The sequence below is a fragment of the Euphorbia lathyris genome, chromosome 3 (genome assembly GCF_963576675.1).
Source record: "Euphorbia lathyris chromosome 3, ddEupLath1.1, whole genome shotgun sequence".
Taxonomy (NCBI): Eukaryota; Viridiplantae; Streptophyta; class Magnoliopsida; order Malpighiales; family Euphorbiaceae; genus Euphorbia; species Euphorbia lathyris.
Window position 1 is genome coordinate 109,786,005 of NC_088912.1, and position 72,089 is coordinate 109,858,093.

The 72,089-nt window shown below is 36.4% G+C and overlaps 2 non-coding genes and 1 pseudogene across 2 annotated transcripts; all 3 read right to left on the reverse strand.

Annotated features, from left to right (window-relative positions):
• Positions 1-4,461: 4,461 nt before the first annotated feature.
• On the reverse strand, positions 4,462-4,568 carry LOC136225067 (small nucleolar RNA R71). Its single transcript, XR_010686804.1, has one exon. It is a non-coding gene; the product is annotated as a small nucleolar RNA R71 (small nucleolar RNA).
• A 4,338-nt stretch (positions 4,569-8,906) lies between these two features.
• On the reverse strand, positions 8,907-9,013 carry LOC136225133 (small nucleolar RNA R71). The gene has a single exon (XR_010686866.1). It is a non-coding gene; the product is annotated as a small nucleolar RNA R71 (small nucleolar RNA).
• An 18,549-nt stretch (positions 9,014-27,562) lies between these two features.
• LOC136222866 (uncharacterized) lies at positions 27,563-40,043 on the reverse strand (annotated as a pseudogene).
• Positions 40,044-72,089: the final 32,046 nt, after the last annotated feature.

Genomic DNA, 72,089 nt, shown 5'->3' on the forward strand with positions numbered 1-72,089 from the left:
AAGTCTTAGTATTAGTAGAAATAAGAGTTTATTTTCAGAACTATTATTTAGAAAGTTCTAATTCTAATAGGATAGTAGTTTATTTTTAGAATTTTTATTTAGGAAGTGTTAAATCTAATAGAATAGGAATACTAGTTTAAGTCTGCCTTTTGTACTATTATAGAAAGGAACCATTTTATCATTCGTAAAGTACTATTTGAAAAACAAATTCAGAGGTCAGGAGTTCTCATCATAGAGATCCAGGTTTCTCTCTAACGAGCTGCATTAATTAATTCTCATCATACTATCTCGAAAGAAAAAGAAGTAAGATTCACTTCCTGATTTCAAGGTTCAAGGACCCGTAATTTGATCCAAAACTCAGGAGCTTAACAAAGTGGTATTAGAGCAAGTTATGGGTGAATCAAGTAATCTGGAAAAACAGTTTGAAGCCTTTTTGAGCTTCATACTGCAAAGACAGGCCAAAGGTGGAGGCCATGGTACTCCAACTAGAAACCATTGAGGAGAGTGGCAATCTAGCACAACAGGGAAGGAGATGGGGGGTGGACAGTAGAATTGCCCATCAATATGTCTTCTGGATGAAGAATACCGGATGCAATTGTTGTTAACAAAACAATGTTTATATTAGGTTTTCATTTCTTTTATTCTAATTTCTGATTAGTTAATTTTTATATTTTATATTATTTTTAAAAATCAATATAAAAAAACTAGAAAAAATAACAATATGACTAATAATATCAGAGTTACAATGGGTGTTCAAAAACCGAACCGGACCGAAATAACCGACCGAACCGAAGCATTTCGGTTTTTCGGTTCGGCTTTTCGATCTATTATGTTCGGTTTTGGTTTTATTTTTTATAACAATTCGGTAAATTTGGTCGGTTCGGTTTTTAAATCAAAATTATCGAATTGACCGAACCGATCGAACTAAGTTAAATTTAATTAGAAACTATATTTATTAATTATTAGTTAGTATAATTTAATTGTATCTGATTATAAGTTAGCTTTAGATTTAATATATAATAAATTAAATGGTTGAAATTATTATATAGTATAATATTCTGAACCCTGAGACTATACACATACAATAGTTTCCAGAATTCATTTAATTTAATATAAATTATAATTTATATTGTGGATTACTAAACCTAGCCACCATTTCCCACCCCTAGCCCCGTGAAAAGACGAAATTGCCCTTTCAACAAATTCACTCATCTTCTCAAATTTTCAAATCCTCTCAAAAACACAAAACTCTCCAAAATCTAATCCGGACTAATTTGGTAAAGAAAAAACATGGGAAATGACTAATGATACATAATTTTGTTCAAAAATATGTTTTATTTACGATTGTTATAAGTAAAATCGAATGATTTTTTAAAAATCAAATTTTCGGTATCGGGGCATGTGAAGAATATGCCTCCACCATAGGTGGGTGTATTAACATCACGCCCTGGAGGCATATGAACAATATGCCTCCACCTATGGTGGGGCGTGATGAACATCACGCCCCACCTGTGGTGGATGCATATTCTTCACATGCCTACGTGAGAATTTTTTTTTCTAATTTTACATTTTAATTATTATTATTATTCTAAACAATTATAAATACTATAATTATTCTAACAAATTGTAAATATTATTTTGAGATTAATATTTATAAATTCGGTGAATTTTTTAAATTTTTTACTATAATTCGTACAAAAGACAGTATATTTTTAATATTTTTTTCTTATTTCTTTCACATCCCAACATATGTTTGAGATTTGTTACTGATAAAATAACGCATGTGTGAAGTGTAGATGACAAGATTCATGACCGAGAAAATAGTTTGATGAATTATTTTTCAAATTGACCCAATTTATCAACGTTAGGGGTAAAATTGCTCTTGGCTTCCAACATTAGGGATACATTTTTTTCTAATTTTACATTTTAATTATTATTATTTTAAACTATTATAAATACTATAATTATTCTAACAAATTGTAAATATTATTTGGAGATTAATATTTATAGATTCGGTGAATTTTTTAAATTTTTTACTTTAATTCGTACAAAAGACATTATATTTTTAATATTTTTTTCTTTTATTTTTTCACATCCCAACATATGTTTGTGATTTGTTACTGATAAAATAACGCATGTGTGAAGTGCAGATGACACGATTCATGACCGAGAAAATAGTTTGATGAATTATTTCTCAAATTGACCCAATTTATCAATATTAGGGGTAAAATTGCTCTTGGCTTCCAACATTAGGGATAAAATTGTACCATTTTAGACGTTAGGGGTGTTAAGCCCAAAATATACCTAAAATATCATCGTTAATTACATCAATATTGCTACAAATTTATGCTATTTATAACTGTTAGGAAGCTTTTACTCTCGAATATGTTTCTTTCTTGTAAGGTACATAAATATTTGGTAAAATCCAAATAGGAACGAAAAGAGCTCGAAAATAAAAGCAAAACCCTACAAAAGGAGTCGAAGACGACAGAAATTAATAACGCCAAATCGAGGACGCGAACGAAAGCTGAAAAACCAAAAAACGTTCCGTGCCGCGACCGCGACCCCCAAATTCACGGTCGCGACACGCGTTCCCCAGCTTCTCCTTCCTTCGTTTGAAGACCAATTAATGCTCCCCCATTCTCGGTAGAGAATTTAAGATTCTCGGTACGAGCAGGAGATTTTAGAAGCCTAGTTACACACTTTCGTTTTCGACGAAACGCGATCGTTCGGGTGGATAAAGACGTCCTTTCGCAACGGACACGATCCTTCACAACGGACACGACACTTCAATCAAGACTCTTCAACATCTATAAATAAAGAGTTGATGGAGAGTTGAAGATATGTAGAAAAAAGAGATTAGTATAGAATTTATGCAGAAATTCCGAATCAAGTAATTCAGAAGTTAGATTTCGATTCTGTAAAAAGCAATATGTTGTACACACATTGTTTATTCAATAATAACAAGTTTAGTAACGTTTAGTCATTGTTCCAGTTTAGTTTTCATTTTGGTAGTAGACCGACCCAGTCTCTATTACGAAGATTCAACGAGAAGATTGAGTAGAGGATCCGCCCCTGAGCCTGACAAACTCTAACGAAACCCAAGGAAAGGATTGATCAACCCGTTCACTTGCAAGCCGTCGAATGTTTCCATGCTCCATGTTCTCTGTAAACTTGTATCAATTTATATTTCATCTAATAAAGTCCGTTATATTCGATAGATTTTTATGCAGCACTTATGGTAACCAATCCACTAAAGTGACTGCTGGTGTTTTCATTAAAACATATTTAATCCAAAATCTTTATAAGGAAACTTTGTTGAACACTTAGGCAAATTATTATCTCGAAAGAGTTTTAATTTGATTAAGGGCAACTATCCCGAAAGGGTTTTGTCATGTGCAAAGCCAATTAATTAGAGGTTCCGTCATTTATTTCATCTTTATAATTCATACAAAGTTTAAAGTTGTTTTCTTTGCTTAATGCAAACGAATATATTCGTTTACTTTTCTAAAAAGTACTAAAAGTTCCTATCTTGCAAATTCATTCTTAAATCAGAATATTTTCTAACATTTTCATACTCTAATCTAATTCTCATTCTAGCAATTTCAAAACCAAAACCGATTAAACGATTTTCCATATTATAAACCTTAAAGTAAATTTAACCGATTGTAAATAAGTTTTGTTAAAAAAAACGTTCCCTGTGGGATCGATATCTTTTATTACTACAAGCGTATACCATGCACTTGCGGAAATCGCTCAACAAGTTTTTGGCGCCGTTGCCGAGGAACGCCAAATTTTTTGACAAAATTTTAAATTTTTCGTGTTTTATTACGAATCTAGGTTTATTCATACTTATTCAAACTTTTATATTTTTAATTATTTTCAATTACTAACATATTTATTTTTCAAATTCTGTTTTGTAGGTAGTTTCGGTTCGTGCGAAATTTCAAGTTCATGCGCAGTTCTCGAAGTTCGGACACGTCACCAGATCCTATTGACCCAGAAATTGAAAGGACTCTTAAAAAGAACAAGAAAGAAAAGAAAAACAAAAACAAAACCCCAATAAAAACTAAAATTACCGAGCCAGAAGTTATGGCCACACTTATGGATTACGCTAGGCCAGGAGTGGCTGGTGTAACAAACAGTATAGTTAGACCCCAAATTAATGCACATCATTTTGAAATTAAGCCTGCGTTTCTTAATATGTTGCAAAATAATGTAACGTTTTACGGGTTACCTAACGAAAATCCTAATACCCATTTGACAAATTTCTTAGAAATTTGTGACACTTTTAAAATTACTGATGTAACTGCAGAAGCAATCAAACTTCACCTTTTTCCTTTTACTTTGAAGGATCGAGCCAAAGAATGGTTAACTTCTATGCCAACCGCATCAATTGAGACTTGGGAGCAATTAGCCCAAGCATTTTTATCAAAAAAAATTCCTTTAGCAAAAACCGCAAGAGTCATTAAAGAGTTAACATCTTTTTCTCAAAATGATAATGAAACTCTTTATGAGGCTTGGGAACGTTTTAAAGAACTTCAACGTTTATGCCCACACCACCAATTGCCCGCTGAACTTTTAATGAAAACATTTTATAATGGACTAAATCCTACAACTAGAGGTTCATTGGATGCTATGTCTGGAGGGTTATTCATGAAGAAAACATGTGCCCAACCAAGAGAACTTTTGGAGGAAATGGCAATCAACAGCAGTATGTGGCCCGCGGAACGTGGACACGCACCATCAGCGAAACCATCATCCTCAACTACTTCATCAGTTAAAGGTATAATGAATCTTGATCCAGTAGCGATGTTACAAGCCCAATTTTCTGCCTTATCGCACAAAATTGATAGGTTTATGGCACCGTGTGATTCTAATGGTAAGCCAATCCAAACAGATGTGGATTACGAAGGTATGAGTGAAATTGAACATGTAAATTTTGTCCAAGGGCAAAACCAAAATAATAACCCTTATTCCAATACATATAATCCTGGATGGAGAAATCATCCTAACTTTAACTGGAGAGATAATAATAATAATAATAATGCTACTGCTAATCAAAATCGTACTGCTAATTATCAAAACCAATCCAGAGACACGATTAGCACTTTATCTTCTAAAATCGACAAATTTATTGATGCTATGAGCGGAAAAATAAGTAATCACGACGATGGTTTTAAACGGATCGAGAATAAATTCGATCAGCTTATTAAAAACCAATCATCTAGCATCCATAATTTGGAGATTCAAATTGGACAACTCGCTAAATCAATTCCATCCCACAAAGAGGGAAGTCTTCTAAGCCATACGGAAGAAAATCCGAAAGAGCATGTTAAGGCTTTCACTCTTCGTTCAGGGAAAAATTACTTAGGCCCGGAAATGCCCAGAAATTCAACCTTACCTGGAACTGATTTACCAAAGCCCAAAGAAGATACATTAAAACAAAAAGATGCACCAATTGACTCTAGTACAAAAACTTTTGTACCCAAACCACCTTTTCCACACAAAGTCCGCAATAAGGACTATGACAAACAACTTTTAACATTTTTAGACAAACTTAAGAATTTGCATATTAATTTAACATTTATGGACGCGATTACACAAATTCCTCAAAGATTTAATTTCAAAGAAAATCAGTTGGGAAGGAATTTCATCCATTTCGCTAACTGAACATTGTAGTTCAATTGTGTCAAGTAATTTTCCCACAAAACTCAAGGATCCCGGATGTTTTACCATTCCGTGTAAATTGGGAGATATTGAATTTCCCAGTTGTCTCTGTGATTTAGGAGCAAGCATTAACTTGATGCCATTATCTATTTTTAATAAGTTAGGCTTAGAAGAAGACATCAAACGTACCAATATGGTTTTGCAATTAGCGGATCAAACCACTAAAAGACCATACAGTATAATTGAGGATGTTTTAGTTAAAGTTGACAAATTTATTTTTCCTACCGATTTCGTTATTTTAGATTTTGCTTATGACGTAAATTGTCCGCTAATCTTCGGTAGACCGTTCATGAACACGGGACGTACTCTAGTTGATGTGTCGGAAAGGAAAGTAGTTTTAAGAATAGGCGATGATAAGATTGAGTTTGATATGAATCAAGCAATGAAATATCCTATGGAGGATTTCGCTTGTATGAAACTTGATTTAATTGAAGAATGTGTAAATGACATTGTTCAAAAAGAAGAAATAATAGAACCTATAATGAGTGAGGAACTAAAAGATAAGGACCCAGAACCTTTGATTCGAGAAGATGGACCAGTTCCGCCTTCAATTATAGTTCCACCTAAATTAGAACTTAAAGAATTACCAAGTCATTTGAGGTACGCTTTCTTAGGCGAAGGCGATTCTCTACCTATTATTATCTCTAACAAATTAACACAAGTCCAAGAAGAGAAATTGAAAGAAGTTGTTAGAAATAGGATAGGAAGTATGGGTTGGCAAATTTCAGACTTAAAAGGTATTAACCCGAGCATCGTAATGCACAGAATTCACTTAGAAGAAGATAAGCCACCTAAAGCGGATAGGCAAAGACGCCTAAATCCGAATATGAAAGAAGTAGTAAAAAATGAGATTACTAAACTTCTGGACAATGGAATCATCTACCCTATCTCGGATAGTGAATGGGTTAGTGTTAAGCCCAAAATATACCTAAAATATCATTAATATTTACATCATTTTTATTACAAATTTATGTTGTTTATATCTGTTTAGATTACTTTTACTCTCGAATATCTTTCTTTCTTGTAAGGTACCTAAATATTTGGTAAAATCCAAATAGGAACGAAAAATGATCAAAAACAGAAGAAAAACCCTACCAAAGGAGTCAAAGACGACGTAAATCGAAAGCACCAAGTCGAGGACACGAACGAAAGCAAAGAAGTGAGAAAACTCACTGTGCCGCGACAGTGAATCCCCAACCCGCGGCCGCGACACGCGTGGTTTAGCCATTTCTCCCCTTCGTCCAACGTTCAACTTAATGCTACGTCATTCACGGCCGAGGATTCCTATCCTCGGTAAGTGCAGAAAATTTGCCAAAAGCATTTAACACATGCTGAAATCTAAGAAACGCGTTCGTTCAAGTGGATAAAGACGTCCTTTCACAACGGACACGACTCTTAACCAATGGATACATCACTTCAATCACAACCCTTCAACATCTATAAATAAAGAGTTGATGTTGAGAAAAATGCAATGAAATGTTATAATATAGATATAGAATCAGAGCGTAGAACTTATGTCTAAGTTCTAAGTAAAAACATTTCGAGAGTTAGAAATTAGATTCTGTACAAAACAAGATGAGGTACACATATTGTTTATAGTTTAATTACAACTCAGTAGCGTTTAGACATTGTTCCAGTTTTAGTTTGCATCATGGTAGTGGCCGACCGAATCCCTATTACGAAGTTACAGCGAGAAGATTGAGTAGAGTGTTCGCCCCTGAGCCTGACAACCTCTAAGGAAACCCAAGGAAAGGAACCGATCAAGCCGTTCACTTGCACGCCCTCGAAGAACTCGATGCTCCATGTTCTCTGTAAACTTGTATCAATTTATATTTCATCTAATAAAGTCCGTTCTATTCGAGAAATCGTTATGCAGCACTTATGGTAACCAATCCAATATAAGTGAGGCTGGTGTATTCATTAATACGCAGTTGAATTCAAAATCGTTACAAGGAAACTTTGTTGAACACTTAGGCAAATTATCATCTCGAAAGAGTTTTAATTTGAGTAAGGGCAACTATCCCGAAAGGGTTTTGTCGCGTTTAAAGCCAATTAATTAGAGGTTCCGTCATTTATTTCATCATCATAATTGATACAAAGTTTAAGTTGTTTTCTTTGCTTAATGCAAATGAATACATTCATTGTTTTTCTAAAAGTTCTAAATGTTCCTGTTTTGTAAAATTCATCCTTAAATCAGAAGATCTTTCTAACAATCGATTTATTCTAAATATAAAATCTTATTCCAGCATTTTTCAAGTATTCAAAGTTCATAAACTCAATTAAACAATTATTTTTCCTAAATTCAATTAGACAAATTTCACTTTTCATTTACAATTAATAATAAATCTAACAAGTTCGAAATTAATAAACTCAAAAATAAGTTTTTCGTTAAAAAACGTATCCCTGTGGGATCGATATTTTTATTACTACAAGCGAAACCGTGCACTTGCGGAAATCGCTCAACAAGTTTTTGGCGCCGTTGCCGGGGATACGCCAAAATTTTTGACAAAATTTTTATTTTTCGTATTTTATTTTCGAATCTAGGTTTACACATTATTTTTATACAATTTTTATATTTTATTTATTTTTCAGTTTATATAACATATTTGTTTTCAATTTTGTTTTGAAGGTAGTTTGGCTCGTGTAACCATTTCAAGTTCATGCGCAGTTCGTGAAATTCGGGCACACCACCAGACCCTTTTGATCCAGAAATTGAAAGAACACTTAAGAAAAACAACAAAAACAACAAAAACAAAGACAAAACACCCATAAAAACCAAAAAAATCCAGCCAGAAAATATGGCCGATCCACCGACACTTATGGATTATGCTAGGCCAGGAATGGCCGGTGTAACTAATAGTGTAGTTAGACCTTGTATAAACGCAAATCAATTTGAAATTAAGCCTGCTTTGCTTAATATGTTGCAAAAAAACGTAACGTTTTATGGACTACCTAACGAAAACCCTAATGCCCATTTGACAAATTTCTTAGAAATTTGTGACACTTTTAAAATTACTGATGTAACAGCCGAAGCAATCAAACTTCGCCTCTTTCCTTTCACCTTGAAGGATAAGGCAAAAATTTGGTTAACTTCTATGCCTGCTGCAACATTTGAAACTTGGGACCAAAATGCCCAAGCGTTTTTATCAAAATATTTTCCCTTAGCAAAAACTGCTAGAGTCATCAAAGAATTGACATCTTTTACACAAAATGATAATGAAACTCTTTATGAAGCTTGGGAATGTTTTAAAGAACTTCAACATTTATGCCCACACCACCAACTGCCAGATGCACTTTTAATGCAGACATTCTATAATGGATTAAATCCTACAACTAGAGGTTCATTAGATGCTATGTCTGGAGGGTTATTTATGAAGAAGACGTCCGCCCAAGCAAGAGAACTTTTGGAGGAAATGGCAATCAACAGCAGTATGTGGCCCGTAGAGCGTGGACATATACCAATGGCGAAACCATCAACCTCAGGTACATCATCGGTTAAAGGTATAATGAATCTTGATCCAGTTGCGATGTTACAAGCCCAATTTTCTGCCTTATCGCACAAAATTGATAGGTTTATGGCACCGTGCGATCCTAATGATCCGATCCAAACAGACATTGATTACGAAGGTATGAATGAGATAGAACAGGTAAATTTTGTCCAAGGACAAAACCAAACTACTAATCCTTATTCTAATACTTATAATCCTGGATGGAGAAATCATCCTAACTTTAATTGGAAAGATAGTAATAATAATAATAATGCAAATGCTAATCAATATCGTGTAAATAATTATCAAAATCAAACAAGAGATACGATTAGCACTTTATCTTCAAAAATCGACAAATTTATAGATGCTATGAATGGAAAGGTAAGTAATCAAGACGATGGTTTTAAACGGATCGAAAGTAAATTCGATCAGCTTATCAAAAACCAATCATCTAGCATCCATAATTTGGAGGTTCAAATTGGACAACTTGCTAAATCAATTCCATCCCGCAAAGAGGGAAGTCTTCCCAGCCAAACGGAAGAAAATCTGAAAGAGCATGTTAAGGCTATCACTCTTCGTTCAGGGAAAAACTATTTAGGTCCGGAAATGCCCGGAAATTCAACTTTACCTGGAAATGATTTACCAAAATCCAAAGAAGATACGTTAAAACAAAAAGATACACCAACTGACTTTAATACGAAACCTTTTGTACCAAAACCACCTTTTCCACACAGGGTCCGAAATAAGGACCATGATAAACAACTTTTATCATTTTTAGATAAGCTTAAAAATTTGCATATAAATTTAACATTCATGGATGCAATTACGCAAATTCCTAACTATGGAAAATTCTTGAAAGATTTAATTTCAAAAAAGATTAGTTGGGAAGGAATTTCATCCATTTCGCTTACTGAAGATTGTAGTTCGATAGTATCAAGTAAATTACCTACTAAACTCAAAGATCCCGGATGCTTTACCATTCCGTGTAAATTGGGAAATATGGAATTCCCAAGTTGTCTTTGTGATTTAGGAGCTAGTATAAACTTGATGCCATTGTCTATTTTTGAAAAATTAGGTTTAGAAGAAGACATCAAACGTACCAATATGGTTTTGCAATTAGCGGATCAATCCACTAAAAGACCATATGGAATAATTGAAGACGTTTTAGTGAAAGTTGACAAATTTATTTTTCCTACTGATTTTGTTATCTTAGATTTTGCTTATGATGCTAATTGTCCGCTAATCTTTGGTAGACCATTCATGAACACGGGACGTGCTCTAGTTGATGTGTCGGAAGGAAAAGTAGTTTTACGAATAGGTGACGATAAGATCGAGTTCGATATGAATCAAGCGATGAAATATCCTATGGAGGATTTCGCTTGTATGAAGCTTGATTTAGTTGAAGAATGTGTTAATGACATTGTTCAAAGAGAAGAAATAATAGAACCTATAATGGGTGAAGAATTAGAAGATAAGGACCCAGAGCCTTTGATTCGAGAAGATGGACCAGTTCCGCCTTCAGTAGTAGTTCCACCTAAATTAGAACTTAAAGAATTACCAAACCATCTGAGATACGCTTTCCTAGGCGGAAGTGATACTCTACCTATAATCATCTCTAACAAATTAACAGAAAATCAAGAAGAAAAATTGAAAGAAGTTGTTAGAAATAGAATAGGAAGTGTGGGATGGCAGATTTCAGATTTAAAAGGAATTAATCCTAGTATTGTAATGCATAGTATTCACTTAGAAGGAGATAAGCCACCTAAAGCGGATAGACAAAGACGTTTAAATCTGAATATGAAAGAAGTAGTCAAAAATGAGATTACTAAACTTTTAGACAATGGAATCATTTATCCTATTTCGGATAGTGAATGGGTTAGTCCAATCCATTGTGTACCCAAAAAGGGAGGCATAACTGTAGTAAGGAATGATGAAGGTGAATTAATACCTACGAGAACCACCACTGGTTGGAGGGTTTGTATAGATAATAGGAACCTAAATAAGGCAACTAGGAAAGATCATTTTCCTTTACCTTTCATCGATCAAATGATCGAAAGGATAGCCGGTCATGCATTTTATTGTTTTCTTGATGGTTATTCCGGATTCTTTCAAATATATATTTACCCGGATGACCAAGATAAAACAACCTTCACATGTCGTTATGGAACATTTGCATATAGAAGAATGCCTTTTGGTCTATGTAATGCACCAGCAACTTTTCAACGTTGTATGACTGCAATTTTTAATGATTTCATCGAAGATATCATGGAAGTATTTATGGATGATTTTTCAGTTTATGGAGATTCTTTTGATGCATGTTTAAAAAACTTAGATAAAGTTCTTTCTAGATGCGAAGAAACGAATTTAGTATTAAATTGGGAAAAATGTCATTTCATGGTTGACGAAGGAATTTTTTTAGGTCATAAAATATCTGAAAAAGGATTAGAAGTGGATAGAGCAAAAACTTCAGTAATAGAAAAATTACCCCCACCAACAACTGTCAAGGGAGTAAGATCATTTCTAGGACATGCAGGTTTTTACAGACGATTTATAAAAAACTTTTCTGTGATTTCCAAACCACTTACTAATTTGCTTATGAAGGATTCAACCTTCGATTTTAATGAAGATTGTATTAAAGCTTTCGAGACATTGAAAACAGCTTTAGTCAGTGCACCCATAATCGCTAAACCCGATTGGGATTTACCTTTTGAAATCATGTGTGATGCAAGTGACCTAGCTGTAGGATGTGTTTTAGGTCAAAGAAAGGATAAAAGATTACATGTTATTTATTATGCAAGTCACACATTGTCAGGTGCACAGTTAAATTACACAACAACAGAAAAAGAAATGTTAGCCGTAGTATTTGCATGTGATAAGTTTAGGTCATACTTGCTAGGATCTAAAGTTATTATTTATACAGATCACGCAGCTTTACGTTATCTTTTTGCTAAGAAAGATGCAAAACCACGTCTGATTAGATGAGTTTTGTTGTTACAAGAATTTGATATAGAAATTAAAGACAAAAAGGGAGTAGAAAACCTTGTCGCCGATCATCTATCAAGACTAGAAGATGAAAACGGTCCTATAGGTGAAACTATCGGTATACGAGATGATTTCCCCGATGAACATCTCTATCAGGTAGAAAGTATCATGTCACCATGGTATGCAGATTTTGCTAATTATCTTGCAACCGATATTGTTCCGGAAGGATTATCTTCCCAACAAAGGAGGAAATTTTTCTTCGATATTAAACAGTATTTTTGGGAAGATCCCTTTCTATTCAAATCATATGGTGACGGGATAATTAGGAGATGTGTTGGAGAAAATGAATATGAATCTATAATAACGGAATGTCATTCCAGCTCATATGGAGGACATAATGGAGTTAATAAAACGGTAGCTAAAATATTGGAATGTGGTTTCTTTTGGCCTACAATGTTTAAAGACGTTGGTTCATTTATTACTCATTGTGATAAATGCCAAAGAACGGGAAATTTAGGAAGGAAAGATGAGATGCCCCTCAAAAACATATTGGAAGTCGAAATCTTCGACATGTGGGGAATTGATTTCATGGGACCTTTTCCGCCTTCCAATGGTAAAACTTACATATTAGTAGCCGTTGATTATGTTTCGAAGTGGGTTGAAGCAATTGCAACCCCTACGAATGATTCTAAAGTAGTTGTTAATTTTCTTGACGATATATTTTGTAGATTTGGTTGTCCTAGATTCGTTGTTAGCGATGGCGGTACCCATTTCATAAATCGAAATTTTGATATGCTTATGAAAAGGTATGGAGTACGCCACCGCGTGTCAACGCCATACCATCCTCAGTCTAATGGTCAGGCGGAGATCTCAAATAGAGAACTCAAATGGATTCTAGAGAAAACTATTTCGTCATCAAGAAAAGATTGGTCACAAAAACTCAATAATGCGCTATGGGCATACCGTACTGCATTTAAGTCACCAATAGAAATGACTCCATATCGTTTAGTGTATGGAAAAGCATGTCATTTACCAGTAGAATTAGAACATAAAGCCTATTGGGCTATTAGAAAACTTAATTTTGATTTACAACAATCAGGAAAGAAACGTTTGCTCAATTTGAATGAGTTAGATGAGTTACGTCATCTATCGTATGAGAATGCGAGGATTTATAAAGAAAAAGTGAAAAAATGGCACGATGCCAAGATCAAAGTCAAAAACTTTAATGTTGGAGATAAGGTGCTGTTATTTAATTCACGGCTTCGTATATTTCCAGAAAAACTTAAGTCCAGATGGATCAGACCGTATTTAGTCGTCAAAACATTCGACTATGGTTCTTTAGAACTTGAGGAAACCAACGGTAATCGTTTCAAAGTTAATGGTAATCGATGTAAAATTTATTACGAAAATATTTCTGAAATAGGAACTAATTTCGTAACAAGATTTCCTGACATATAAATCATTTCGTTTTTCTACACATAGTTATTTATTTATTTATTTATTTTTATTTTTATTTTTGTTTTTGATTATATCATTTTATGTTAGAAATTTAGATATATAAAAAATATATATTCAAGTCATGATTTTAATTAATTTTTAGGAATTTAATGTGAATTAGAAGAAATTTTGTGATTCTCAGTTGAGAATTTGAAATTCTTAGTTGAGAATTCATATATTTAGAATTCTTAAGAAGGTGAGAAATTTTCTGAACTTATAGAGAATTTAGAATTCTCAGTTGAGAATTTGGGTAAATCTGGTTAGCTAGGAAAATTTCTGAACTTACAGAGGATTTGGGATTCTCAGTTGAGAATTCTGACTTAAATAGATTTCAATTAGACAGGAAAAATTTCTGAACTTACCGAGGATAGGGATTCTCGGTCGAGGATCAGAGATTAGGGGTTTTTGACGCCTGATTTCCGCAAGGAAATCAGCGTGTCGCGACCGCGGGTCAGAATCCTCGGTCGCGACATGCTGAATTTCTGCAGAAATCAGACCTGTGTTCTTCATCTCCAGCAGACACAACTCTTCAGAAACGAAAAATTGAGTTTCTTCATTTTTAAGAGGTCTGATTTCATGCCTTTTTACTTCAAAACAACACCTCTTTTTCATCCTAGGATTTTATAAATAGGTTCTAGAGGTTCAGTTTTCTGTCACTTTCTTTTTCATCTCTGTCAGAACAATTCTCTGATTTTCTTCCAATTTCCTCTACCCAGAAATTAAGTTCAGAACCTTTCTTCCTTACTCATTCTAAACACCATGACTTCCACAAACACTCATCCTAAGAAAGTGGTTGCTTCACGCAATAAACGTATTGATATATCCGAGCGTTATGGATGTAACTTTCCTATCTTCAATCATGATGAGGGAAGGCGCTTCTTGAAGCTTCGATACACATTCTTTGTAGGAATGCTATACATGGATGACTTTCTTAACGATCAGTTGGGAATTAAAGATGATATAAGTCGCTACATGGAACGTTTAGGATGGACCAGATTTGTTGATATGAAGTTTCCTATAATTGGAGACTGGATATTAGAGTTCTTCTGTACGGTTCGTTTTGTTAACAAGCGTCGGGTGCGTCTTAGTTTTCGTCGGGATGGCAAAACTTTCACTTTTGGATATCCTGAATTGCATGCTTGGTTTGATTTTCCCTTGAAGGATACTACCAAACGTCATCATGGAAGAGACATGACATCCACTGATATTTGGCGAATGCTCACCGGCATCTGGCCTTTCAACCCTAAACTTGCCTATAATAAGTCTTTTTATTCCAACTCTATGCTATATTTGCATAAATTTCTGAGTCACAGTCTGTTCGGTCGCACGTTCAGTAGTGTCGTCCAAGAAACTGACCTTTATGTCCTTGGCGATATATTTCAAGGCAACGTTGTTGATTCTTCAAAGATTTTGATGGAGGGTCTTGTTGCCGCGTCTAGATCTAAGGCTAAGAAGGTTGGGTTCGGTAATATCATATGTGGAATAATACTAGGGACCAAGGGAAGTATTTCTGTTCCTTGGAGTGATGCTGAATCTTTCCCGACACTAGACTATGAATTTTTAGAATATGAAGGTCTAGTGAAACGAGTCTTTCGATCAGGCCCAAATTTTCTTTCTGCACCAGAACGTCAAGCCTTCGTGCAGATGAAAATAGACCGCTATAGGGCTAAGAAATCCCCATTGAAAGGGACGAATTTCTAGCATAGCTTTGATTATTTTGTTTGTAAATATCTTGTATATATTGCTAAATCAATAAAACTTTCTCTTTTGCATTATATCTCTTTTGATTATATGGAAACTCATTATTCTACACTTATGAATCTATTAAATAAAACTTTAAAGCATTCATTACTAGTTAAATGTTAATAACTAAGTTCAAATTCCTTAAATAAAGATTCATTTAACTTACATTAATAAATGATCATAAATGCTTCAATTAATTTGAGTTCCAAACCTTTCCTATTCTTAATTTAACATTCATTAATTAAAGCATTTTCATTTATTTTTCCAATTAATAAGGATAAACCTTTGGTTTTCCTTATCATTTAATGTTTTACATTTGTGTTTTTAAGTACAGATAACATTTTCAAGGAGTTCAGGATAGAATTTATCAAGAAATTGCACGAAATGGAGTTAATATGCAGAATTTGGGTAGCCATGAGGTGATCCGCGGTCGAGAATGACTAAATTCTCGGTAACTTCAGCAAAATTCCCCCAAAAATTAAGAAAAAAATTGGCTGAAACACGCGATTCGCGGCCGCGGATGCGCGTCCTCGGTAACTTCAGCAAAATCCCTCTAAAATTCAGGAAAAAAAATTCGCTGCACAACGCGATTCACGGCCGTGGATGACCGTCCTCGGTCGCGACACGCGACGATGATGCACTCCTAAGTCCGGATTTTTGCCTATTTTACAACCTTTTTCCTATTCCAATTCTACCTATTCCTATTCCTACTCTACCTATTAATCTTCCTATTCAACCCTATATATACCTATTACTTACACAAACCTTACATCACCTCCAATTTTAACCAATCCCCTACTCTAACCTCTTCCCAATATCTTACTTTTACTCTTCCTAATTTCATCATTACCCTTTTCAATCACCTAAAACTTTCAATTCAAGTCTCCATACAAAACTTCTACTTCATCTTCAACCTCAAGCTTTTCTCTCTTTTCATCTTTTTCTCTACACCCTAAACACCATAATCATGCCTAGAGCAAAGCGTGTTGGACACAAGCCGGTTGTCACTGAGGCTAATCGCCTTCGTATTAGTTGCGGGGCTTATTTCGACATTCATTCCGAGGAAGAAGTTGGACGTTTCAAGCATTTTTCACATGCCAATCGTAAGTTCGTGGACATGCAGTTTCTTGATTTTGATTCGGTAAGGAAGTTGAACTTCACTACTCAAATTAATGCTTTTATTGAGACTTTGGGGTGGGAAACTTTTGCTTCTATGCGTTTTCCCCAAATTCAAGAGTATGTGGTTGAGTTTTTGGTTACTTTAAAGATGAACAAAAAGAGGACAGAAATTTCTTTTCGGAATAATGGTACTACCTATACCATAGATTATGAGGCTATGGGAAATATGTTTGGTTTCCCTACTAGTGATTTTTATGATAAGCCTCGGGATTTTGACAATAACTCTTTTTGGCAAAATCTTTCCGACCAAACTTCTTTTGACTCTAAAAACACTTCGAGCAAGTTGATTAAGGACAATTGTGTGTTCTTCTTTCACAAGTATTTGAGTTTTTCACTTTTTGGTCGTGTTGAGAGTTCAAAAATTCAAGTCCGGGATTTGTTTGTTTGGGATTGTTTATTCAAAGGTTTAAGGATTGATAGCATTGGAATGATATTTGACAATTTGTATCGTGCTTCGAAGGCTCACACCACTCAAGTCCCTCTCGGTAATTTAATCACCGCTATTGTTTTGGGAGCACGGGATGAATTAGCAACTTATGATATGTCCACCTACCATGGATATGTTCCGGTTTTGGACATTGCGGCTCTTGAGCGGGCTCATTTATTGGTTTCTGCGGCTCCTCCCGTTTTTATTTCTTATGCTACCCGTATTGCACATCTTTGTGGCACTATGGGTGGAGGTGCTTCTAGTTCTCATAATATAGGTACCGAGGAAGGAGGTGCGGAGGAAGGAGCGGGAGATGCACCACAAGCCCAAGCATCTCAAGATAATGATCCGGTGGATTTAAGAAGAATTTTGAACCAAATCAATGCCAATAATCGACAAATGAATTTGAGGATTGATGATTTGGTGGAGAACAACATGGTGATGAATGACAACCTCAATACTTTGAGGCGTGCGCAAAGATCGACTCGGCATCGGCTGCTTTCATTTTTCCGTCGCCAAAATGTGGAAACTTCACCAACACCTCCGGATTCCTCGCCGCATGCTTAGGTTTTATCTTTTATTTTTATCTTATCTTGTTTTAATTTCAGTTTCGTACATTTTTATTTCTTATGTTTCGTACAATTTTAGTTTTAATTTAATTTTATGATGCATGTTTTCTTTGCTATATCTTTCATTTCTTTCCGTTTGTTTTATCTTTAACGTTTTATCTCCATTTTTGCACCAATGAGGACATGGTCCAATTTAAGTGTGGGAGGAGATATATACATATATCATTTTTATACAAATACAAACGAATGAATGAACGAATGTATGCAAATGAATGAATGAATGTATGCAACACTTGTTTGTTTTCAAAAATACAAAATGCAACGTATATTGCAACACTTTTAAATATATTGCAACAAATGAAAAAAAAAACTTAACATTTTTTATGAAATATCATTTTTACATTTATCAAATAATCATAAGTTAAATTTCTTTTATGATTATTTTTAGGTTATCATTATCGATAGAAATAAATATTTCTATACGGGTAATATTTTTCAAAATATTTTTCACAAATCTTCGACACGATTTTAAGTAAAAATTGTCTCGAGTGAATGTATTTAAGTAATAAATTCTTTATTTTCAATCTCTATATCATATCATGAAATTCATGATATAATAAATCTTATTTTAAATTTTCAATTAGGTTTATAGGCATTAAATTGAACTAACAATTTTTTAGCTCGGTTTTGATTTTGTCTTACATTAACACCAATTGAAGTTTTTAAGGAAACTATAGCCATAATACATGTTGAATTTTAAGTCAATATAGGATGAATGTGCTAATTTTCTTTTTCCCAATTTACAATTTATAATTCATAATCGTATTCTTAACTTTTGGCCACGATTGAGACCAACCTTATCACAGTCGAGGTATGAAAGGGAAGAAATAAATAAGTAAAGCGTACTTTTGGCCACGGTTGCGACCACCCTTATCACAATCGAGGTATGGAATGAACGTTTAAATAAGAAAAATTAAGCGTGTTTAAAGTTTAAAGTAACGATTGCGTCCACCCATGGCATGGTCGGTACCTCTTAAGCGAACACAAATAAAATGCATATAAAGTTACGATCGAGACCACCCTTATCACGGGCGTAACTAAGCAAATAAATTAAACTTTATACTCATATATAATAATTCAAGTTTGGGAAAGGAAATTTGGTGCTTTGAAATGCCTTGAGATGAAAGACTCAATAACATGCGTGCTTACATCGTCCCGAATACTTCAATTTAAACATTGAAATACAAGACGAATGATATATCGTATTTATACTAAGTTAGTTTGATATTTTGCGTATAAATTTGCCATGCGAAGTTAGTCTTTTCGGCTTAACTAATTTAAAAGGTAAAAACAAAGATATATGTTTTATTTTCATAAAGAGATTAGTTAAGGAATAAATTCAGTGAAATTTTGCTCGGGACTAGCAAAAGATTAAGTGTGGAGATTGTTAAGCCCAAAATATACCTAAAATATCATTAATATTTACATCATTTTTATTACAAATTTATGTTGTTTATATTTGTTTAGATTACTTTTACTCTCGAATATCTTTCTTTCTTGTAAGGTACCTAAATATTTGGTAAAATCCAAATAGGAACGAAAAAGGATCAAAAACAGAAGAAAAACCCTACCAAAGGAGTCAAAGACGACGTAAATCGAAAGCACCAAGTCGAGGACACGAACGAAAGCAAAGAAGTGAGAAAACTCACAGTGCCGCGACAGTGAATCCCCAACCCGCGGCCGCGACACGCGTGGTTTAGCCATTTCTCCCCTTCGTCCAACGTTCAACTTAATGCTACGTCATTCACGGCCGAGGATTCCTATCCTCGGTAAGTGCAGAAAATTTGCCAAAAGCATTTAACACATGCTGAAATCCAAGAAACGCGTTCGTTCAAGTGGATAAAGACGTCCTTTCACAACGGACACGACTCTTAACCAACGGATACATCACTTCAATCACAACCCTTCAACATCTATAAATAAAGAGTTGATGTTGAGAAAAATGCAATGAAATGTTATAATATAGATATAGAATCAGAGCGTAGAACTTATGTCTAAGTTCTAAGTAAAAACATTTCGAGAGTTAGAAATTAGATTCTGTACAAAACAAGATGAGGTACACATATTGTTTATAGTTTAATTACAACTCAGTAGCGTTTAGACATTGTTCCAGTTTTAGTTTGCATCATGGTAGTGGCCGATCGAATCCCTATTACGAAGTTACAGCGAGAAGATTGAGTAGAGTGTTCGCCCCTGAGCCTGACAACCTCTAAGGAAACCCAAGGAAAGGAACCGATCAAGCCGTTCACTTGCACGCCCTCGAAGAACTCGATGCTCCATGTTCTCTGTAAACTTGTATCAATTTATATTTCATCTAATAAAGTCCGTTCTATTCGACAAATCGTTATGCAGCACTTATGGTAACCAATCCAATATAAGTGAGGCTGGTGTTTTCATTAATACGCAGTTGAATTCAAAATCATTACAAGGAAACTTTGTTGAACACTTAGGCAAATTATCATCTCGAAAGAGTTTTAATTTGAGTAAGGGCAACTATCCCGAAAGGGTTTTATCGCGTTCAAAGCCAATTAATTAGAGGTTCCGTCATTTATTTCATCATCATAATTGATACAAAGTTTAAGTTGTTTTCTTTGCTTAATGCAAATGAATACATTCATTGTTTTTCTAAAAGTTCTAAATGTTCCTGTTTTGTAAAATTCATCCTTAAATCAGAAGATCTTTCTAACAATCGATTTATTCTAAATATAAAATTTTATTCCAGCATTTTTCAAGTATTCAAAGTTCATAAACTCAATTAAACAATTATTTTTCCTAGATTCAATTAGACAAATTTCACTTTTCATTTACAATTAATAATAAATCTAACAAGTTCGAAATTAATAAACTCAAAAATAAGTTTTTCGTTAAAAAACGTATTCCTGTGGGATCGATATTTTTATTACTACAAGCGAAACCGTGCACTTGCGGAAATCGCTCAACAGTTAGTCCAATCCATTGCGTACCTAAAAAGGGAGGCATAACAGTTGTAAGGAATGAAGAAGGTGAATTAATACCTACACGAACCACCACTAGTTGGAGGGTTTGTATAGATTATAGAAATTTAAATAAAGCAACTAGGAAAGATCATTTTCCTCTTCCTTTCATTGATCAAATGATCGAAATGATAGCTGGTCACGCTTTCTACTGTTTTCTAGATGGTTACTCCGAAATCTTTCAAATATACATTTACCCGGATGACCAAGATAAAACAACCTTCACATGTCCTTACGGAACATTTGCATATAGGAGAATGCCCTTTGGTCTATGTAACGCACCTGCAACATTTCAACGTTGTATGACTGCAATTTTTAATGATTTCATTGAAGATATCATGGAAGTTTTTATGGACGATTTTTCAGTTTATGGAGATTCCTTTGATTCGTGCCTAGAAAACTTGGATAAAGTTTTGTCTAGGTGTGAAGAAACAAATTTGGTATTAAACTGGGAAAAATGTCATTTCATGGTTGACGAAGGAATTGTTCTAGGTCACAAAATATCTGAAAAGGGATTAGAAGTGGACAGAGCAAAAACTTCAGTAATAGAGAAACTACCCCCTCCAACTACTGTTAAGGGAGTAAGATCATTTTTAGGACATGCCGGTTTTTACAAAAGATTTATTAAGAATTTTTCTGTAATTTCCAAACCACTCACTAATCTACTCATGAAAGATTCTACCTTTGATTTTAATGAAGATTGCTTAAAGCTTTCGAAACATTAAAAACAGCTTTAGTCAGTGCACCAGTTATTGCTAAACCCGATTGGGATTTACCATTTGAAATTATGTGTGATGCAAGTGACTTAGCTGTCGGATGTGTTTTAGGACAAAGGAAGGATAAGAAACTTCATGTCATTTATTATGCCAGTCACACACTTTCCGGTGCACAATTAAACTACACCACAACTGAGAAAGAAATGTTAGCTGTAGTTTTTGCATTTGATAAGTTTAGGTCATACTTGTTAGGTTCGAAAGTAGTTATTTACACTGATCATGCAGCATTAAGATATTTATTTGCTAAGAAGGATGCAAAACCACGTCTAATTAGATGGGTTTTATTGTTACAAGAATTTGATATAGAAAAAAAAGACAAAAAGGGAGTAGAAAACCTTGTCGCCGATCATCTATCGAGACTTGAAGATGAAAACGGTCCCATAGGTGAAACTAACGGTATACGAGATGATTTCCCTGATGAACATCTCTATCAAATGAAAAGCGTCATGTCACCCTGGTATGCAGATATTGCTAATTATCTTGCAGCCAATATTGTTCCGGAAGGATTAAATTTCCAACAAAAGAAGAAATTTTTCTTCGACATTAAACAGTATTTTTGGGAAGATCCTTTTCTGTTCAAAACTTGTGGTGACGGGATAATTAGGAGATGCGTTGGTGAAAATGAATATGAATCCATAATGTCGGAATGCCATTCTAGCTCTTATGGAGGACATAATGGAGCTACCAAAACAGCAGCTAGAATATTTGAATGTGGTTTCTTTTGGCCTACGATGTTTAAAGACGTCCGTTCATTTATTACTCGTTGTGATAAGTGCCAAAGAACAGGAAATCTAGGAAGGAAAGATGAGATGCCCCTCACAACCATATTAGAAGTTGAAGTCTTCGATATGTGGGGAATAGATTTCATGGGACCTTTTCCCCCTTCTAATGGTAAAACTTACATATTAGTCGTCGTTGATTATGTTTCAAAGTGGGTTGAAGCAATTGCAACCCCGACGAACGATTCTAAAGTTGTCGTTAATTTTCTTGATGATATATTTTGTAGATTTGGTTGTCCAAGAGTCATCGTTAATGATGGTGGTGCTCATTTTATAAACCGAAGTTTTGAAACGCTTATGAAAAAATATGGAGTACGCCACCGCGTATCAACACCATACCATCCGCAGTCAAATGGTCAGGCAGAGATATCAAATAGAGAACTCAAATGGATTCTAGAGAAAACAGTTTCATCCTCAAGAAAAGATTGGTCGTGTAAACTAAATAATGCGTTATGGGCATACCGTACTGCATTTAAAACACCAATAGGAATGACTCCATACCGCTTAGTGTATGGAAAGGCATGTCATTTGCCTGTCGAATTAGAACATAAAGCCTATTGGGCTATTAGGGAACTTAACTTTGATTTACGACAAGCAGGTAAGAAACGTTTGCTCGATTTAAATGAGTTAGATGAGTTACGCCATCTATCTTACGAAAATGCAAAAATTTATAAAGAAAAAGTGAAAAAATGGCACGAGGCCAAAATTAAAGTCAAACACTTTAATGTTGGGGATAAATTGTTGTTATTTAATTCACGACTTCGTTTATTTCCTGAAAACTTAAGTCCAGATGGATAGGACCATATTTTGTCGTCAAAACATTCGATTATGGTTCTTTAGAACTGGAAGGTCCTAACGGAATTTGTTTCAAAGTTAATGGTAATCGATGTAAAATCTATTACGAAAATATTTCACAACTAGAAATTTCATTCGTAACAAGATTTTCTGACGTATAAATCACTCAGTTTTTTTATCACAGTTTATTTTGTTTTCTTTTTATATTTTTGTTCATTTTATTTTATTTTATTTTTATTTTATTTAATTTTATTTTATTTTATTTTTCAAATGCCAATTTTTGTGATTAGATGCCTTTATGTTATGATTTATATGCATAAAATATGTTTATTTCATGGTTTTAGAATTAATTTTAGGAAATTAGAATGAAATTGAAGTTTCAGGCAATTCTCTACCGAGAATTTGGAATTCTCTGCCGAGAATTCTATTTTTCAGATTTGTCCAAATAGGTTAGATTTTCTCTGAACTTACCGAGAATTATAAATTCTCTACCGTGAATCAGGACATGGCTTTTGACGCCCGATTTCCGCAAGGAAATCAGCGTGTCGCGACCGCGGCTTTGCTATTCTCGGTCGCGACACGCGAAATTCCTGCACACTCAGGTCTGAATCAACCTAAACCTTTCAACAAACCTCTTGACAACTGAAACCTTAAGTTTCTTCATTCCCGAAATGTGTCATTTTATACCTTTTCATGATTAAAACAACTCCTCCTTTCATCTAAAACTCTTATAAATTAATCCTAGAGGATTCAAGTTCTGTTACAATTCTTTTCATCTTTATCAGAACTCTGATTTCTTCAAAACACCATTTTCTATTCAGTACCAGCAACTTTGTTTCATTCAAACAACCACCATGCCTACCAAATACAAAACTTCAAGGCACAAGGCTGCCTCAAGCAATAAACGCCCAGACTTATCCAAGCGATATGGGGCGCCTTTTCCTATCTTCAATCACGATGAAGGTAGGCGTTATTGGAATCACCGTTACAAATTCTTCACCGGAATGTTGTATATGGATGAATTTTTTAACAGCCAATTAGGCATTACTGATGACATGAGCCGCTATATGGAACACCTAGGGTGGACAAAATTCGCCCAAATGCGATTTCCAATAATATGCGACTGGATACTCGAATTCTTTTGTACCGTGCGTTTCACTAATAAACGACGGGTACGTCTCAGTTTTCGTCGAGAAGGCGAAATCTTTACTTTCGGTTATCCCGAGTTGCATGCTTGGTTTGGTTTTCCCCCAGGAATACAATAAAACATCATCCTGGACGAGACATGACATCCTCGGACGTTTGGAGAATGCTCACTGGATTCTAGCGATTCAATTCAAAACTCGCCTATAATCACTCTTTTCGCTCCAACTCCATGCTGTATCTGCACAAATTCCTGTGCCACAGTTTATTCGGTCGCACGTTCAGTAGTGTGGTCCGTGACACAGATCTCTATGTCCTTGGAGATATATTCCAGGGAAATGCAGTAGATTCTTCAAAGATTCTGATGGAGGGTCTTGTCGCCTCTTCTCGATCCAAGGATAAGAAGATTGGGTTCAGCAATATAATCTGTGGAATAATTCTCGGTACAAAGGGTACCATTGATGTTCCCTGGAGTGATGATGAATTCTTCCCGACAATTGACTATGAGTTTCTCGAGCACGAAGGACTTGTAAAACGTGTCTTTCGAGCAGGGCCTCACTTTCTATCTGCACCGGAACGTGAAACTTTCTTGCAGTTTCAAATTGATCGTATTAAGGCCAGAAATATCCCACTTGATAGGGATGAGTATATAGAATAGTTTAAGTTAATAGGTTTTCTTTTTGTAAATATTTTGTGTGTTTTTGTATTATTTCATTTTATTCTTTGTTTTTATAGTTTGTTTTATTCAATAAAGTTCTATTTCATTTTAGTTCATTTACTATTTTTACAAGGTTAGATATATGTTTGATTACATTTTTTATATAATCATGGTTAAATCTATATAAAATCTATAATATTGAACAAATCATGTTTTTCTTAATTAACACATATATTCACACTTAATCCAATTTTCACAAACTTCATTCATTGAGTTTAAAACATTAATTCATTCAATTGACTAAGATTCCTATAATTAATATATATTTATATGCACTTATTTATGCACTTAATATGATTCTCTTAACTTATATGCATCAATGACAATTTAAGTTTCATTAATTATTTCTAAACCAATTTATTACACTTTAATTCAATTTATTAAGGTTAAACCTTTGGTTTTCCTTGCAATTAATGTCATTTATTTTAGTTTTTAAGTGCAGGGACACTTTATATTAAGTTCAGGAACCAAATCATCAACAAAATTGCACAAACCATGTCAAAAGGCACCCAAATGGGCCATTTTGACCAATTCTCTACCGAGAATTAATAATTCTCGGTATGAGCAGCAACTATGGACGAATTTCAGGGGCAAAATTCCCTGAAAATCGCGTGCCGCGGCCGCGGCTTTACTATTCGCGGTCGCGACACGCGTGATTTATGACCTATTGATTCCGATTTTGCCAATATTTTTGCCTATTCCTATTCCTATTCTACCTATACATTCACCTAATCACCCTATACAACCCTACCTCTTACACACACCTCACATCACCTTTATTTTTACCCAATCCCTTACTCCAAACTCTTCCCCAAAAATCTACTTTTACTCTTCCCAATTTATTCACTCCAATTTCTATCCTCTTTTCTATTCAATCACTTCCATTTTCCAAACCCCAAACTCATCTTCAAGCTTTACTCTTTCTCTCAATTCCTTCTTCTTCTTCTTTTTCTTCTCAAACCCTAAAAACACTAAACACCATCACCATGGTTAGGACTAAGCATGTTGGTAACAAGCCCACTGTTACGGAAGCTAATCGCCTTCGGGTTCAATGTGGAGCTTATTTTGACATCGCTTCGGAGGAAGAAGCCGCTCGTTTCAAACATTTTTCACAAGCCGACCGCCAATTTGTGGATATGCACTTCTTAGACTTCCATTCGGTAAGAACATTGAATTTCTCTACTCGAATTGATGCTTTTATTGAGGCGTTGGGTTGGCAAGAATTCGTTAATATGCGTTTTCCGCGTATTAATGAATATGTGGTGGAATTTTTGGTCACTTTGACCATGAATAAGAAGAAAACCTCAATCTCTTTTAGGAATAATGGTATCACATACACCATTGATTATGATGCTATGGGAAATATGTTTGGTTTCCCTACCTCTAATTTTTATGATAAGCCTAAAGATTTTGATAATGATGCGGTTTGGCAAACTCTTTCGGACCAAGACTATTTTAATTCCAAGAACACTTCAAGCAAGTTGATTAAGGACAATTGTGTGTTCTTCTTTCACAAATTTTTGAGTTTCTCCTTGTTTGGGCGTGTTGAGAGTTCAAAGGTTCAGGTTCGGGATTTATATGTTTTGGATAGCTTGTTTAAAGGTTTGAGGATTGATAGCATTGGCATAATGTTCGATAATTTGTTTCGTGCTTCGAGGGCTACTACCATTCAGATCCCTCTTTGTAATTTTATCACCGCTATTGTGTTGGGAGCTCGGGGTGAATTGGCTGATTTTGACATGTCCACCTACCGTGGTTATGTTCCCCTTTTGGACATCTCAGCTCTTGAGCGAGCTCATTTATTGCTTCCGCAAGGTCCCCCCGTCTTTATTTCGTATGCCTCCCGTATTGCCCACCTTCGTGGCACTATGGGTGGTGGCGCTTCAAGTTCTCAATTTGCAGGTACCGAAGGCGGCGGAGAGGCGGTAGGAGAAGAAGATGAACCCCAAGCTCAACCTGATGTGAATAAGATTACGCGGGTGTAACAATCGGAGTCAACTTAGATTTACCCGACCGTCAAATTAAGATAAACACAAAAGATAATAAAAAAACAGAATCGTATTATAGGTGGTTCAGATAATAAACACACTAAAAGGAAGTAGAAGGATGGCAATAAGTTCACCAATCCAAACAAATAACTCGAACAATCAAAACAGTATGAAACTGAACAACCTTTCGAATTGGATGCAAGAACCTGTGACGGGGTTGATTCTCAAACGCCTAGCCTTGACGATTGATCACGATCAAAATAATACTTCAAGAGTCGGAGCCGAAATACTAACTCTCAAAATAGTAAAAGACTGCTAGAATTTTTGAAGGTGTAAAAACCAAATTATATTATAATCAATCAATGCCTTTCAATTCGTCCAGCACCCTTAAATGGGCTGAAAATAAAACAATCCTTAAGCAACTAGGAAAGCAAGCACACTAATCCTAGTCCAACTAGGAAACAATAAAAGACTAACCCTAAAGGCAAGCTGTTTACACGTTATTAATAACAGACTTGGCCTAACTAATCTAATCAATTTAAGCCCAACTAAACCATTTAATAAAAAGACTTGGCCCACTTAGTTTTAGAATTAGATAAAGATCCCAATGGGTTAAATATATGCCTAACATATATTTGTCCAAAGCTCTCTTTAAATAAATCCATTTGGACCAACCCTGTACATCACAAATAAGACTAAGTTTCCCTAGCAAGGACTTGAACTATTGAGAAAAACTCAGTTTCTTCCGTCAAGAATATTTCACTTGGAATGTTCCGAACTTCCTTCATTAAACCGTTGAATGCTTCTTGAACCTTCTTGGTTTGAGACCTTGTAATTCGCCCAACAGGAATCAAAGGGATTTGTAAGGTTTCATTCGCCCTCAGCTTCGTGCTTTCGAGATTCACATCATTCTTCCCCTCTTCAAGAGGATTCGTCCTCGAATCGGCATCACCTACATCAAACAAAGATAAATCAGAAACATTAAAAGTAGCATGGACATTATACTCACCGGGAAGATCAAGCTTGTAAGCGTTGTCTCCAGTCCTTGCTATAACTTGAAAAGGCCCATCGCCTCTAGGATGTAACTTGGTTCGCCTTTGAGCAGGAAACCTCTCCTTGCGCATATGCAACCAGACCCAATCGCCAGGTTCAAAGATCACTTTGGTGCGATTCTTGTTAACTTGATGCGCGTAGTGTTCATTTTTCTTCTCAAGCTGCTGTTTTACTTGTTCATGTAATTTTTTAACTAGATCAGCCTTTTTCTTGCCATCTAAACTTTTCCTCTCATCAATAGGTAAAGGAATTAAATCTAATGGAGTAAGAGGATTAAAACCATACACAATTTCAAAAGGCGAATAGCTAGTAGAAGAATGCACAGCCCTATTATATGCAAATTCAACGAATGGAATGCACTCTTCCCATGACTTCAAATTTTTCTTTATAACAGCTCTTAAAAGTTGTCCTAAGGTTCTATTTACTACTTCAGTTTGACCATCAGTTTGAGGGTGACAAGATGTAGAAAATAACAGCTTAGTACCTAGTTTTCCCCACAGAGTCTTCCAAAAATAGCTTAAGAACTTAGAATCTCTATCACTAACTATACTCTTAGGTACTCCATGTAAACAGACTATCTCCCTGAAGAATAGATTAGCAATATGAGTGGCATCATCCGTTTTATGACACGGAACAAAATGAGACATCTTAGAAAATCTACAAACAACCACAAAGATAGAATCATTACCACTCTTCGACCTGGGTAAACCTAATACAAAATCCATAGAAATATCAGTCCAAGGTTCACTAGGTACAGGCAGAGGAGTATACAAACCATGTGGCATCACCCGAGACTTAGATTGTTTGCAATTAATACAATTAGAACATACCCTTACCACATCTCGCTTCATGTGTGGCCAAAAGAAATGTTCTGACAACATATTTAAAGTCTTAAGTACACCAAAATGTCCCATGAGCCCTCCTCCATGAGCCTCACGAACCAACAAACCCCTCAAAGAACACTTAGGCAAACAAAGTCTATTTGCCCTAAATAAAAAAACCCTCATGTCTATAGAATTTCCCAAATGCAGTATGCTCACAAGCCTCAAATATTGATGCAAATTCCTCATCACTAGCATACAATTCCTTGATAAACTCGAACCCTAGTAATTTAGCATGCATCATATTCAATAAACTAACACGCCTACTCAAGGCATCAGCAACAACATTTTCTTTCCCTTGCTTATACCGGATCACATAAGGGAATGTTTCTATGAACTCAACCCACCTAGCATGCCTTCTATTAAGTTTATGCTGATCCTTAAGATGTTTTAATGATTCATGATCAGTGTGAATAACAAAATCTTTAGGCCATAGGTAGTGTTGCCAAGTTTCTAGAGCTCTAACCAATGCATATAACTCTTGATCATAAGTAGGATAATTTAAGGCAGCTCCACTCAGTTTCTCGCTAAAGTATGCTAATGGACGACCTTCCTGCATTAAAACAGCCCCTATTCCCACACCACATGCATCACATTCAATTTCAAATGTTTTATCAAAATTAGGCAAAGCTAATATAGGTGCAGTGGTTAGTTTCTGTTTCAATAAATGAAAAGCACTCTATTGCTCTTTTCCCCATTTAAAACCCACATTCTTTTTAATTATCTCAGTTAAAGGGGCAGCTATAGAGCTAAAGTTTTTGACAAACCTGCGATAGAAGCTTGCCAAGCCGTGAAAACTCCTTACCTCGGTAACTGACTTGGGTGTAGGCCAATCCTGGATTGCTTTTACCTTTTCATCATCAACTTCCACTCCTTGGGAAGAAACTACAAAACCCAAAAACACAACCTTTTCCATGCAAAATGTGCACTTCAAAAAGTTAGCATATAGCTATTCTTTCCGCAGTGCCTCTAATACAGCTCGGATATGGCCAAGGTGCTCAGAAAGAGAATTAGAATAGATAAGGATGTCATCAAAGTAAACAACAACAAATTTACCTATAAATTTTCTCAAAACATGGTTCATTAACCTCATAAACGTGCTAGGTGCATTAGTTAATCCAAAAGGCATAACTAACCATTCGTATAACCCATGTTTAGTTTTAAAAGCAGTTTTCCATTCATCACCAAGTTTCATTCTAATCTGATGGTACCCACTTTTTAAATCAATTTTTGTAAAGTAAACAGCCCCACACAACTCATCTAACATATCATCAAGTCTAGGAATAGGATGACGATATTTTACCGTGATTTTATTGACGCCTTGACAATCAATACACATCCTCCATGTCCCATCTTTTTTTGGTACTAAGATGACCGGAATAGCACATGGGCTCATACTTTCACGAACTAACCCTTTTGACATCAGCTCCTCAATTTGCCTTTGAAGCTCCTTTGTTTCCTCGGGATTACTTCTATAAGCGGGTCGATTAGGAATTGATGCTCCGGGTATGAAATCAATTTGATCTTCAATTCCACGAATAGGAGGCAGTCCACTCGGCATCTCCTCGGGGAAAATATCATCAAATTCCTGCAAAAGAGAGGAAGCCACACTAGGAGGAGACTGGTCAGATTTACTTACTGACAAGCTTAAACCTTTGCAATATAATAAAACTAGATTAAGTTTATTAGTTTTAGCTTGTTTAACATCTCTCATTTTGGCGTACAAGTTGAAATTATTGGCTTTTGCAACGCCCTTGCTTTCTTCTCTCCTCACCTCCTCTTCTCTCAACTCACTTGCCTTTTCTCTCACCTTTTCTCTCTTCTCACCCTTACTGATTTTATCACTCTTATTTTCTCTCTTCTCAACCGAACCCCCTTGCATAGATGAAGAATTTTGCAGATGGAGCTGATCCTGGTACACTTGTGTTGCTGATAAAGGTAAGAGAGTGTAACATTTTCCTTCCCTAATGAGGGTAATTTTGTTCAACTTGCCATTATGAATGGCTTCACGATCAAACTGCCATGGACGTCCCAAAAGGATATGACAAGCTTGCATTGGAACAATGTCACATAGAACTTGATCTTTGTAAGCTCCAATTGACAGACTGACTAAGACTTATTTAGTAACCTTCACCTCATTACTATCATTGAGCCATTGAAGCCTATATGGTTTTGGATGCCGTGTTGTAGGCAGATCCAATTTCTCAACCATGGTAGTACTAGCAACATTACAACAACTACCACCATCTACAATTAGGCTACATACTTTATCCTTTACATGACAACGAGCATGAAATATATTCTCCCTTTGTTCGATAGCAAACTTATTTTGAACATTAAGCATTCGCCTAACAACAAGGGTTACGTTATCATTCAAAATATGCTCTCCGGTCCCCTCAACATCACTACAATCTTCTAATGGAGGCATACTATCATCATAATCAGATTCAGTATCAGTCACGACCTCACCATGTTTCAACACCATGGTGCGCTTGTTAGGGCAGTCTCGCATCATATGACCACGACCTTGACATTTAAAGCATTTAATGTCTCTGTTTCTATTAGGAGTTTCAGTGGTTGTACCTTTGCTTTGCAAGTCTTCTTTAGCCTTGAAATTAGATTTAGGCTGTAGGTTCTAAGGTGAGCTCTTCTCCTCACGTTTGTAATTAGGCTTCCAAGATGATGAAGAAGAAGAATTATCCAAGCGTGATTTCCCTTTCCGACGGAGTTGTTTCTCGATTTTAATGGCCTTATGGAGCAGCTCTTCCATTGTGATATAGTGTTGAAGTTCGACAACATCAGCTACATCTTCATTCAAACCTCCCAAAAACCGAGCCATTGTTGACTCCTCATCCTCCTGGACATCAGCCCTCATCATAGCGACTTCCATTTCTTTGTAGTAGTCTTCCACACTTTTATCTCCTTGACTTAAGCCTTGCAACTTGTTAAAGATTTCACGGTAATAATAAGAAGGAACAAACCTCTTTTTCATGACCCGCTTCATTTCACCCCACGTCTCAACAGCTGGGTCTCCATCTCTACGTCGGCTCTTCCGAAGTTGATCCCACCAAATGGCTGCGTAATCAGTGAACTCGGAAACAGCTAACTTGATATTTTTCTCCTCCGAATAATAGTGGATATCAAATATGGCATCTACCTTTCTCACCCATTCAAGATACAAGTCGGGGTCACTTTTACCTTGAAACGACGGAATTTTCATCTTGATGGTGTTCAGATTACCGTCTTCCCTCATCCCCCTTCGGGTGTTTCTCCTAGAATGAGAACTTGATTGTTCTTCCTCTGAATCATCTTCAAAATCATCTTTTCGGTTAGGACATGTTGGTCTCTTTTTCTCCAACTTTACCCGTAATAGCTCATCCTCTAAGAGGGCTATTGCTGTTTCCATTTGCCTGAATTTTCCCGCATAGTCTCTATACATGTCTTCCACCTTCTTATCTTTGAAATTAGCACTCTCTTCCTCTCCTGCCATGATGTTAATTTGGACAAAATAACAAATATAGAATTTGAGAGAGAAGTTTCAGAATACTCACAATGGTTCCGTGCTCTATGGTATTATTTTGATTGATCTCAATACACAAGCCAAGCAAAATCGAATAACCAAGAAGCAAATCGTAAGAGAAAAAAGAATATACGAACAACGGATAACTAAGAAACAACGATAACAAATAATTTTTTTACGAAACACAAATTGACGGACAACTAAAGATTGGGGTAGACGGTTTGGACAACAAGAGACGATGGTTTCAAGAAATTGAGGTATTTGAGTGTGACATTATTAAAACAGGAAAGCCTTTGCTGCTACAATTTATTTTAAGGTTTTGAATGATTTAACCTTACTTTGTTCGTCCTTCAGGAATAATTCTGAACCCTCTTTTTTTATTTTTTTTAAGACATCACGTAATTAGCGGCTAAACGAGATATAAGTCACACAAATAGAGATTTTTTTTTTGGATAAAGAAGGAAAGAAATTCGCTACACAATGAACCCTAAATTATTCTAGAATCAAACAGTTGCGGAACTCGATGAAATAAAGTTGATGAAATAAAGTTGCAAATACGTTAGAACGATACACCTTAATTCGCCTGAGTGCTCTGATACCAACTGATGTGAATCGGATTACGCGGGTGTAACAATCGAACTCAACTTAGATTTACCCGACCGTCGAATTAAGATAAACACAAAAGATAATAAAAAACAGAATCGTATTATAGGTGGTTCAGATAATAAACACACTAAAAGGAAGTAGAAGGACGGCAATAAGTTCACCAATCCAAACAAATAACTCGAACAATCAAAACAGTATGAAACTGAACAACCTTTCGAATTGGATGAAAGAACCTGTGACGGGGTTGATTCTCAAACGCCTAGCCTTGATGATTGATCACGATCAAAATAATACTTCAAGAGTCGGAGCCGAAATACTAACTCTCAAAATAGTAAAAGACTGCTAGAATTTTTGAAGGTGTAAAAACCAAATTATATTATAATCAATCAATGCCTTTCAATTCGTCCAGCACCCTTAAATGGGCTGAAAATTATACAATCCTTAAGCAACTAGGACAGCAAGCACACTAATCCTAGTCCAACTAGGAAACAATAAAAGACTAACCCTAAAGGCAAGCTGTTTACACGTTATTAATAACAGAATTGGCCTAACTAATCTAATCAATTTAAGCCCAACTAAACCATTTAATAAAAAGACTTGGCCCACTTAGTTTTAGAATTAGATAAAGATCCCAATGGGTTAAATATATGCCTAACATATATTTGTCCAAAGCTCTCTTTAAATAAATCCATTTGGACCAACCCTGTACATCACATATAAGACTAAGTTTCCCTAGCAAGGACTTGAACTATTAAGACAAACTCAGTTTCTTCCGTCAAGAATATTTCACTTGGAATGTTCCGAACTTCCTTCATTAAACCGTTGAATTCTTCTTGAACCTTCTTGGTTTGAGACCTTGTAATTCGCCCAACAGGAATCAAAGGGATTTGTAAGGTTTCATTCGCCCTCAGCTTCGTGCTTTCGAGATTCACATCACAACCACAACCCCAAGCACCTCAAGCGGATGATCCGGTGGATTTGAGGAGGATTTTGAACCAAATCAATTCCAACAATCGTCAAATGAACTTGAGAATTGATGATTTGGTAGAAAACAGAATGACAACCTCAACCTTTTGAGGCGTGAGCATAGATCGACTCGGCATCGGATGCTTTCCTTTTTCCGACGCCGCAATGTGGAGACTTCACCTACACCTCCGGATTCCCCACCTCAAGAATAGGTTGTTTTCTTTCATTTTATTTCTATCTTGTTATAATTTGGTACAATTTTTCATTTTTCATATGTTTGGTACATTTTTCTTTTTAATTTTATGTTGAATGTTTAATTTGCTACTATTTCCATCTTTGTTTCGTATGCCTTATTTCGTATTTATTTTTTATGTTTTCTCCATTATTTTTGCACCAATGAGGACATGGTCCAATTTAAGTGTGGGAGGAGACATACATATATCAATTTCTATACGTATACGAATAAATGCAACAAAGATATTATTTTGCAAAACGGAAAAAAATATCATTATGGATTTTGCGGAAATTGCATATATCATTTTATTTTTAGTACGAATAAATTTTTATGCAACGAATAAGAATAAATAATTTTTAAGCAACACTTGTTTTACGTTAATGCAACATATGTATTGCAACACAATTTATTTAACATTATTTTTATAAAACTTTATATTTTCACATGTTTAAAAATATTTTAACTTATGATTATTTTTAGGTTATCATTTTCGTTAGAAAGAATATTTCTATACGTATACGGGTAATATTTTTCAAAATTTTTCATAAATCTCCGATACGATTTTAAGTAAAATTGTCTCGAGTGAATGTATTTAAGTTAATAAATTCTTTATTTCAATCTCTATTTTATATCATGCAATTCATGATACAATAAATCTTATTTTAAATTTTCAATTAGGTTTATAGGCATTAAATTGAACTAACAATTTTAGCTCGGTTTGATTTCGTCTTAAATTAACACCAATTGAAGTTTTTAAGGAAACTTTAGCCATAATACATGTTGAATTTTAAGTCAATATAGGATGAATGTGCTATATTTCTTTTTCCCAATTTACAATTCAATTTTATATTTCATATTAATTAATCAATTAGTTGAATTCTTAACTTTTGGCCACGATTGAGACCAAGCTTATCACAATCGAGGTATGAAAGGGAAGAAAAATTAAGTACCGTTTACTTTTGGCCACGGTTGCGACCACCCTTATCACAATCGAGGTATGGAAGGAACGTTTAAAGCAAAAATTATAAGCGTGTTTAAGTTTAAAGTAACGATTGCATCCACCCATGGCATGGTCGGTACCTCTTAAGCAAACACAAAGCAATAAAATACGTATAAAGTTACGATCAAGACCACCCTTATCTCAGGCGTAACTAAGTAAATAAATTAATCCCAAGTACTTATTTAAATATTTAATATATTTCATATATTAGTTTAGGTTTGGGAAAGGAAATTTTGTGCTTTGAAATGCCTTGAGACGAAAGACTCAATAGCATGCGTGCTTATATCGTCCTGAATGCTTCAATTCAAAATTGGAAATACAAGACGAATGATATATCGTATATTATACTCAGTTAGTTTAATGTTTTGCGTATAAATTTGCCATGCGAAGTTAGTCTTTTCGGCTTAACTAATTCAAAAGGTAATACAGAGATATATGTTTTATTTTCATAAAGAGATTAGTTAGAGAATAAATTCAGTAAAATTTTGCTCGGGACTAGCAAAAGATTAAGTGTGGAGATTTGTTAAGCCCAAAATATACCTAAAATATCATCGTTAATTACATCAATATTGCTACAAATTTATGCTATTTATAACTGTTAGGAAGCTTTTACCCTCGAATATGTTTCTTTCTTGTAAGGTACATAAATATTTGGTAAAATCCAAATAGGAACGAAAAGAGCTCGAAAACAGAAGAAAAACCCTACAAAAGGAGTCGAAGACGACAGAAATTAATAACGCCAAATCGAGGACGCGAACGAAAGCTGAAAAACCAAAAAACGTTCCATGCCGCGACCGCGGCCCCCAAATTCACGGTCGCGACACGCGTTCCCCAGCTTCTCCTTCCTTCGTTTGAAGACCAATTGATGCTCCCACATTCTCGGTAGAGAATTTAAGATTCTGGGTACGAGCATGAGATTTTAGAAGCCTAGTTACACACTTTCGTTTTCGACGAAACGCGATCGTTCGGGTGGATAAAGACGTCCTTTCGCAACGGACACGATCCTTCACAACGGACACGACACTTCAATCAAGACTCTTCAACATCTATAAATAAAGAGTTGATGGAGAGTTGAAGATATGTAGAAAAAAGAGATTAGTATATAATTTATGCAGAAATTCCGAATCAAGTAATTCAGAAGTTAGATTTCGATTTTGTAAAAAGCAATATGTTGTACACACATTGTTTATTCAATAATAACAAGTTTAGTAACGTTTAGTCATTGTTCCAGTTTAGTTTTCATTTTGGTAATAGACCGACCCAGTCTCTATTACGAAGATTCAACAAGAAGATTGAGTAGAGGATCCGCCCCTGAGCCTGACAAACTCTAACGAAACCCAAGGAAAGGATTGATCAACCCGTTCACTTGCAAGCCGTCGAATGTTTCCATGCTCCATGTTCTCTGTAAACTTGTAACAATTTATATTTCATCTAATAAAGTCCGTTCTATTCGATAGATTTTTATGCAGCACTTATGGTAACCAATCCACTAAAGTAACTGCTGGTGTTTTCATTAAAACATATTTAATCCAAAATCTTTATAAAGAAACTTTGTTGAACACTTAGGCAAATTATTATCTCGAAAGAGTTTTAATTTGATTAAGGGCAACTATCCCGAAAGGGTTTTGTCATGTTCAAAGCCAATTAATTAGAGGTTCCGTCATTTATTTCATCTTTATAATTCGTACAAAGTTTAAAGTTGTTTTCTTTGCTTAATGCAAACGAATACATTCGTTTACTTTTCTAAAAAGTACTAAAAGTTCCTATCTTGCAAATTCATTCTTAAATCAGAATATTTTCTAACATTTTCATACTCTAATCTAATTCTCATTCTAGCAATTTCAAAACCAAAACCGATTAAACGATTTTCCATATTATAAACCTTAAAGTAAATTTAACCAATTGTAAATAAGTTTTGTTAAAAAAAACGTTCCATGTGGGATCGATATCTTTTATTACTACAAGCGTATACCGTGCACTTGCAGAAATCGCTCAACAAGGGGTAAAATTGCTCCTGACCCAAAACGTTAGGGGTATTTTTGCACCTTAACCCTAAAAACAATAAGTTCTAAACAATTCTAAATATTAAAAAATTACAACAAGTCAATTCGTCCGGTTCCATAGAATAATAATAATTAAAATGTAAAATTGGAAAAATAAATTCATACGTGAGCATGTGAACAATTTTTCTTAAATCTATCACACATCGATTCATTGAGGAATGGAACCGGACGAATTGGCTTGTTGTAATTTGTTAATATTTAGAATTCTTTAGAACTTATTGTTTTTAACACATTTTAACACATGTTTTATACTTAATGTATATTATTTAATTATAATGTTAATAATTATAATTCAAATTATAATGTTAATAATTATAATATTTAGAATTTTTTAGAATAATTATAATATTTATAATTGTTTAGAATAATAATAATTAAAATGTAAAATTGGAAAAAAAAATTCACACGTGGGAATGTGAACATCATGCCTTACATTATTTAATTATAATGTTAATAATTATAATTCAAATTATAATGTTAATAATTAGAATATTTAGAATTTTTTAGAATAATTATAATTTTTTAAAATAATAATAATTAAAATCTAAAATTGAAAAAAAAATACCACGTGGTGGGGCATGTGAACATCATGCCTCACCACGTGGTGAGGCGTGATGTTCACATGCCCCACCACGTGGTGAGGCATGTGGCTGTCATGCCTCACCACATGGTGAGACATGTGACTATCACGCCTCACCACGTGGTGAGGCATGTGATAGCCACACGTCCGTGTTTCGTAGAGAGAAAACAAAAAATTTCCAAAGACCAAAACCAACAAGGGTAGTTTGGTCATTTCATGGGGCTAGGGGTGGGAAATTGTGGCCGGGTTTAACAACACCCTTTATATTATATTTTAACTATATAATATAATATAACAATTTTCTTTTTTATTTGATACAACATCAAACATCAGGATCCAAAAATAAAAACAATAACTGTTATATATATAAGTAAATACCAACAACATCATTAATGCTGTAAAATTAACTTTATATAGAAATAATTGCTAATGAAAATTTTTAATGTAAGGAAACTGAATAACCGAACCAAACCAACCGAAATAATTCGGTCGGTTTGGTTCGGTTATTTATTATTATTCGGTTAGCTTCGGTTTTTATTTTTAAGGCTATTCGGTTTTCGATTATTTTGGTTCGGTTCAGTTTTCAGTTATTCTGGTTCGGTTCGGTTTTCAAACCGAACCGACCGATGAACACCCATAAGAGTTACTATTTAGAAAATAAACCGTAATATATTTTTTAGGAAATACCTATAATAGTGCTTCCATAATATGGACTCAGGTTCAATGTTAGATTTGATTTGATTTGAGTAAATATATGGGTCTTGTCGTCTGAAAAGTTTCGTTTTGTCTTATCTTTTTACAAGTTTCTTCTTTTCTTTTGAATTCTTGCGTCAAAAGTTTTTTTTGCATCTATGACATCATCAAGTAATCACTCTAGAGAAGGCATTCTAGCTAAGATGGGAGCTTTTCAAGGAAATCTCAGTCCTCATCTATCTGAGGCCATGGTTATCAAAGAAGCTTTAAGTTGGATTAAGATGCATCGCCCTAGTGAGAAATTTCACATACATGTTAGGAATAATTGAAATTATGATAAATGAAAATAAGCAAGCACACAAGAATTGTTTACCCAGTTCGCCACTCAATATGAATGACTACGTCTGGGGCACTACCAAGCCAGGATATTTACTATAATGAATGAGATGCGGTTTACAGAGAAAGAGGTTACATTTATACTCCTGAAACGCTAACCGTCCCTAATCGGCCAAAAAAAAAATTTGGGCCGATGGCCCAACAGGGGCTACCGCCCCCCGTACCCCGTCCAAATTTTTGGATCGCTGCAGTTGGGCCCATCTCTTCAGTTGGGCCTATATATATTAGTCTCCATAAGCCCAACAATCTCCCACCTCGAGACTAAATCCGTCATCTGATGGTAGTGCCATGCCTTTAACTTAATTACCAAGGCCAGCTGAAGCCATACATAGCTTCAGCTTCTCTAAGGTTACAACCTTAGTCAACATGTCTGCAGGATTCTCTGTGCCTGGAATCTTCATCAACTGCAATATCTTCCTATCCAAGAGATGTCGTATGTAGTGATACTTCAACTCTATGTCTTTGTTCTTGAGTGAAAGGCGGGATTCTTTGCCAAATGAATGACACTCTGACTGTCGCTGTACAGAATAGGATCCTTCTGCTCCTTTCCCAACTCACGTAAGAAATTCTGCAACCATACCATCTCCTTACTAGCCTCAATCACTGCAACATACTCAGCTTCTGCAGTAGACAAAGCCACCACCTTCTACAGATTTGAAGCCCAAGAGACAGCAGTACCACCCAATGTGAAGACATATCCGGTTGTACTTCTTCTCTTGTCAAGGTCACTAGATGCCAAATCTGCATCCACATACCCTGTCAACATAACTTTCTTGCCCTCAAAACATAGGGCCTGTTCAGTGGTTCCCTTCAGGTATCTCAAAATCCACTTTACTGCTTCCCAATGCTTCTTACTAGGGTCTCCTATGAAACGACTGACAACTCCCACAGCATGTGCAATATCCGGCCTTGTTCACACCATTGCATACATCAAGCTGCCAATTGCTGAGGCATATGGAGTTCTCTCCATCTGGACTTGCTCTTCTCTGCTCTTGGGTGAGTCATGTTTAGATAGCTTGAAATGGCTACCCAAAGGAACCGTAGCTAGCTTGGCATCTTGCATGCCGAATCTAATCAAGACCTTATTGATATACTCAGCTTGTGAGAGATACAACTTTCCAGCCTTCCTATCTATTTCAATCCTCATGCCCAAAATCTGCTTAGCTTCTCCGAGATCTTTCATAGCAAACCGCTCAGATAACTGCTTCTTCAGTTTTCTCAGTTCTCAAGCACTCAACCCTGCAATCCGTGAAATTTCTTGTACCACTGTCTTGGAGCTTGTTTCAGACCATACAAGCTCTTGTTCAACTTGCACACAAGCTCACCGTTATCAGACTCATAGCCCTGAGGTTGCTTCATATAGATGTCTTCATTTAAGTCCCCATGAAGAAATGTCGTTTTTACATCCATTTGCTGCAGCTCTAAATCTTCTGCAGCTACCATACTCAACACTAAACGAATAGTAGTCAGCTTCACCACTGGAGTAAAAACGTCAGTATGATCTATGTCACACCTCTGCTGAAAGCATTTTACGACCAGCCTTGCCTTGTAGCGTTTGCTACCATCAGCTTCTTCTTTGATTCTGAAAATCCACCTGTTTTGTAAAGACTTCTTACCCTTTGGAAGCTCAACAAGTTCCCAGGTGCCATTGGTCATCAAGGAATCCATCTCATCATCTATTGCAAGCCTCCACTTGCTCGCATCCTCTCCACGAGATGCTTCCAAGTAGCTTTCTAGTTTACCACTATCTGTCAATAGCATGTAGTTGCTTATAGGCGTGTACCTGTTAGGTGCTCTACGCTCTCTAGTGGATCTGCGCAGTGTAACCGGTGGAGTTTGGGGTTCTTCTACCTCCTCCACAACTATCTCCTCCACAACTACCTCCTTGCTCCCACCAGAATTCGTGATGTCTAGGTCCACGACATCTGGTCCTGCATCACCAGTATCAGATGCGCTCAGACTATCCTTGTACATTATCTGCTCATTGAAAACAACATCCCGACTGTGAATAATCTTCCTGTTCTGACTATCCCAGAACCGATATCCGAAATCATCACCACTGTATCCAATAAACGTGCACTTAATAGACTTCGCATCTAACTTACTTCTCTCAAGGGGAGCAATATGAACATATGAATCACATCCAAATACTCGTAGAAAGGATAGATTTACCTGTTTGCCACTCTAAGCCTCTTCAGGAATGCCACTCTCCAAGGGACTCGATGACCCTCTGTTGATCAAGAATGCTGCGGTGTTTACTGCTTCTACCCAGAACGTCTTCGGAAGTCTGCACTTCAGCCTCATGCTTTTAGCATGCTCACACAAAGTTCTGTTCATTCGTTCTGCAACTCCGTTCTCCTGAGGAGTTCCTTTCAGAGTCTTCTCCATGAGAATTCCATTCTCAGCACAGAATTCCTTGAATTACCTAAGCTCATACTCTCCACCATTGTCAGACCTCAAGCACTTTACCTTCAAACCTGTCTCATTCTCAACCAGAGCCTTCCATTTTCGAAAGGAATCAAAAGCATCAGATTTCTTTCTAAGAAAATAGATCCACACTTTCCTAGTGGAGTCGTCAATGAGAGTCATGTAATACAAAGCTCCACCAAGAGATTTCACAGGTGCAGGACCCCATAGATCGATGTGAACTAACTCCAACTTCTCTTTCTTCAAAGTTCTGCCACCCTTAGAGAAACAGACTCTTTTCTGCTTCCCAAAGATGCAATCCTCACACAGCCCAAGATCAGCAGATTTCAGACCCAGCAACAGACCCTTTGAACATAACACTTTCATCCCCTTTTCACTCATGTGACCAAGACGACAGTGCCACAAATTTGCATTGACATTCTCCCTCACGACATCAATGCTATTGAAAACATTGTCTGTTAAGTACAATGATCCAACCTTCTCACCACGGGCAACCACCATGGCTCCTTTGGTCATTTTCCAAGCACCACCTGCAAAGATTACATAATAACCTTCATAATCCATTTGCCTAATTGACAACAGATTTCTCTTCAGGCCAGGAACATGCTTTACTCCAGACAGCTTTATCACAGATCCATTCGGAGATTTGATCGAAACATCTCCCTTCCCTACAATCTCCAAAGGCTCATCATCAGCAAGATAAAACTTTCCGAATTTCCCAGGGGTATAGTTTTCCATCAAATCTGCACTACTACATGAATGAAATGAAGCTCCTGAGTCTAATACCCAAGACTCCAGAGGACTTCTTACACTCAATACGAGGGCTTCTGCTGCTGTTTCTGCAGTTGAATTACTCAGAATCAACGCATCACCAAAATCCTCGCTGGCTGAATTCACTGACTTCTCCTTCTCCGGTGCCTTGCATTCACTCTTGTAATGACCATTCTCATTACAATTCCAGCACTTGATGTGGCTCTTGTCCTTCACAGGTTTCCCTCTCCCTTTGGACATAGACCTGCCACGATTCTGCTTTGACCTGCGATCTGACCTTCCCCGATTCTCTGCATTCAAGGCTGATCGAGATGTGGAACCTGACTCTTTCCTGCGAATCTCCTCGCTTATAATCAAGTCTCTGACATCATCAAACCTAAGTTTTTCTTTCCCTGCTGAAGCACTTAGGGCAGTAACCGTGCCACTCCAACTTTCTGGTAAAGAAGATAATGGAATTAGGGCTAATACTTCTTCGTCGAAATCAATATCCATAGAACTTAATTGAGTGATCGTCATATTAAAATCATTCAGATGCATCGCCACTACTATATTCTCCGTCATCTGTAGATTAAACAGTCGTCGCATCAGATGAACTTTATTGGCCTCGGAAGGCTTCTAGTATAACGAACTCAAAATCTCCAACATCTCCTTCGTGGTCTTTGCCTTCACCGTGTGATGCGCCATGTTTCTGGACAGCGACAGGCGAATCACGCTCATCGCTTTTCTGTCCAACAGCTTCCACTCTTCATCATACATATCCTCCGGCTGCTCACCCAGAGGCTCGTACAGATCTTTACCATACAGGTAATCCTCGATCTGTATCTTCCAAAAACCGAAATCCGAACCATCGAATTTCTCCACAGGGGTTTTTCCATCTCCCATCGTAATTACCCTCGCTCTGATACCAGTTGTTAGGAATAATTGAAATTACAATAAACGAAAATAAGCAAGCACACAAGAATTGTTTACCCAGTTCGCCACTCAATATGAATGACTACGTCTGGGGGCACTACCAAGCCAGGATATTTACTATAATGAATGAGATGCGGATTACAGAGAAAGAGATTACATTTATACTCCTGAAACCCTAACCGTCTAAAACCCTACTATAATGGATCGCTGTAGTTGGGCCCATCACTTTAGTTGGGCCTATATATATTAGTCTCCATAAGCCCAACAATACAGCCGGATTGTCTCATCATACTTGATAGGAGATAAAACGTATCTCTAACTCTAAAGAGCAAGTGAACTTTATCGTATCAAGTAGTAAATGTTTTGAAGAACAATAACGGTCCCATAGAGACTAGTATCTAATTCCCTATTCGTACTCGAATTCTATATTATCTAAGGATTGAATTAAGTGTTTTGAAATTGTAACTTTAACTACTAATAAAGCAATAAAACTAGCAAAGCTTATTTGAACAATTAATTAGTTTAAATGAATGGATGGAAGACTATGATTTAGGATTCTCATGCTAACTCCTATGAATCAATACATGTATATTGCGTGAATTTAAAGGTTAACTCAAGACGGTGATTTTCCATTTGAAAATAGCACTATGCTAAAACCCCCTTCAGATGATGGTTAAAAACTGTCGTCCCGCACGATATAAATCTGTCACAGGGCTCGCTGCCATATGACAATTTTTTTAATTTAGCACTCATTCAATATTGCATTAGATGGCAGATTTTTTTTTCCAATTGTGTCGCATAACCTGTAACCCTTTCATGCACCTCTACATACTTCCATTAAAATTACATGATAATACTACTCCAATTACAACAAAGCTATAAACTTCATATATAACTTAACGTATCCATTATTTACATAATATATACACCGGTTGTGCATAATATATACACATAAAACCAATGTGATATCATTGTACAAAAATGTGCACCAAAAAAGGACCCAAAATATGCACAACAACAAGTGTACCACAAACCGATAATCATATTGTACGAAAACAGTATTACATACACAATCCATTGTCACTTCTAGTAAAGCACATGCTTTGGCCATTCTTTGCGGAGATCATCCAAATCCGAATGGTTGTAACTCAATCCACACTTGTTTATCCACTACAAAATATAAATGCTTTACTATTAGGAATTTGCTCTATAAGTGATAGCTAGAACAACTACATATATCTGAACACAAAGTTATGGTAATAAATTATGGTACCTTTGCAACAAAGTTTAAGTCCTTATCCATGACGATCTCTCGTATGTACAACATTACCCAAAAACCACATGTTTTATCATCTCGTTGCTCAGGTATCCCCTGTGGCACGGAATATAATGGTTAGACCCCAAAAAAGACAATATACACTTACTCGTGTAACTATAAAACTCACTAGAAGCAGTATCATCTTCAGTTTGGTCGTCGTCACCTTCTTTGGGTCTTTCTGAGCATAGTAAAACTTCATCGCATTGCAACAAGTGTAACAACATGTATGTATGTGATGAACTATCTGAATGCGTACACATTAGAGGCATTTTGTAACTTACTTGCTAACAACATCCGTCCATTCTATGGACTTTGGCAATCTCCTTTTCAATGGATCTAACTAATATGATTTTTTCTTCTCAATGTCAACAATAGTTAGAGTCCAATGTGATCTGCAAACATTAGCCATTTCAGCTGTATCAGTATCAGATAATCAACTAATAAACACACAGTACAAAGGATTCATAGTTACCCTGAGTTGTAAGGAATACGGAATAAAGAATTAGCACCACCCTGTTTGAACCGATCCATCAACTCCTTGGACTGGTCCGTTGGAGTTTTCTTAGTTCCAAGAGCAAAAGTGGTACATGGATCAACAAATAACACCTTTTCTTCCATTCATGCTTTTTTCAGTACATGGTATAGATGACTGGGCAAATACATGTATAAGTGTTCATGAAATAGATATCCAAATTAATACATTTGTGTATTTCATTCATGTACCTCATGTAATATGTAATTGTGTCTGCTGCCATCTCAAGTAGGTGTGCCATTGCATATAAATCGCTAGGCATCAATGCTTGCATTCATTCTACACCGAACAACTCAGCTCCAAATGTTTTGGTTATACATTTGAGTCCATTTATATTGGTTCTTGCCCAGTTGCACAACTTCAACAATGGGCGTGGTAAACTTATTGGCTGCTTAACGAAATCAATGCCTCATTGTTTACTTTCTTCAATGCCTTCTCAAAAACTTTTGCCGCCTTGTTCGCCTCCTTATTGCATTAATTAAACACGCATAATAAAACCATCAAAAAGAAGAATGATGAATTTGACCAGTTTACTTGGGAAAGATTGTGCGATGTTGAAGAACCCATATATTCTTCCCCACATTGTCGTGGAAAAGTCAAAATTTTGGGATATTCAAAGAGCATGAATGAGATTCTGCTTAGTTATGGTATGAACAAATTAGTCTCCTACAATATTGAAGACAAAAGTTTTGGAGACGTTGAAGTCGACAATCCTAATATGTCATTGTCATTTTGTTTTCTTGTTCTTTGTACTGAAAGTCTTATGTGGATGTAGTTAATTTGTCCAAATACACAACATTTCATATTCTTTAGATCATATATTCAACAACAATTATCTATATATGTGTTTCTGCTCAAAGTTGCACCATTTATCTACTTGGCCATTATTAGTATATGTCCTAATTTGAATTTTCCAAATTTTTCCCCTTCCATAAAAAGCACCAAACTTGTTCAATGTTCTTTGCAGTATTCCGCAAGAAGTAATCAGTGAAAATATCTCTGCTCTTTACAGTGTTTTTTCATGTGAGATTGACATGTTTTCTACAATATAACAGAACTAAGGAAAACACAAAGGCATTTTTCTCTATTATTAATTAGCGAGCCTTGATGCAATAGTAAACGTTGTTGTCGTGTGACTTAGAGGTCACGGGTTCGAGTCTTAGAAGCGGCCTCTTCCCAAAAAAATTGACAAGGGAAGCCTGGCCCTAGTACACCATTGTGGTGGGACCCCTCCCCAAACACTCGTTTTAGCCAGTACGCGTAGTGCACGGACCTGCTTTTGTTTATTAATTAGCTAGACAGATGTGATGGAACATTCATATATTACCAAGGTGCTAACTTAAGGCTTTATAGTATACAAAACTACCGAATCCATAAATAACACTGCCTTGATAAGCTAATGAATGTATCTCATATCATTATGCTTTCCATATAATTGGTTATGTTGATGTGGCTGCTAATTTTTTTTATCACTACGTCTTAACAACATAAAGGGTCATCATCAAATACTCATAAAAAGAAAAGGGACAATTGGATTGGAGATTTCATCACAGTTTCTAAGAGTTAATTAGGTTTTCTGGGTTTTGTAAAAATGGGGATTTAGGGGCTTTTAGGGTCAATCTCATCTACGGGTACTTTGGACAATGTTCAATAAGGTCATAAAAATGCATTTTATTAATATATATACAGGACATTTGCTTTGTTTGGTTGAATCGCTTAAGCGTCTTCCAATTGTTTGTATGCAAATCTGGCTGTAAATAAAAACATGAAAATTCTCATTATTAATTTAATTTTTTTTTCCAATACATAAAATTCATTAATACTTCAATACTTAAATACTTAATGCGATTGTCATACGGACACTGCTAAATGGCTAGAAAAATTGGAGATAGAATGGATAGAATCCATTAAAATGTCATAGTTGCCCCTTTGTAGAATCAGTTATTTTTTTAATTTTTTTTAGTTATTTAAAATTAGATAGATTATTATAACCCATCCAAACTGAACTAAGGTTTAGTAATATCTAATTAGGTTGGAAACTGAATTGAAAAAAACTAAACCAAAAGTAAAGGATCTACAACCAAATCAACTGAACGATAAATCGATTTTGTCTGGTTTGAACCGAACCAAATTGGTCCCATTCAATTCTAGACAAGTAAAATCAAGCAGCAGATACCTTAGAAAAATAAATAAATATAGAGGCAAGGAATCACAAGATAGACAAAATTATTTGATATTAATCTTGGATTTTAATATGCTGTAATAAAAAAACATCAATTTGTATTAATAACCATCAATCAACTCAAATCATGCTATTTCCAAATTTTATTGATATGGGGATGGATAGAAAATTTTGTAATTATGTTAATATGGAATTTACTTTTATTATTAAGTTGAAACAAAAAAGGAAAGGAGTAAATTTTGCTATTATTTTTTATTTGGTATGTGTCATTTGTTTTTCCTTTTTCTATTTAGGAAATAATAATATAGTATAGAATAGTGACCAAATTTAACCCTATTATTGGTAGGAAAGTGCAAATTTCACACTAGTATTTGAAATAGTAAAACTTTATTCCTAATATTAATTTTAGCTCAATCTAATAAAATTTTTGAACAGACTGGTGATAGTTATTTGTCCGTCATAGTCATAATCATATCAGACATTCCAAATATATTTGTCAATAAACTGAATATGGAAAAATAAATGACTAGGACTTGATAAAAATGTGAGACTTAAATATGGATTTTGTCAATTATTAATAGTTGGTTTTGTAAGAAAAAATATATGATGAGACAATGCATATTAAATAGACTAGCTACAGTATGCTTATTATTTTAAAATATTTTTTTAAAAAAGAAAAAATATTTTAAAAAATAATTTTTATTAAAATAAAAGAGGCTTGGGTAAAATATAGTTTTAATATTTTAAATATATTTATAATGTATAAGTTAAGGTATTTTTAATTATAAATTAACATTTTAAATATCAAAGTGTGAAACACCCTAAAATTATATGGTATGTAAATCAATTCTCCATAATAATTAGGGATAACATATTAAAATAGAATCAAAGTTTTTTTGCTAGTAATATTTACTTTCCTAATGGAAAATGAGTGTATGCATTCTTCTTCTATATAAATCAAATCAATAGCTCCAAAAGACTGAATGGAGTTTTGAGTGATTTCATGTGTTTTCGGAAATAAAACAAAGTAATTGGAGAAATATTCTTAGAGATTGCTCAACAAACTGACTGTGATTCTATAGAATAAGAAGAAAAAATAAAATCTGCCTAAAAACTTCAAAACCTTCCTTACTAAATTCCAAATCAATTATGACAAGGAAAGGAAGAATCCTTAAAGGTTGGGGAGATGCAAATATGCCTAAAAAAACTCCAAAACCTTCCTTAATCAATTACAAATCAATAATGGCAAGATAAGGAATCAATATTAAAAGACCAACAAGTGGTTTTTATGTAAATAGGAGTCCCAAAACTCCTATAAATAGAGACTCTTGCTAATTTGTAGTTCTATGCTCCAAACACAATTTTTACATGTTATGTAGCTCATTTTCATTATCTTTAGCTTTCAGTTACATTGGTGGTTAGAAATTATTTTCTTTATTTAAGATCTAGTTCTTTTTAGTGTAGCAAGGGTTAAACTAACTCATAGTTTAGACCTTGCAAAGCTAGACTTTGGTTTATATTCACCTTGAGTTCTCAATGTACTATTACATTGAAGTTCTTGTTTTCTTTGATATCCTATATCTGAGCATGAATTCCCCTTATTCAATTCCTACGATGCTTACATGTTTTAGCTCAATCATGAGCTAAATCCACATAGGATAGGATGGAGTTGAATTGTGAAACATGACCAAGTAAACAATTCAACAAAGCATTTTAGTTAATCATATTCCCTAACCGGATGTGCTGCTTTATGGTTTAGGCTACGGCTTATCCATGGTTTTCATAATGCTTAAAACCTTTAATTATAATTAGGGATTTTGTCTAGCAAAGCATCGACTTAATTATAGTTAAAACAAATTTAGTGATTTTTCAGCCAAAGTTACTACTTTGTTCAGGAAAATCACCGTTTTATGTTAATTTTCATTACACGCAATGTTTGCTCAATGGTTCATATGAAATAGCTAAGGGATCCAAAATCCTAGCTCTCATCTCAATCCTAGATAAATCAATTGTTTAAAGATTTTTGCATTTTTTTTATTAAAGTTATTTATTTTAATTAGTTTAAAAACCAATTTCATTTAATTAATTCATTAGATAATATAGAATTTAGGTAAGGATAACTAATCAAATACTAGTCCATTTGGGATCGATCTGGTTCATAAAAACTGTATACTTGATGCGATAGAGTTGATTTATTTTACAAGCATAAATAGTAGTGCTATTTCTCTAATATTTTGCATAATTCCCTTGCTTCTTCTTAACTAGTAAATGGATAGTGCTATTTTGCTATTCTAATCACCATGGAAAACAACTCTAATCTCTTTAATTGCTCTCAATCATTTAAGTACTTGGTTCAAGAGAGTAATAACCCTAAACATCATATTCAACATTCTCCATATGATGATGATATTAAAGAAGAGGAATTCAGTTTCCGTTCAAATTTAAGCTCGAACTGTACCTTATGAGCAGAACATTTAATCATTTCATGTGGAAGCATCATGGTACCACCACCACCATGTAAATCCAAATTATTATCTTCCACTCCCTCTATGTGTTATTCGCTATCAAAGAAAAAAGTGAATAAGATGTTGTTTTCATTGTTTTCCACCACTCCATATATTGCTTCAATGATGCCTAATGTTTTATTTGGAGTGACAAAGATGCCAAACAAAAAATTAAGTAATCCACTATTTAAAAAAACAAAAGAATATAAAACTAACCAACAACTTGTGTAAAATATGATACAATTCTCCTCAACCTTGACCACTTCATCACTCTAACTCCATCTTCATCCTTTTCCATAATTAATTGCATATGTGGCTTCTACTTTACCTTTCTTAATGTTATTGAGCTTCAATATTGTTGGCATCTTTGTCACTCTAGATAAAACCTTAGACATTATAGAAGAAATAGATGGAATTGTCGAAGACAATGAAGATAACATCTTATGCACATTTTTCTTTGACATCCAAGAACACATAGTTGGAGAAATCGGGATTTACCGGGTGGTGATGGTATCATGATTCTTCCACAGAAAATGATTAAATTATTTGCTGATATGGTGCATTATGAGCTTGAATTTGAAGAGAAACTGAATTCCACTTCTTCAATATCTTCTTCATAGGGAGAAGATATAGAGCGATCAAATAGATTGGAGTTGTTTTCCATAGTGTTTAGCAATGCAAAATAACACTACTGATTTACTGGTATATCTAGAAGAAGAAAATTAATCAACAGAATTGTGCAAAGAAATAGTGATAACAGTGAAATTGACTTCTCGCGCGTCTATCTGTTGATAATGCAACACTACTAATTTCTCACCGCTTTCCTTGTTATGCTGTCAATTTGAACGAGAGGAAACAATTAGCAACCAAGATATTATGCTTAACAAACATATATACAACTTAATTATTCCCTTTGCGGTCAATAATTACGTGAATATAAAGTAAGGATGAAGAAATTTTGTAAAACATTTGATAAACTGTGTCTACTTTATAAATATGTCAGAAGTAAATACATAATTTTGCAGATCATTTGATTGACATTTTCAAGAGCATGAAAAAACTTGTCACTATTGAATCAAACTAAATTAGGCAAAGCTACATATCATGCACATGTTAGTTTTCAATCATTTTGGTTCATGGCAAGGTGTCACACATGATACAAATACAAATACTCCATATTACATATTAATTTTAGTAACTCTACTAATTAAATATTTTTTCTTAACGACTAAATCAAAATAACTAATTATTAAATGTTGAATAAAACTCACATTCCATTCCAAAATTAGAATATGCAAGAATTATAAATAGATTATGAGAGAATGTCCTATTGGTCATTTACCTAAAATTTTTTTTTTTATTTTTTTTTGAAGGACTACCGAGCAGTGGGTTGCACAAGCTCAGAGCCAGATTTATTAAAGAGAAAAGCAAAGTACAGAGAAGCCAGAAAGTGAGTACCCAAGCTAAGCGAATCGGTACGCAGACCGTCCACTAGAATCAAAAAAGCAAAAGACTGAACAAAAACTAGGGGCAGAATCCCACCACAGAATGCCAGACGCAGTTCTACCGTAATTGGCTAAGGCATGAGCTACTTGATTGCCTTCCCTGTAAACGTGGGAAACTACAAAAGCCATATTATCCAATAGAGACAAGCAACGAAGCCAATCTTGACGAACTTGCCAAGGGACAGCAAGGGATCTCGAGCGGAAAAGACCAACGACATAAGCAGAGTCGCTTTCCACATTTACCTAAAATTATCAATCTAACAAGACTAGTTTTACATGAAATAAAATGAATCTCCAAATCGAGGACATTCATCACACAACAACTTTTGTTGTTACTACCCCTTCCTTTCTGATCATTCTATTGATTTCACATTTTACTCTTTCATTTTTTTTAATTTCTCCTTGGGTATCGGCCATGAAACTACAGTTTTCTCTTCTGTTTCGGTTCGTCTTGATGATGTGCTGCATTCATGATTTGATGCAGCAGAAGAAGTTTTCTCCTTTGCCTTGGTTTACCAGCTCCTTGGTTTTGACATGTATCATGGTAAACCAACGCAAAGGAGAAGACTTACTTCTTGTGCTGCTTCAAATCATGAATGCATAACATCATCAAGATGAACCGAAATAAAAGAGAAAACAGTAGTTTCATGGCTGATAACCAAAGAGAAATCCAAAAAAATGAAGGAGTAAAATGTGAAATCAATATAATGATCATATAGGAAGGGATAGTAACAACATAAGGTGTTTTTTTTATGAATATGCTTGATTTGGCGATTCATTTCATTTCATGAATGATTGATTAACTTTGAGATTGGAATGGGCGAGCCCAAGTTTAGCTGCATTAAAGTGAGCCTTCTAAGCCATAGCCATGTTCCATCACTCTAATGGATTCACCTGAGTCACGAGCTATAGTTACCAAGCTCGGGCGAAACTTAATGTTTCAACCCAACTTATAAAAAGCATGGCATATATATATGTTTTTAGGCAATAGGGGATATTATAGAAAAACTTCCCTTAACTAGAGTTTTTATTTATTTTTTTTGAGCCGATTCACAATTAAATTGAAATGAGATGAGAGATGGAAAGAAGAGATATACATAGAGGGAAAGAACAACATATTTCAGACATGGCAATTCAAATTAAGGTTGACCACAACCCATCCACAAATTGAATTAACATCGTTTTATCTTTAGAAAAAGCATTTAATTAAGATGAGTAATGTTTTTTTTTTTTTTGATAATATTAAGATGAGTAATGTTTGAAGTTGAAGATATTGATATACAATTTCTTGTCTGAGTTCTTGATTAAATGTTCTATTCAATATACAATTGATTATAATTAAAACTATTTTCATGAACCATTATATTCAAGGGTGCAAAATCAATGATACTAATTCTAGATGAAAATGGAAAAAAAATAACATTGTTTAGCTTTTAATTATAAAAGCTCCTACCTATCTATATCGTTATTTGGGCATCAAGTTTTAAGTTCAAACTGACAATATTAGGAATTTGATTATTCGTTTCTAAATTATCATAGACAACAATATGTTAAAATGCCGAGAAAATATGCTGATGTAGTAACATCCTAACATAAATTTTCCTCCTCTTTATTCACAATTGTTTTTCCTGCACAAAATTAGGAAAGTTAAAATCTTTGTTTTTTCTTGCTACTATTTTAGGGACAATAGCTTGTTTGTATTTGTTGGAAGTGTGCCTTAGTTAATTTATTAACAGATAATGTTTTATTTAATTATTTGAATTCAGGAGAAGTTATTCAGTTATTGCTTATGTTTAGGAGAAGTTATGGAAGTCAGTTTGATGTTTGTATAAATTTCATGAAGTTCAATAGAAGTTTATGTTGGTTCCAAATTATCTTGAGGGATCTGTGAGAATGGAAGCAGATGCAGTATCTTTTAATGAGCTTGCTGCACCAGTTTTTGATGGCCAGAATTATCAAGCTTGGGCTATTAAAATAAAGGTTTATCTTGATGCATTGGATCTCTGGGAGGCTGTAGAAGAAGATTATGAAGTTGCTCGGCTTCCACTAAATCCAACAATGGCACAGATAAAGAATCATAAGGAGAGAAAGACAAGGAAGTCAAAAGCTAAAGCCTGTCTTTTTTCTTCTGTTTCCAACACCATATTTACTAGAATTATCAGCAAAAGAAATATGGGACTACATCAAGAAGGAGTACCAGGGAAATGAAAGAATCCAGAACATGCAGGTGCTCATTCAAGGCCAAAACTGAAAGTTCAGGAGGCAGCAAAGACAAAAATTACAAGGAGAAGAAAAAGAACAAGTTCAGCAGTGATAACAAAAATGATGTGAGAACACCTTGCCCACATTGCAAGAAGATGAATCATATGGCAAAAAGATGCTGGTGGCGGCCTGACATCAAGTGCAGGAAATGTGGTAATATGGGCCACATGGAAAAGGTTTGCAGATCACAACAAACTGAAGCTTCAAAAGTTACAGAAGAACAAGATGAAGAGCAACTCTTTGTGGCAATGTGTTTTGCAATTAACAACAGCTCCAGTGATTCGTGGTTGATAGATAGTGGTTGCACAAATCACATGACCAACGATCAAACTCTTTTCACAGAAATAGATAAAACTCTCATTTCTAAAGTTAAAATTGGAAATGGTGAGTTTATCTCAGTGAAAGGAAAGGGAACATTGGCCATTGAAAGCTTAACAGGTGTAAAACATATTACTGATGTTTTATATGTGCCTGACATTGATCAAAACTTGCTTAGTGTTGGACAGCTTGTTGAAAAAGGTTTCAAAGTTACTTTTGAAGATAAGTGGTGCTTCATCAAGGATACAAGGGGCAAAGATGTGTTTAAAGTGAAGATGAAAGCCAAAAGTTTTGCCTTGAATTTGATGGAGGATGATCAAGAAAGACCAACAAGTCATGTTAGCAATCAACTTATAACACCTTACACACCACAACAGAACGGTGTAAGTGAGAGAAAGAATCGGAGTGTCATGGAGATGGCTAGATGCATGCTTCATGAAAAGGAATTGCCAAAAAGTCTTTGGGCGGAAGCAGCGAGTACTGCAGTTTTTCTACTAAACAGGCTGCCCACTAGAGCTGTGCAAGGAAAAACACCATTTGAGGCTTGGTTTGGTTATAAACCATGCTTCCAAAATCTGAAAATTTTTGGTTGTCTCTTTTTTCCTTATGTGCCACACGAGGCAGAACCAGACATTTTTATTGGCTATAGCAGCACTTCAAAAGCTTACAGAATTTTCCAAACACAAAATGGGAAAATTATTGTGAGCCGAGATGTCAAGTTCATGGAAGATAAACAATGGAGTTGGGAGGAGTCATTTGAAAGGCAAATTTGCAGATTCTTGATGAAAAGATCGATGATGTTCCTGTTCGTGGCACAAGATCTCTATTTGATATCTATGAAAGAAGTTGCTGTTTTTGAGCCTTCGGAATTTAAAGAAGCCAAGAAGGATGACAACTGGATAGAAGCCATGAAAGAGGAGCTTCGTATGATTGAGAAGAATGACACTTGGGAGCTAGTTGACTTGCCTCAAAATAGAAAAAAAATTGGAGTTAAATGGGTTTTCAGAACCAAACTCAATGCTGATGGTTCTGTCAACAAACACAAAGCGAGGCTAGTTGTTAAAGGGTACAGTCAAGTTTTTGGTGTGGATTTTTCAGAAACTTTCGCTCCTATTGCACGCTTGGACACCATCAAAATGTTATTGGCATTGGCTGCACAAAATGGGTGGAAGCTTTACCAATTGGATGTTAAATCAGCCTTTCTAAATGGCTATCTTCGTGAAGGAATTTTTGTTGACCAGCCAGAAGGTTTTGTAAATACTAAGGCAAGGAGGAGTTTGTTGGAAATGTGCCTTAGTTAATTTATTAACAGATAATGTTTTATTTAATTATTTGAATTCAGGAGAAGTTATTCAGTTATTGCTTATGTTTAGGAGAAGTTATGGAAGTCAGTTGTAACTGATGTCTGTATTGCTGTATAAATTTTCTGAAGTTGAATAGAAGTTTATGTTGGTTCCAAACTCTTAAATATTAATTACTACAGTATTCTATTGAGGATGATTGAAGCACACCGTATGTTCCCTCATGGTTCTAAATGACATCAAATATGAAGTCTCTCTATTTACATGGATATAACAACTAGAAATAGAAATAAGCATTCTTAACCATCTCATCTACATTTAAACATTGAAATAATAGTACATATAGTTAATATAATTCTCTCCAAAATATTACCAGACCAAGCCTCCCAATCCCCTGGTTCCGCCCCTGGATACAAGTATCTGCAAGCAACAAATAGTGAAGCTAGCAAATCAGAAACTATTTGAATGTCGTCATTATAGTAAATGGGTTTTGGAAATTATCTTTCATCTAGAAACAATCCGAAGAGAAAATATTTGCAAAATGTAATTAGTAAGAAAACTAATCATTTTTTATTTTTCAGATCAATGAACACAAATTGGCATAAAAAGAAAAGAAAAAGGGGAATATGAAAAAGATACACATGTGACTCACCTTGTATGCTGATTGAATACTTCTCAACAATCTTCAGACTATTGTAAATGAACTAAATAAGGAGCAAAAACTTCAACAACAACAACAAAGTGGTAAAACTACAGTAGATCTGTTAATAATCTCAAACAAAGATGAAGCTGGAAATTAGATTATTGGTTGGAGAAAGAGCATATGAGACAAGGAATGAGAGGAGGCTGAGATGCTTGTTTATTTTTTTAGATCCAATTGAAATGTTTGTTTACTTTTTTAGATCCAATGAGATCCTTGTTTACATTTTTAGACACATTATAAAAAGTTTTAATTATAAAACTTATCCAATGTGATTTTGTTATGGTTCGAGTAAATTAGTGACTTTTATTGTCTAATTTTAAAGTACAATGACCATTGATGTTTTTTACCCAAAACTTAATATGTTAAATTGCTGAATATAGAGAATAGTAGTATTGGATATGGTTCCTCTATTTAGTTAATTTGCTCCTTTCTGTGCATTTAGTGGAGTAAAATAAGATGAATTTAATAAGTTTCTAAATCAATTGACTAATGGTCAAGATTAACTCCAATTTTAGAAATTGCCAAATGATTGTATTTAGGTAATGAAATTTTAGATATGAAACTCGCATTGCCTGTCACTTACTAGTTAAAAGTTTTTAATTGTACAATCATCATTACTTGAGGTATATTGAGATAAAATGAAATTCAGGTACTAAAGTGTGAACTAAACTAAAGTTCACATAGATATGACTATTGAAAGATCATGAAATCACTTATTGGGGAAAAAATGAAATAGAACCCTTGACCGCTTGGTCCTAGAGCCTCTGATACCATGTCATGAAACCAATTTAAAAAATAGTGCTTCAGAGTTCTTGCTTTTATATCTACCATCTTTTTAATTGTTTCCTCCATTCTAATGATTATTAGACTTGTCATACTTGTTATCCACTTCAGCTTCTTTCCCATCAAACTTATTAGGGGTTACAAAGGCAAAATAAATTAAGATACATAAAACTCATAATTACAGCTAAAAAAATCCTTATTAATAAAGCTCAAATGCATACAGATTATGTACATTGAAATTTCAATTTTTTTTATGTATATGGGATTCAATGATCTAAAATGTGCAAAAGCAATATATTTAATTTATAAATGAATTGGATGACTCTTTAGTAGCCAAAAACATATAGCAAGAAATAAAAATTGCTGCTGCAGCAACCATTAACAAAAGAATCAATCAATCAGTTGCATACTAAAACAACAAAAGAACTTGTCATTTTATGCAATTGAAAAAAAATAGCATTTTTGGAATAACAATTACACTAATGCCACTTGATAAAAAAAAATAAAAATAAACTACACAAGTCTAGAATTTAACACCATAATGAACCCAATTCATAAAAACAATTGTTCCAAAATAAAAACTCCATGGTTCTTTCTTTAGATAATGCAAATTTAAAAACAAAGATGGATAAGTTAACATAAACAAGAAATTAGTAATTCTATACCTCAATTTACTTGTAACCTACTACCATCTTAGTGCTACACCGCAATTAGTGCTCCATATTTTTTTTCTTCTGATTGGTATGGGTGCCCAGAAGAACAGTTATCTTTTTGTCCATCAATCCAATCTTTGTGTTGCTTGTCTGACAATAATTCTTGTATATCACCAATTTGAACATAATTTTGAGATAGAAACTGTCTCATTAAATGAGTTTTTGTTTCCTTCCGCATAACATGCATCTATTGTCTTGCTGAATCATAATATCCTTATGCACTACTTATGGAGCACTTATTGCAGTAGCCTACCTCTCTTTTTCGGCAAGCTCAGAACCACAAAACTTTGATCACTAATTGATTGAGTTGACGTATCATTTATGTCATCTTCAAAATCTGAAATACACAACATTGGTTCCTCAATTGTTGAGTTTCTTATTGCTTCATGAGATCTTGACTGCAGGGAAAGTGTGCAGCCAGAGACATTAACGCTGAACTTTATAAAATGAATAGACCAACTTTCAATGATTTCCTCTTTATCTAGCACCCAATTTATGTCGATTTGGTACCAGGAGGAACTTTTTTTTTTAATACTAAACAGAGAGGCAACAATGGATAGCATGAAAAAAGCATGATCTCTGCAAATTATAATCAAGAGTTGCTAAACAATGTAACTTACTCAAGGTTCATGGACTAGGTAAGGAAATTTGTTAAGAATGCTCACTATATTTCCAAGGCAAGCAATGAGTGAGTCCCCTTGCTGTCTTGCAAAATCAGTTTCGGAATCCTGAAGGCTTTTGGGGTTAGTCACTCCATGTTCTGCTGTCCCAGAAGATTGCCTTGAACTACAGCAAGGATCGTTTCTGCATTCTGAGAGAGATTCTGAAACGCTGCCAGTTCTTCTTCTCCTAATTGTCCCATTATCTTCTTTTTTTGTGCGGGAACGATCTTTTTGGGACTCTTTTGAGGTTCATCTTCAGCATTGGTACCAGGAGGAACTTGAATTGAAATAGTCAGCTCTTCCAGAGTTTGAGTCCGTGAATGATTCTCCATACCATTTCCTTCATTTGGGTCTTTTTTCTCCTTCTCCGCTGAGGACTTTGGGGACAGAAGCTTCTGGGTTTGGCTTTCTTTGTAGCTGGAATTGAGATGATTAAATTGTTGAAACTGCTCTGGGGTTTTATGCAGAGAGATTTTGTGATTTTTGGGATTGCTGAAACTGCTGTATGGGACATGTACTTCAGATGATGGAAAAGATGGCAATTGTGGAACCACTGCTGTTTGTGATGCGATGTGCCCGCACATAATCATTTTAAACTAATTTGTCACTTATATATAGTTTAATTTGAAGCACTATACTGAAATATTTCAGGTTGTGACATGGTTGGTTCAAATTACATGTATATATGTATCTAGGTATGCATAGACAATATGTATATGTACATGTACCAGTTTTTACATTATATACATTAGAGCTTCTCAAATAGTTTATACTATAGGCTATTCTCAAATATTTAGCCCAACAATTACAAATAATAAAAGTACTTTCTTTTGACAAGTGCATTTCTACCTTCATTGAAGAGAATATAAAGTTCAAAACATGTATTTAACTATTATATATTATTGCTCAATTTTGTATTATAAGGATATATTCACCATTTTGTATGTAACTATTGTTTGTATATTAATTCCCATGAATTCTGAAGATCATGGAACACATATACATTCAACAGAAATTATTGAATCATTTTTCTCAACTATTAAAAGTATACAAGTCATTAGCTATGGAAGTTCATCATTGCAAAATAGAATTTGAATAGAGCATTTGATCATGCAACTTGACAACATAATGAACCAATATAAAAAAAAATCATATTTTTCGGTATAAATAATGCAGATTTAACGAGCAACATGAACATGTTAACAATAATAAGAGATTTGTTATTCTAAACCTCAAGTTATTACATGGGAGTTTATTCGCCGACAACGTTCTGCAATCATTGCTTGAATACCCTTTTTTTTTTCTTCTCAGTTCCATGATTGTCTGGAACATAGAATGAAGCACTCACATCTAGATATGGATTTTCTTTCAATTTCTTTACCATAATTTTTCCTGCACAAAATTAAAATTATCATTTGAATTAACAAAGTTAAAATTAACATTCTTTTCCGTTAAAATAATTGTATGATTAAAAATTAGCACATCTAAGGTTTTTTGGGATGGGTATATCTTTTCAGATTTCACCCTAATCATTTTTCCTACAGCAACTTAGTTTCTGTTTGGATATCATTTAATTTATATAACATTGCAAGCTGATAAGGCTATATTCTAGATTTGTACATATTTATTCACATTTGTTATATATATATATATATATATATATATATATATATATATATATATATGAAGTTCACAATGGCTAACCTTCCTTGCTCGCCTCAGCAACCATTATTACGTATATATCTCTCGCTATTCTGTTAGGTAGACGAAGGCCGTGAGAGCTCTGCCTCTCCATTATATCTATTAGGAGCCAATTCCAAATAGTCTTTTTTTGTTGATATGAGATCTGATCAAATACGATACTCAAAATTAGATCAGTCTAAATTTAACATCAAAATCATCTTTGACAATAAATTTATTAATTCTTTCATTGAAATTACTTAAACATAAAACTAATTATGAATGAGAGACAAAGATGAAAAGAAAAGACTGACCTAATCTTCTTTACAACAACAACAACAACAAAGCCTTAGTCCCGAAATGATTCGGGGTCGGCTAACATGAACCATCATATAAAACCGTGAAAATCAAGTCGTGTCAGCGACACAGATTCGCTCCCTCCACTCCGTCCTATCCACTACCATATTTTCCTCAATTCCCAATAAACTCATATCACTCTCGATCACCCTCCTCCAAATTTGCTTAGGTCTTCCCCTACCCCTCACCACTACATCCCTTTGCCACTCTTCGGTTCTCCTAACCGGCGCATCAAGCGCTCTACGTCTCACATGGCCAAACCACCTTAGTCGGTTTTCTCTCATTTTATTCTCAATAGATGTAACCCCTACTTTTGTCCTAATTATTTCATTACGCACCCTGTCCTTTCTCGTGTGACCACACATCCATCTCAACATACGCATCTCCGCCACCGACATCTTATGGATGTGGCAGTGTTTCACTGCCCAACACTCCGTACCATATAACAATGCTGGTCTAATTGCCTTCCGGTAGAATTTTCCCTTCAATCTATTAGGCATGCCGGGATCACAAAGGAAACCCGTAGCACTCTTCCACTTCGACCAACCAGCTTTAATCCTATGGGCAACATCTCCATCTACTTCTCCATCCGTTTGGATAATAGATCCTAAATACCGGAAGCAATCCGAGGCCTGAACAACTCTCCCATCTAGGGTGATTGTCCCTGCCTCCCTACTCCTACGGCCGCTAAACTTACACTCCAAATATTCTGTCTTACTTCGACTCAACTTAAAGCCTCTAGATTCTAGAGTTTGCCTCCATAGTTCCAACTTCATCTCCACTCCTTCTTTCGTCTCATCAACCAACACAATATCATCTGCAAACAGCATGCACCATGGTATACCATCTTGAAGTGAACTTGTTAGTTCATCCATAACGATGGCAAAAAGAAATGGGCTTAGTGCGGAACCTTGATGCACTCCAATCGTAATAGGAAACTCTTCAGTTTTCCCAACACTAGTACGTACACTCGTGCATACTCCCTCATACATGTCCTTTATGATGTCAATATATTTCCGCGAAATGCCTTTCCTTATCAAGGCCCACCAAAGTACTTCCCTTGGTACCTTATCATATGCTTTCTCCAAGTCAATGAAAACCATATGCAAGTCTTTCTTCTTATTTCGATAGTGCTCCATTAATTGTCTCATTAGATGGATGGCTTCCATAGTTGATCTTCCCGGCATAAAGCCAAACTGGTTTTCCGAGATCTTCACCGTCCTCCTTAGCCTTTGTTCAATCACTCGCTCCCAAAGTTTCATAGTGTGACTCATTAATTTGATTCCCCGATAGTTGGCACAATCTTGGACATCGCCTTTGTTCTTATACAAAGGGATTAAGGTACTTTTCCTCCATTCTGATGGCATCTTATTGTTTCTCCAAATTTTGTTGAAGAACGTCGTCAACCATTCGATTCCTCTTTCTCCCAAACATCTCCAAATCTCAATAGGGATGCCATCAGGTCCTACTGCTTTCTTCAACTTCATCTTACTTAATGCCATTTTGACTTCACCCTTTTGAATTCTCCGCAGGCATTCATGATTTATCATATCGTGATGGATACTTATATCTCCAACATCTTGTTGGCGATCTCCATTAAATAAGTCATCAAAATAGGACCTCCATCGTTCCTTGATATCCTTATCTCCAACTAGGACTTTCTGGTCCACATCCTTCACACATTTAACTTTTCCGAGATCTCGCGTCTTCCTATCTCTCATCCGAGCAATTCTATATATGTCTCTTTCCCCTTCTTTCATATCCAATCTTGTATACAGATCCCGATTCACCTTTGCTCTAGCATCTCGTATGACCTTCTTTACTTTCCTTTTAGCCTCTTTGTATTTTTCGTAGTTCTCGTCACTCCTACATTTCCCCAATAGTTTATAGGATTCTCTCTTACTCTTTACTGCTTGTCGTACTTCTTCTGTCCACCAAGATGTGTCCTTACCCGGTGGCATGCTACCTTTAGATTCCCCTAGAACTTCCTTCGCTACTTCCCTTATACTGTGCTCCATCTTATTCCATATTGAATCTATATCTGAATCCATATTGCAAGTCCAAATATCTTTTTTGGTCATCTCATCCACAAATTTTTGTTGATTCTCCCCTTGCAATTTCCACCACTTAATCTTAGTCTCTACTTGAGGTGTTTGTTTTCTTAATTATTTCCTACTTCGAAAATCTAGCACCACTACTCTATGTTGGGTTGTCGTACTCTCACCAGGGATCACCTTACAATCAATATAACTCTTTCTCCAAGCACTCCTTACTAAGAAGAAGTCAATTTGGCTCGCATTACCGCCACTCCGATAAGTCACTAAGTAGGATGTTCTCTTCATAAACCATGTGTTCATGATACTCAAGTCATAGGCTGATGCGAATTCCAAAATATCATTTCCTGCTTCATTCTTATCTCCAAAACCATACCCTCCATGAACACTCTCAAACCCATCTCGCCTAGAACCCACGTGTCCATTGAGATCACCCCCTAGTACCATTTTTTCATCCCTAGGAACCTGTTGCACCACTTCCTCTAAGTCATCCCAAAAAGCTTGTCTTATAGACACATCTAATCCTATTTGTGGCGCATATGCACTAATAACACTCATAATTCTATCGCTCTTCTTTATGGAAAAAAATTCAAAGAGCAGAGAACTCTCTATCAGACTGGCTTTTAAAGACAGTGAATGAGAAGACAAGAGACGGTGAATCTAAAGAGCATCAATTAGGGTTTTATTGAATTAGTTAACTGAGAAAAGGTGAAGGCCAAAGCCCCATATTCTGTTGGGCTTTATATAAAGAGAACCCAAACTATTTGTTTTTGTTCTTTAAAAAACATAATAAAAAAAAATTAAGGGAGCTGGAATTCTTCCAAAAAAAAAGTGAACTGAAAGTAATATTAGGGATGATATGCAAAAATACCCGTAACATTTACATTCAGCAATAATTTTACCACTCACTTTAAAATGGTGCAATCCTGTACCTATCATTAGCAGCCAAACAATTCATCAATTTCAGAAATAATTCATTAAACTTCCTTCTGGACCATTAATCTTGTCATCTACACTTCATATTTTAAACTCCAATTCAATTATTAAATCACAGAAAATATAATTTCTTTTTTAAACGAACTCATATGCAATGGGTGCAAATTATATGTTTTATAATAATGTCTAAAATGAACCCAACTTGCACGTTAGGGTTAAAAATGACGTTAGATGTAAAATTGCTCCTCACTCTAAACAATAGAAGTATTTTTACACCGTACCCGATGACTCATACTTTATAACACAAAAAAAACATATTAAATAAAAGTATAGGTATTTTTGAAAAAATCACAAACAAATGTTTTAGGTACATGGATAATAATAATAATAATAGGTGCCCGCTATGGTTACTTTGTTTTTTACAAAGTTGATAACATAGAGATATTATCCCAAGGACTAAAAGAGATATTCACATTGAGAACGCCGCGTATTGATCCCCAAAGGGGAGCCGGCAGGCGGATCTCCACGGATCTGCCTAGAGAGATCCGCTGGCGGACCTATGAGGAGAATCTCTTCATTCACCTGATTCGCCACTGTAACGACTGGTCGCCGACTCGGCCATAAAGATCATTAATGAGTTATCAATTAGCTAACCGCCAGGTTAAAGATAACTTGTAACCGCCATTAATGAAGCATTAATGGAGGCTTTCTAGTTGCCTGAAGGTTACGACTTCCTAGCTATATATAGCCTGATTCCCTAGGCTATCAAGGTACACATTCTCACAACTTTTGTCAATTCAGTTTGTTTCCTTGTTTCACCTTACTGACTTTGGCATCGGAGCTTCCCCCCGTCGAACCTAATGACGCCCCCACAGGGACGGACGTTGATCAGAATTTCACTACTTGTTATCAATTGGTGCGGTGAGCGTGGAATCCTTAATCAAACAAAGGGTTTTTCGTTCACATTAAGAAACTATGACAACTCGAGATCAGAATCCCTCTTCAGGGATTGAAACACCATTAGTTACACCATCTAGTGCTGGCCGCACAGATTCAACTGCTCCTGCAACGCATGTCGAAAGTAGTATGAACCCTGATGCTTTCATCAACATGTGTGCACAAGTAATCGGAGAGCGGTTTGGACCCGAGATGGGGAATCGCCTGCGGTCGTTCATGACCCTCCCTCCACATTGGAGCATGGCGTCCACATCGACTGTATCATCCTGGCCCTTGTTAAACTTTGGACCGGGCGCCCAGAGTTCCTCATTTCTCCAAGCTCACAGCACGGATTCCATGGTAACTACTACGGCGGCAGCTGGAGAGCGACAAATCAATAGGGAGTTATTCCCTGGTGGCGCAGAAGGAAGTCAAAGGAATGATTCAACCCTTCCGGGCGGATCTACGGGTCCTGGATTAAATCTAGGCGGGTTCGATATCCCAAGACGCCCACGGACGAATCTCTACCTTGGCGGATCCGAGGGGCGAATGCACAAAAAGCGTAGAAGGGAGAAAAGTAGGCGGTCCAAATCACCCTCACCTCGACGACCAAGATCCTCACGTCAGGGCAGATCGCCCCCATCTACTTGTCGTAGACGGAGTAAAAGGCCAGCAGAGACGCCCCATTTGAGTGGACCACCACCCCCGCCACCCTCAGGAACTGTTGGACACATCCCGTCGGGAAGCCATGGAGGAGGTAGTGGGCAAGCTCCCCCAGGATGGGGAGGCGGAGGAGGTAGTAGCGGAGGAGGAGGTGGACGCGGAAGTGGAGGAGGGCGTTCGCCATCAGATCCATCATCTGGGTCAAGTTCTTCTTCTTCTCCAAGCAGATCTCCACGAAGGGGTCGCCCAAGGGCGGATCCGGAGAATTTCGATGATAGAGTTAGAGCTCTCGTGCTCCGTATGAATGAGGAAAATGCCAGGCATAATCCGTTCGCCAATAGAGATTAGCCTTTCGCAGCTTGGATTGAGGCAGAGGAAACTGATAGAGCTTTTAAACTACCTAATCTCGCTATCTATACAGGTGTTGACAATCCGGAAGCTCACGTCAGAAAATACCGAATACTGCTCAAACTCAACCGTGCCACCGAGCCTGTGCTCTGCAAAATGTTTGTCACCACGCTAGGAGGTCTAGCCTACGGGTGGTTTCAGTCTTTACCTCCGGGCTCAATAAACAGTTTTGATCAATTGAGCAGGGAATTTTGTGCTAAATTCGCCGGTTGTATTCCTCTAGTGGTTAAATCAGGAAAGCTTTTTGAGTTAAAGCAGAAGGCGAATGAATCCCTTCGGGAGTACGTAGACACTTTTAACCAATTGTGCATACAAATCGTTGATGTGGATATCTCCGTAGCAGTGGAATGTTTTGTGAGAAACACCACTTGTAAAAGCTTGCAAGAAGATCTAATTCGAAAGAAACCCACCAGCATGGCAGAATTGATGGAGCGTTGTAAAGACTTTATCGAGGTGGATGACATTCGCCGAGGATCACTGTCATCGCCCAAAAGGGACAAGGGCGAATCTCGCCATCGAGATAGAGACAAAGACAAACATCAGGATTCTTCCTCTAGAAGTAGGCAAAGGGGTTCTAAGAATAAATCAACGTTTGTCACCTCTTTCACACCTCTCAACGCTTCTAAAAGTGAAGTCCTTATGTGGATCGAGAACAGTCAACACAAACGGAGCATTTCATACCCCGAACCAAAGGGGGGGAGGGAGTACACCAATACTGCTAAAAATCCTAAAATTTTTTGTAAATATCACAGAAAAAATGGCCATGACACCGATGCATGTTGGGAGTTAGCTCGGGAAATCGAGCGTCTCATCGAGAGAGGCAAATTGGATCGGTTCATCCAGAATGAGGGCAAGAAAGGAGATGGTGATAGATCCAAAGAGGACCCAAAAAAGAAGAGGAAAGGTACCATTAATGTCATAGCAGGCGGACCCGGATACCAACCAATGCTGAAAAAGGCAAAGACTACCGCTCTTGACAGAGCATCGTTAAATCGCCCCTTTGCCGATGTAGGTCCTGAAATCTCTCCCCATGCGGATGCACTGGTCGTCACTATGATGGTGGAAGGCTGGGAGATGAAAAGAGTGATGGTTGATACGGGGAGTTCGTGCAATGTCATCACCAGAGGAGCTTTTGCCAAACTCATGATTGATCCAGTCCAGGTAGAGCCAACTGTGGTTGATATCTTAGGAGTGACGGGACACACTATCCAAACAAAAGGCCAAGTCACTCTGGATTGCGAGCTTACGGACGATGATCAGGTCTAGAAAGGTGATCTGGAATTTTCTGTCTTGGATGGTCAGTTAGCTTACAATATCATCCTCGGACGGCCCTTTATCTCCATACGCCACTTAACGCTTTACATCCCCACGGCCAAGGGAGGTGTAATGATCAGAGGTAGCCAAAAGGTGGCCCAGGAGACATATTCGGCATCACTAATGATTCACCCCCAATCTAAGGAGGAGGATGAGGAAGAGCTCGTCACAATGGCCTTGGGCGAGACAGAAATGTACCTTATGGCGGATGAAAAGCAGGTGCGAATGGCTAAAGGGCTCAAGGGCGAAATTAAAAATGCAATCACTCAGGTACTCCATGAGGCGGAGGATGTCTTCGCATGGAAGGATGAAATTCTCCCCGGAATCAGTCCAGACGTGATCACTCACAAGCTCAACATTGATAAAGATGCAGTTCTTGTGGCTCAGAAGCGGAGAAACCATGGCCCCGAAAGGCAGAAGGTGATAGAAGAAGAGATCACCAAGCTCCAGGGGGCGGACGCCATTGAAGAGGTGCTTTATACTCAGTGGCTGGCGAACGTCGTTCTGGTAAAGAAGGCGGGCGGATCTTACCGCATGTGTATTGAATTTACTGATCTCAACAAAGCTTGTCCGAAAGACAACTATCCTCTGCCATGTATTGACATGCTTGTGGACGGAACCGCCGGTCACGTCATGTACTCCTTTACGGATGTGAAGTCAAGTTATCATCAGATCCCCATGGAGCCCTCAGATAGAATCAAGACCTCGTTCGTAACACATCAAGCCACTTATTGCTTCAAAGTTATGCCCTTTGGGCTTAAAAACGCAGGTGCAACTTATCAGAGGATGATGAACAAAATATTCGCAGATAGTAAAGGGGATAACTATTCTGTCTATGTAGATGACATGATCATCAAAAGCACAACCATAGAAAGGCATGCAGACGATATAAAGGAGGTACTGGACGTACTCCGACGCCACAACATTAAGCTGAACCCAGAAAGTGTACTTTTGGTGCGACGTATGGAAAATTCTTAGGGTTCATGATCAGCGAAAAAGGAGTTAGCCCAAATCCTGACAAGGTTAAGGCCATCCTAGAAATGCAAGCACCACGGAACATCAGAGAAGTGCAACTCCTTAATGGGCGGATCATAGCCTTGGGTAGGTTTATCTCTTGTTCAGCTCGTAGATGTCAGCCCTTTTACGAGGTCATCAAGAAGCAAAAGGCGTTCGAGTGGAATGAGGATTGTGAAAAGTCCTTCGAAGGAATCAAGTGGTTCCTCACGGAGCCGCCCATGATGAGTCGACCAATGAAGGGAGAGGACCTCTACATGTATGTATCGGTTACGGATAAAGCTGTATGCACGGTCATGATATGAGAGGAGGATGGCCAGCAGTTTCCGATTTACTATGTGAGCAAGGTTCTGAAAGACACCGAAACCAGATATTCTAAGCTTGATAAAATGGCGCTGGCTGTTGTCACCACAGCAATCCGCCTTAGACCATATTTCCAGGCACATACTGTGGTGGTTCGAACGAATATACCGATGAGAAAGGTGTTGCAGAATCCAGATACCTCTGAAAGGTTGATGGAATGGGCAATCCGCCTTGGTGAATTCGACGTGAGATATGAAAGCAGGTCAGCTTTAAAGAGTCAGGTCCTGGCAGACTTTGTGAATGAATTCACTGATGAAGGGATAGATCATCCCAAGCCTCCAGTAGAGGAATGGACAATGTACACCGATGGCGCCTCCTCAGCGGATGGAGCTGGCGTAGGCGTTGTGATCAAGGGTCCCCAATACATAAAGTTACGGTACGCGGCAAAATTAAATTTCCATGCAACTAATAATGCTGCTGAATATGAAGCTCTGATATTGGGATTACGCCTACTCAAAGAAATCACTCCTGAGCAGATTGTGATCTATAGTGACTCTAAGCTAATGGTCAACCAAGTAATCAAGAATTACGAAGTGAAAGATGATGTTTTGGCCAAATACGTAGCAGAAGTCAAAAAATTGCTGGATCATCTTGAGGCTAAGGAAACCAAATGGGAACTGATTCACGTACCAAGGGAGTCCAACACTGAGGCGGATCATTTGGCCAACTTGTGAGGAGAACTGGACAGATCCAGATTGTCCCTTTGAAGTTAAAATAGCTCCAGCCTTCGCTTCAGAGGAAGTATCCCTACTCACAATGGTAGAAGATGATTGGAGATCGGTCATTCGCCAATATCTGCTATGTGGAACTTTACCTGAGGATAAGGAAGAGGCACGGCGGATAGTTAGGAGAGCGGCTTATTTCTCCATAATCAACGACGGCCTTTACAGAAAATATTTTAGCCATCCTTGGTTGAAGTGCATTCTGCCGGAAGAGGGACAACAAATACTCAAGGAGCTACACGAGGGATCATGTGGGGCTCATGAAGCATCCACCACTATCTTGAAGAAATCCAGGTTAGCGGGTTTCTACTGGCCCACGGCCGAATTGGATGCCCAAAAACTGGTAGAATCTTGTCATAGTTGCCAGATTCATGCGAATGAATCACATACTGCCAAACATCTCCAGAGGCCCATCATAGAAGGACGGCCATTCGCCCTCTGGGGAATAGACATTGTCGGCCCATTTTCTCCAACTCGTCGACAGAGGAGGTACGTGGTAGTGGCAGTGGATCATTTCACCAAGTGGGTAGAAGCCGAAGCTGTCTCCTCCATCACTGCAGAACGAATGGTGGAATTCGTCAAAGACAACATCATGGAAAGATACGGTATTCCGCATACCATCATCACCGATAATGGAAAACAGCTCAACTGTAGCGAATTCAAAACTTTCTGTGAAGGGTTGGGCATCCTGAACAGATTTGCCTCCGTTTATTATCCCCAATACAACGGGATGACCGAAGTCACGAATCGGACGATCGTAAAAGGGATAAAGAAGAGATTAGGAGAGCATGATAAGAAGTGGGCGGATCAGCTGACAAGCGTTTTATGGGCTTATCGCACCACTCCTAGGACGGCCACAGGAGAAACACCATTCGCCCTTTCTCATGGTGTAGAGGCTGTGATCCCGGTTGAAATACAAGTCCCAAGTGATAGAGTGGTCTTTTATTGCGAATAGGACAACGGCAAAAGGCTAAGGGAAAGTCTGGGTCAAGTAGGCGATCGAAGAGACCAAGCCTATGTACGCATGGCGGCGTATAAACAGCGGATCGCCGCTTACCATGATAAAAATGCCAAGCTTGTGGATCTCAATGGGGGTGACCTTGTGCTCCAAAAGGCCGACAAAATCCAGTCTCGAGAAGGCAAGGGCAAGTTAGGGCTCAACTGGACAGGTCCATATCAGATAGTGGAAAAGATTGGATTCGCCACATTTAAAATTCAGGACATGGAGGGCAACACATTGCCACGCACATGGAACCTCCAAAATCTCCGCAAATATTTTGTCAGAAAATGAAGTGTACACACGGTCTTGAGTACTCTTTTTCCTTTAGTAGGCTTTTTCCCATGTGGTTTTTCTTACTAAAGGTTTTAACGAGACTCACTTATAAGACCTGCTTACTGTAATAAAGCATTTCTCCCATTAATAAACATCATTTGTTCTATTATCTGTGTTCTTTTTAAAGTTTATTGCAGCAATGTCAATATTCCAGTCTTAAAAAGAAGGGGGGCATCCAACGCTCTCCACATTAACAAAGTATCGCTATCTCATAGCTACTTTTTCTCCTTGGACATAAGAGAATCTATCTTATGGGCGGATCCATCTTTGAGGGGATCCCAATCTCCGATAGAGTTAAAACGATCCTTGGACGCAAGGTCTTTACACTCTCTTACATATCCTTCCCAAAAAAGGATTCACAAGTCCTACGGGCGGATCACTTCACCTCAAAGACAGGTAGCAAATTGATCCCCTAGGCAGCTTTACTTCCTTCAATGGAATAGAACAGATTCTAACCTTCACAAAGGTCCATGCAATGGAGTATGGCTGGCCACCTACTCCAAAATAAATCCTAGATGCCTATACATTTTACTTACGCAAACGTAATAGTAAAATAAATAGCTGCCATAAAGGATTAAAACAAATTGTACTTAACGATTTTTTACAAATCACAAGTAAGCAACTAATTAACAATGGGAGCATCCTCCTTTGCACTATCCTCGCTTACGGCGCTTGCCTGGAAAGCCTCCTTCTCCACAGCCTCAGATACGCCAGCCAAAGGTACCTCCTTTTCCACGGAAGATGTGGGACTAAGAGGAAGATCGTTATCAGTGATCGGTTCTTCACCCGCCTTGGGGGGCACTTCCTCAAGCTCCATCAGAGGGATAGTAGTGGAAGGTTTGCTTTCTTTCATGGGTCCCTTCATCCATCTCCGAACGTATTCGCTGATGTATTCCTTAGCGTCTGAAATCTTGTCATATTTGGCTACGTCTTCTGGTTCGGGGACGGCGAACTGCGGATCTACGAAATCAATCTCGGGATGCGCCAGGGAAAAGTACGCCATGAGCAGTTCGCCATAGTAGAAGGCTTGCTCACCCGCCGTATATTCAGCTTCTCCTAGGGCGTCCTCATGATTCTTGGCGTCCGTCCAATCTTTTCCTTTAACTTCTCAATCTCCGTGTCTCTAAGGACCAAGGCGGCTGTGGCAGAGGCAAGGTTCGCATTAGCAGAAGCGATGTGCGCATTGGCATCCGCTACCTCTTTCTCCAGCTTTTCAATGGTTGCCTTATCCGCCACACCTTGAAGGAGCTCAGCTTCCATAGCACGTATGCGAGTATACATCTGTAAAAAACAAACAGTTTCGTTAAAAGAAAAGGGCAAAGGAACAACTTTTTCTACAAAAAGTCCTTCCTAGGGGACTTACCACAAGGAGCTCCGTTTTCCCCTTTTGTGCGTGAATGGAACCAGGAATTTGGTTCTGATTCCTTTGTACTTCGCCCACCTGACCCAGGGCTTCATCCAAGTCGTTTATGATGGACTCATTCTCAAAAGATCCTTGAGCGCCATACTTGGCGGACCAGTATCCGCCCATATCAGGTTTCGCCATCTGCACAAACATTCAAGGGTCAAAACTTAAAACTTGATAAACAGGTAAAAATAAAAGGCAACTTACCTGTTCTATCTCCCCAACAGGCCTGGCGGACCTCATGGCATCCGCCATAAGCTTAGGGCCTCCACCATTGAAGGATCCTTCAAAAGAGACAGAGGAATTTCTATATTCTCATCTGCAAACAACACTACCCCATCCAGCTTCTTCTCTCTCACAACTCTGCTCCACCACAGAAACAAATCTAACCTCATCAGTTCACACTCTAATAACAAGTAAAACAGTCTAATTCCCTACTTCTCCGTAATTCAATTTAAAATTGGCCGACTTAAAATTTACTTCACTTTAACATTCAAAATACTAGACGGAGAAGCAAAAGGCCACATCTAAGCATCGAACTAATCAAGCAAAAAAGAAAAAAAGTGGTACCTCAAAGCAGCAAGCCGCATTTTGGCCTCCAATTTATGGCCTCGACATTCTCTCTTTAAATCCAATATGGATAGTCTTGAGTGCCGATTTCATGATGATGGACATAGTTTCGTTAGTGATGCCACCGGCTTCCACCACAATCCAAATAAGGTCGTAAAGGACAAGCAAGAGTGAGTGCATAACACCGGTCAAATGCAGCATTTGGAAAGTTCGCACATAAGTCGGTGTGATTGCGATAATAGTCTTAGGAGTCTTCACTCCAAACTGAATCCTTTGTTCTCTCTGCACCCTCCCGATTATCTGATGCGCTCTCATAACCTCGTTGGTGTTAGGATGAGGCCACGGCCGGATCCGGATTCTATGACGGTCGACAACAACTCTAGAGCTAACTCTTCTCTCAATTACAAAGAGTGGACTGTTATCAACAAGATTTGAAGGAACACTTCGAAATTAAGAACTAATTGCATAATTAGATTATGTATCTTACTTTCAACAAGAAACCAGAAAAAATTATGTTTTGAACCTGTGAAAATTTAGTATCGTCTTCTTGAATCCCGGGATTATGCTTTCTTCTAAAATAA